This window comes from Pecten maximus, chromosome 4 (genome assembly GCF_902652985.1).
Source record: "Pecten maximus chromosome 4, xPecMax1.1, whole genome shotgun sequence".
Taxonomy (NCBI): domain Eukaryota; kingdom Metazoa; phylum Mollusca; class Bivalvia; order Pectinida; family Pectinidae; genus Pecten; species Pecten maximus.
The window spans coordinates 33,432,017-33,504,105 of NC_047018.1; the positions used below are offsets into that span (position 1 = coordinate 33,432,017).

Consider the following 72,089-nt stretch of genomic DNA (forward strand, 5'->3'; position numbering starts at 1 on the left):
GTCCAATACATTAGAGAAGCGCAATGTTCGTTAATAGCCAATTAATCGTTTTAACAGAAAATCAGTTTGCATAACATGTAGGTAAGCGGACTTACATCAAAACTATCTCACAGAGCACCAATCCTGAAACCAGTTTTATGAAATTACTGGTGCAACATAATGAAGTTAGAATTGCATAAACTTTTGAAATGCAAAACTTCCAACGAGAATTTTCCATTCAGGATAATTGAAGGTCATTCTAACCATTTACTTAAAACACAAAAAGTTCATGCAGGATGGTTTCTTTTTAGCTATTTTATTTCCAAATACGCTAAGGAATTCAAGGTTTCCTGGTGTTACCCTCCAATATTTCGTGTTAAAATCCACTTTAAAAGTTCAAAACAACATAATCACTCCGGTGTGTTAGTTCTGTGAACAATTGTACCGTTGTGTTTTTGGTATCGTTGTCGATTTAATAATACGATGGCCCTTAAGGACGCATGCTTTACCAAGCGAACTCTATGTAACGTGGAAACTTCCGTGCGGAGAGTCCATGGTATCACCACGTGTATCACCACATATATCACCACGTGTATCATCACGTGTATCACCACATATATCACCACGTGTATCACCACGTGTATCACCACATATAACACCACGTGTATCACCACATTTATCACCACATGTATCACCACATGTATCACCACGTGTATCACCACATATATCATTACGTGTATCACCACGTGTATTACCAGGTGTATCACCACGTGCATCACTATATATATCACCACATATATCCCGGCGTGTATCACCACGTGCATCACCACATATATCACCACATATATCACCACGTGTATCACCACATATATCACCACATATATCACCACATATATTACCACGTGTATCACCACGTGTATCACCACGTGTATCACCACATATATCACCACGTGCATCCCCAAGTGTATCACCACATATATCACCACATATATCACCACATATATCACCACGTGTATCACCACATATATCACCACGTGTATCACCACATATATCACCACGTGTTTAACCACATATATCACCACGTGTATCACCACATATATCACCACGTGTATAACCACATATATCACAACGTGTATAACCACATATATCACCACGTGTTTCACCACGTGTATCACCACGTGTATCACCATATATATCACCACGTGTATCACCACATATATATCCACGTGTATCACCACGTGTATCACCACATATATCACCAAGTGTATCACTACATATATAATCACGTGTATCACCACATATATTACCATGTGTATCACCACATATATCACCACATAAAGCACCACGTGTATCACCACGTGTATAACCACATATATCACCACGTGTATCACCACGTGTATTACCACATATATCACCACATATATCACCACATATATTACCACGTGTATCACCACATATATCATCACATATATCACCACATATATCACCACATATATCATCACATATATCATCACATATATTACCACATGTATCACCACATATATCACCACATATATCACCACATGTATCACCACATATATTACCACATGTATCACCACATATATCACCACATATATCATCACATATATTATCACGTGTATCACCACGTGTTTCACCACGTGTATCACCATGTGTATTACCATATATATCAAAGTCTGAAATGGACAGTAACATGATTCCCTCATAATTAAAAATTGTGCAGGACGTTTTGCATTCTTGATTAATCAAAATTTATAATTAGATCAGTTTTCATAATAAAGAGATATATGTAAACATGCCGTTTAAATATTAACATAGTATGAACCTCAAGGATATTTAATATAAATACAATATAGTTCAGTATCTAAGATAAATAGAAGATGGAGCAATACTTCATCGTGGCGATAAACGCGAGACTGGTAACGCGCGGGTGCTCTAGAAACTGGCATAGTCTTACCGACATCTCTGATATCTAATTTTTACGCCGATTTGATTTCCACATAATGAGCTAGAAATCAACTCAACATCCTACTGCCAGTATGTCCTGTATAGGACCAGAAAACGCTACTTCACGGATGCTTTTTGTTCCCAAATACACGCATCTGAGTATTAGTTGATAGCCATTCTGCGATTTATTATATAGAGAGAAAGGAAAAATGGGAAGATAGGTTTTCCATGTTAGCGCAATATCCCTATCCAGGTTACTGACGTCCAATACATTAGAGAAGCGCAATGTTCGTTAATAGCCAATTAATCGTTTTAACAGAAAATCAGTTTGCATAACATGTAGGTAAGCGGACTTACATCAAAACTATCTCACAGAGCACCAATCCTGAAACCAGTTTTATGAAATTACTGGTGCAACATAATGAAGTTAGAATTGCATAAACTTTTGAAATGCAAAACTTCCAACGAGAATTTTCCATTCAGGATAATTGAAGGTCATTCTAACCATTTACTTAAAACACAAAAAGTTCATGCAGGATGGTTTCTTTTTAGCTATTTTATTTCCAAATACGCTAAGGAATTCAAGGTTTCCTGGTGTTACCCTCCAATATTTCGTGTTAAAATCCACTTTAAAAGTTCAAAACAACATAATCACTCCGGTGTGTTAGTTCTGTGAACAATTGTACCGTTGTGTTTTTGGTATCGTTGTCGATTTAATAATACGATGGCCCTTAAGGACGCATGCTTTACCAAGCGAACTCTATGTAACGTGGAAACTTCCGTGCGGAGAGTCCATGGTATCACCACGTGTATCACCACATATATCACCACGTGTATCATCACGTGTATCACCACATATATCACCACGTGTATCACCACGTGTATCACCACATATAACACCACGTGTATCACCACATTTATCACCACATGTATCACCACGTGTATCACCACATATATCATTACGTGTATCACCACGTGTATTACCAGGTGTATCACCACGTGCATCACTATATATATCACCACATATATCCCGGCGTGTATCACCACGTGCATCACCACATATATCACCACATATATCACCACATATATCACCACGTGTATCACCACATATATCACCACATATATCACCACATGTATCACCACGTGTATCACCACGTGTATCACCACGTGTATCACCACATATATCACCACGTGCATCCCCAAGTGTATCACCACATATATCACCACATATATCACAACATATATTACCACGTGTATCACCACATATATCACCACGTGTATCACCACATATATCACCACGTGTATCACCACATATATCACCACGTGTTTAACCACATATATCACCACGTGTATCACCACATATATCACCACGTGTATAACCACATATATCACCACGTGTTTCACCACATATATCACCACATAAATCACCACGTGTATCACCACGTATATATCCACGTGTATCACCACGTGTATCACCACATATATCACCAAGTGTATCACTACATATATAATCACGTGTATCACCACATATATTACCATGTGTATCACCACATATATCACCACATAAAGCACCACGTGTATCACCACGTGTATAACCACATATATCACCACGTGTATCACCACTTGTATTACCACATATATCACCACATATATCACCACATATATTACCACGTGTATCACCACATATATCATCACATATATCACCACATATATCATCACATATATCATCACATATATTACCACATGTATCACCACATATATCACCACATATATCACCACATGTATCACCACATATATTACCACATGTATCACCACATATATCACCACATATATCATCACATATATTATCACGTGTATCACCACGTGTTTCACCACGTGTATCACCATGTGTATTACCATATATATCAAAGTATGAAATGGACAGTAACATGATTCCCTCATAATTAAAAATTGTGCAGGACGTTTTGCATTCTTGATTAATCAAAATTTATAATTAGATCAGTTTTCATAATAAAGAGATATATGTAAACATGCCGTTTAAATATTAACATAGTATGAACCTCAAGGATATTTAATATAAATACAATATAGTTCAGTATCTAAGATAAATAGAAGATGGAGCAATACTTCATCGTGGCGATAAACGCGAGACTGGTAACGCGCGGGTGCTCTAGAAACTGGCATAGTCTTACCGACATCTCTGATATCTAATTTTTACGCCGATTTGATTTCCACATAATGAGCTAGAAATCAACTCAACATCCTACTGCCAGTATGTCCTGTATAGGACCAGAAAACGCTACTTCACGGATGCTTTTTGTTCCCAAATACACGCATCTGAGTATTAGTTGATAGCCATACTGCGATTTATTATATAGAGAGAAAGGAAAAATGGGAAGATAGGTTTTCCATGTTAGCGCAACATCCCTATCCAGGTTACTGACGTCCAATACATTAGAGAAGCGCAATGTTCGTTAATAGCCAATTAATCGTTTTAACAGAAAATCAGTTTGCATAACATGTAGGTAAGCGGACTTACATCAAAACTATCTCACAGAGCACCAATCCTGAAACCAGTTTTATGAAATTACTGGTGCAACATAATGAAGTTAGAATTGCATAAACTTTTGAAATGCAAAACTTCCAACGAGAATTTTCCATTCAGGATAATTGAAGGTCATTCTAACCATTTACTTAAAACACAAAAAGTTCATGCAGGATGGTTTCTTTTCAGCTATTTTATTTCCAAATACGCTAAGGAATTCAAGGTTTCCTGGTGTTACCCTCCAATATTTCGTGTTAAAATCCACTTTAAAAGTTCAAAACAACATAATCACTCCGGTGTGTTAGTTCTGTGAACAATTGTACCGTTGTGTTTTTGGTATCGTTGTCGATTTAATAATACGATGGCCCTTAAGGACGCATGCTTTACCAAGCGAACTCTATGTAACGTGGAAACTTCCGTGCGGAGAGTCCATGGTGGGTGTAATAACACGGCGGAGTCACCAGCTAATCACACACATTTTCGAGACGCGCTCAATTTAGAGAACATTTTGTTCTCTTATCTTTTACATGGATGAAATTTAATGTTTATTGAAGATAAGAAGAAAATTGTAGAAAATGACATAGCGTAACCACTTACTACTGTGATGTCGAAATCGTGTAGAAAGACAAAAGCGTAGATGTACATATAAACTATCCTCTTTAATTTGTTTTCTAGACGGAAAGTGTATTTTTGTATAGACGTTTTTCGGTTTAAATCATCAATCCAAGATTACTGAAATACTTAAGGTAAAGAAAACTGTACATTAACCAGATTCGTCTTTGGTTTCAACAAATTTACGTATTTTTGCCAGAACACATATTTTCAAATAAAACACGTTGGTATCAAATGAAGGCTTACATACAATTTAAGTGTTTTATAAGTGGTCTCTGATGGATAAGAGACGAAAAACAGAGACGTAGTCGAATAGCAGATGGGGGTTATTTAAGAAAATAATAGTTTAAGCATTTCACGTATTTTTACTTTCAAGGTTACATCTATATCATCCTTCAAATGCATTATATGAGATCCACAACCTATCATAACGTATCTCTCTAGAATATGACTTCAGCTAGTGTGTCGCCACTGTTGATTGGTCGTTAGTTATGTCACGTGATTGCTCTAACCAATCCAAACATATATTCTTCTTGGATACATGAATGTATGTGTCCTAGTTTTGTTAAGTACGCAATCCATTCTAAGAATACATTGTATCCAAACATGTATACATTCATTATTCAACGTGATATATTATAAGTGTACTAAATGCATTTAATTAAGGATTAATTGTCAGTTTTGTTGCTTCCATGGACTGATGAAGGGAAGTGCAAAACCGTCCCTGCCTTTCATAAAAACAAAACAGTAATTACCATAAGAGGCGACTAATGTGGGAATTATTCCCTGTTCTCTTCTCTATATACATATTTAACAGATATAATTGAGTTGATGCAACATTTGGATTCTCCATGTCATCACTTTCATTTTGTTTATTTGTGATTATCGAACTAATGCTTAGTTTCTTTGTGTTTTTTTTGAAAAACTTTTTACGTTTTTGTTTCCTTGTAACTCTAAAACTATTTTTTGTTGCTTCATGTGGTTATCGAAGTAATGGTTTGTTGTTTGTTGCTCCCAAACTAACTTTTGTTTCCTTGTGGTCACGGACGAACGTTCGGACCGTTCGTTTTTGATCTTTTTGTTTCCTGGTGGGTTTCGAACCATTTTTTTGACCTCGAACTAACGTTTTGGTCCCTTGCGGAAAGATCAACCGAATTGAAAATTGACATAGATAGTCATTGCTTGGCATATGTCTCCTCTTGTCGTACCCTTAGGGGTATCAAATAGGCCTTAAATGGTGTATTAATTAGGAAAAAGGAGTGTTCGGAATTTGTGCTTTTTTGATTTGCTTTGTTATGGACGCCATATTTGTGTTTCTGTCACGTTCCTAGTGTTAGGGCGAACATTTAAGGAACGTGTTCTGTATTGTTCCCGAATTATCAAAACCGTGTTCCAACTTGTGGATTTCGAAGTAACTTTTGTATTCCTCGTGGTTCCAAACATTATTTTTGCTTTATTTTACCACTCTTGACAAAGGACAATCCACATTTAATATTTGCAGTCATGTAATAACAAAATGTCTATATACATGTTCATGTTGAAGCGATAATTATCTACAGCTTATTTCAAACACATTTGACCTTCGGAAAAAGGAGTCCATGACTTATAAATGGTATTTGCTAAGCCAATGACAAAGGCAAAATGCATTTACTGGTCAGCTGGGAAATCCAAGCTAAGATCTCGACTTCTATAAAGATTTATTCGACTGACAGGACGCCTCTCTACGGGAACTCGTTTGATTGATCTAATGGGCTATATACCTAATACTTATCGTGTGTGATGAGGTTTGTACAATTATATGCTGTTACGCTGGTATATTTTTCTTCGTTTTTTTCTTCACTGTTTACGTTAGAATAGCTGACTGCTACAAATCATCAGGTATACCTAAGTGAAATAAACCATTATGTGCTCCATTTAGAAATATGGCCGATCCCGCATGACCTCGGGGAAATGGCTTATAATCTGTATGATATGTCGTCTGGCTATATATTATGGCGTCCAAATTGAACATACTATCATAAAGAGACAGAATTGATGTGGAATGCGATACAAAAAATGCTTGATTTGCGTTTATCAGAATTATAGCTATATATTCATTTATGTCTTAATCAATGAAAAACAATGTTTATAGATATAATCTTGGAAATGATTTCAATGCACACTTCATTGAGTAATTAAAGATGCCACAACGCCGACAAAGATTAATTAAACCTAATTTAAAACAAGAATATACCGTTGTATATTTGTATACACCATCCAAAATTAAATACTTAATTACTTCTTATTGTTTCTATTAAATCTAAAGCTATTTAAAGTTTGATTAATTGCATCCCGAAGAAATGATATCTTGCTCCGACTTCACAAACCTGTCGCGTTGACTCTAGCGATCAGATTCGTGCGCATGTATATGTTTCGGAAAATACATAGTACCTGTAGACGCTGTGGAGGAACAGGCTGTGATACTACATACTAGCGATGTGTGAATACAGCAGGGAGCAGTGACGGGTCTAAAAAACGAACCTGTCGTTAACATGTGTGTGTACGTTTGTTTGCATACGTTGAATAACATTAATTAGTTAAGGCAATACAATATTTTTATATATTTTGAATGTTCTTGGTCATTGAAGTACCTCGTTGAACGTTTTCTGTGTCAAAACTCGCGTAATTTAATATGACAGCAAAGATTACGGCAATAGTAGAATGGTAAAATGAGAAACAAATAAAACAGAGAGAAGGATAAAGAAATGGACGGAAAAAGATACAACTAACCCCCACAAACGCCAAAAGGGCACACATAACAACTAACCAACAAATAAACTACTCACATGTATATTATAAAAGGACAAAGGTCTTCGGGATTTGAAGTCGTTGTACTATACCTGTACCCACCGACGAACCACTTAGTTCTCAGGACTGATTCTTCAACGTAAATCGACTCGTTTGTCATTCAAAGGTCAACACAACACAGGTCTGGTGATCTTATAACTTTAGGTCATATCAGGACACTCTTACCCTTCTTTCCATTTGTTGGTGTTAATAGATACCGCGAGAACAATTTTATGCATTTTTGTGACAGGCAATTTACAGGCTGTCGGCACTGTAGCATCCTGTACTAACTAACTTTAGTGGCCTGCGTCACCTTTGGTCTTTCATTGAATGTTTGTCATTGCGAGTAAGGTCATACCACAGTCCCTGTAAGGATGGTTATGGGTTCTGTCCGGTGATAGAGATATACCACAGTCCCTGTGAGGATGGTTATGGGTTCTGTCCGGTGATAGAGATATACCACAGTCCCTGTGAGGAAGGTTATGAGTTCTGTCCGGTGTTAGAGACATACCACAGTCCCTGTGAGGAAGGTTATGAGTTCTGTCCGGTGATAGAGATATACCACAGTCTCTGTGAGGAAGGTTATAGGTTCTGTCAGGTGGTAAACATACCACAGTCCCTGTGAGGATGGTTATGGGTTCTGTCCGGTGATAGAGATATACCACAGTCCCTGTGAGGAAGGTTATGAGTTCTGTCCGGTGTTAGAGACATACCACAGTCCCTGTGAGGAAGGTTATGAGTTCTGTCCGGTGATAGAGATATACCACAGTCTCTGTGAGGAAGGTTATAGGTTCTGTCAGGTGGTAAACATACCACAGTCCATGTGAGGAAGGTTATGAGTTCTGTCCGGTGATAGAGACATACCACAGTCCCTGTGAGGAAGGTTATGGGTTCTGTCCGGTGGTAGTGACATACCACAGTCCCTGTGAGGAAGGTTATGGGTTCTGTCCGGTGGTAGAGACATACCACAGTTCCTGTGAGGAAGGTTATGGGTTCTGTCCGGTGATAGAGACATACCACAGTCTCTGTGAGGAAGGTTATAGGTTCTGTCCGGTGGTAGAGACATACCACTGTCCATGTGAGGAAGGTTATGGGTTCTGTCCGGTGATAGAGACATATCACAGTCTCTGTGAGGAAGGTTATGGGTTCTGTCCGGTGATAGAGACATATCACAGTCTCTGTGAGGAAGGTTATGGGTTCTGTCCGGTGATAGAGATATACCACTGTCCATGTGAGGAAGATTATGGGTTCTGTCCGGTGGTACAGACATACCACAGTCTCTGTGAGGAAGATTATGAGTTCTGTCCGGTGTTAGAGACATATCACAGTCTCTGTGAGGAAGATTATGAGTTCTGTCCGGTGGTAGTGACATACCACAGTCCCTGTGAGGAAGATTATGAGTTCTGTCCGGTGTTAGAGACATACCACAGTCCCTGTGAGGAAGATTATGAGTTCTGTCCGGTGTTAGAGACATACCACAGTCCCTGTGAGGAAGATTATGAGTTCTGTCCGGTGTTAGAGACATACCACAGTCCATGTGAGGAAGATTATGAGTTCTGTCCGGTGTTAGAGACATACCACAGTCCATGTGAGGAAGGATTTGAGTCCTGTCCGGTGTTAGAGACATACCACAGTCCGTGTTAGGAAGGTTATGGGTTCTGTCCGGTGTTAGAGACATACCACAGTCCGTGTTAGGAAAGTTATGGGTTCTGTCCGGTGGAAGAGACATACCACAGTCCCTCTGAGGAAATTTATACTCACTTGACATTAGCTTTTCATGCACAGATTATCTGATAACAGAAGAAAAATGTGCGTTGATCAGTCCTTTCAAAATGGCGCCGTCAAGATGAAGCTGAGTAGTGCCACAAAGAGACGACGTCACTAATTATGACACTGATTCCCGCACTTTTGACATTTCGGACACTTCGGACACTTCGCACTCATGAAACTATCGATATCCTGTAATACTCGTGAAAAATATGTTATATTCCACGGAAACCATTCAATATCCTCTATATATTATAACTGTTTATATTTGTATATTGCTATTTACATTTCCATCGTCAAACTTCATGCAGGATGAAACATTTCCGGCTTTGATATCAACTTCCCTTGAAATAATACTTCGATAACGTTTTGAATGTGCAGTTGAAATAAATTTCATCATATAAATGATATTATCCCAGATATATAATCGTTTTCGAAAAAGAATGCTTTTATTGGAATGGAAGCTCAAAATATGGACTATAGGAACATATCTGCAATGTCGAAAGACAAGGCTCTAATAAGACAAAAGGATGTCAACCAATATTGCTATATAGAGAAAATTAATTTAACTCTTCGACTGATATCACTCAGGGTATATACAGAAGACGGAGCAATTTTTGTTTACTTCACTTCCGATGAACCGGATGTAAATAAAAGGAACGGAAGTAAATAACAAGCTTCGTCTCTGAGCTTAATTCTATAAAGGATTACTTGTGTAATAAAACAGAACCACACCAAATTAAATCGGTGATTATTTTTCATAATTAGAAAGAATGACGTGCAGTGTCTTATTGGCCTAATTGTTTATTTAGATACATAAATATGTACGTGCTTGTTCTGGACTATATTAAAAATGACTTATGAATGTTGTATGCTTAAGCTGATAGAACTTCACAACAATAGACCCGGAACTCATTTGGCACTAACTGTCCTAATTATTCCCTCTTTATACGCATCTAAATAAGGTCTGTTTCCTGTGACATTTGAAACCTCCATCATGCGATACCGTGGACTTGTGGCAGTACACATCGGTCAAAAATCTATTTATCGGTTCATGGCAAAACATTATATGATGATAGAAATATAAGCTATAAAACAGCAGCTGCAGTCAATACTTATGATGGATTGAAGATGTAATGAGAAAAGGTAGTAAACAAATTGAAGCAATTAATACAAAAATGCTGGGTATATCTCTATGATGCTCTTTGATATTGTACACCACGTTTTAAACGTTAGCCGGAGGGAACTAAGGCAATTATTTTACAAACAACCCCAACGGAACAGTACTCAATGAATGCATATTCATATAGAATCACGTTCTTTCCAAATTACCAAAGGCAAGCGATTTGGCTATCGATCCTGTCAACCGCTCTCCATTCTTCTTACACGTGTAATGGCGGCGAGAATAGCACGGAGGGTCTACATCAAAGAAACCTGCGTCAGTTTTTAGTTTTATGTTTTCAATTTAGATATAATTTTCAAGAGACTCACAACATTCCTGTGAATATGGTGCACATGTATTTTAAAAGCAAATAGGAGGTAAACTTGTCGACATTTCCATGAGTTATTTTGTTTTAATTGTAAAACGTGCGCTTTTCCCAATAAAATTAGATTGAAAAGTACGCATGGTATTTGATTTGTAATTTCCCTGAGATTTTGTCTGAAACATTACACACGCAACAAATGCGTATTGGATTTGTAAAACTAGACAAACACAGAAATAATGTAAAAACTTCAATGTTATATACCGTCAATAAGGTTACGAGGTCCTCACAAGTCGTTTTTGATAAATATGCCGTCAAAAGTACCAGTTCACGCAAACTATTATGGCTAGAAGACATAAAATAATCTTAAAAATTTTAATGAAGCCAATTTCCGCACTAGATTGCGAAAATTCTGCTCTTCGTTTGTAAACCGAATGTAGAACATTGGAGGAACTTGTAAGTTATTCAAATAGTGTGTTACTCATAATTAGCTCAATAACCACGACATTATCTAGAAACTTTAGTTAAAAAATAAATACTGATTTAGTGGATATTCCAGTTTGTCTTACTACTGTGATGATTAGCTACGAACCTGGATTGAACTCATAACGTTTCTCTTTATTTTTTTGTATTACAATAAATATCATAAAATTTTATCCAAACAACAAATTGTAGCATATTGCTTATTTATATTTTTCACATATTAACACCAACACACCTTTCATACTTGTTCGCAAGGAAAATATTTGTCAGATTTCTACATTCAGAATTCAAGGATCCCTATGATATATACAAAGGATCTTGACATGCCATTTCATTGGCACCAAACAGGATGAAAACCCTACTAATCGGTAGGCTGATGCATTTCTTATGTTACCATGCTGTTCACGTTTAATTCCATGATATATATCAGATACACGTGATTTTGTAGCGGTATCTCGTATCTTTTGTAAAGGGTACAGAGCCTTTAACTAATTTTCATACGAAATATTCAAATGATGCGAAGAAGACAGGCTGGTACACTTGGATTTCGGAATGGTCACCGACACGGATATAATGTTTATATATAAACCAGAAACAGTAGAAACATGATGATTTTCCGATCAGAAACTGTGTAAACTTCCGCCATGTTTATAAAAAAATCTAGGCAAATCATATTTTTATATTGACTGGAATTTCCGAATGAATTCTGTCTGGTTTGACGTCATTCAATCCCTTAAATTATTGTGTGATGCTTGAGAGCGTAACGATTTTAATGTTTAAATAAGCTGCAAGCTGGAATCAAAATAAGATAGAGTAAATTTTACGCTCTTGGGTTCTTTTTTTATGCCACCGCTCTCTTAAAATAGTATTTATAAAATCTTTTTTTTTTCATCAAACCGAGAAAGTTAAGCTTGATTAGAAATCGCCTAAAGAGTTTCAAATTAAAAAAAAAAAAAAGATACTGATAAAAATGAAAATAAAAATGTGATATTCGAGAACACCCACATAGGTAGTGTCGGTATTCAAAATATTAAGAGCAAAATGGTCATTCGATAATACCCATGGTATTTTTGTACATAGATATATGACGCTGTACGTAGACACTGAACAACCAGACAATATACACGAGGAAATCAACACGATATGATAAACGAGATAAATTGACGACCAATCTCTCTTTCCTAGGCAGGGTTCCTCGTAATTTAATGATGTATACTTACGGAATGCGTCGCTGCTAGACGACACTTGGGAGGTGCTAACGAGCACTGTGTGAATGCAGTTAAATTTGGTAACTCTAGGAAGTTTAGGTGGATACGGTGCCTTGGGAGTTCAACAGAGTTCAATAGTCATGCTCGAATATGAAACGTTCTGATTTCAATGAAAAAAGAGGAAAAATGATAAAATGCAGAAAACAAAAAGGACCCAAATAATATGATAAAAGCAAACAACACAAAGACAAACGGAAACATAGATAAAAGCTTACAACAATTAACCTTAAAATGCACATCAGATCGCCGAAAAATAATTAACGTATGTCTATTGAGCGAATTATGACGTAGACGGAAACATAAATCTGTGAAGACATTTCCAGAACGGACGTGTAAAGGTTTGGAGATTACCTGCTCGACCACCACCACCACCACTACCACCAAGCGCCTCTATCCGCCTATTTCACAATTGGTGTAATATAAATAAAAGTTTATGTAATATTGTAGGGAATGTGGTAACCAGGCACCTATGGTTAGGGCCAACATTCAGATATATATCCGACGTTGATTGAACCAATCCAATCTATGAACCAATCCAATCTATTCACTAGGCTATTTTATAGGTGTTTTTTGACGATACCCTAGTCTTGCCAAGATGTTACGTTACCATTTGTAATGTTGTCTCTCTATATGACGACATAGACAGGTCCTTCAGGGTATAGAGGTTGTTCTAAACAAGGTCGGAAAGGAAATAAAAAGAGCTGGTCACGAAATTATTAGACTATATTGGCATGGCTAACGAATTCGAACCCATGCTATTGATTTTCAATGAGATGCCACTTAAAAACGAGCTGCCTTTTCTGATAGAATCTGTAAAATAGCTGACTACTGGAGACCATATTCGTTGTCCCCTTGTCGTGATTTTGTCAGTAACATGAAAACGTAATGTCTAAAAAAAAAAAAAAGCATGTCAACCCATACACTGAACTATACCTTACCTGAAGTTGCTCGTATATCACAGCAAGACAGTATCGAAAGTATTGACATGATTATCCTGTGTTTATATTAAAACTGGACTTAAAATGTTCGACTAGATGCTATTATTAGGACAAAGAGTACGAACTTATTCATACGCTATTACATTTGTAATAGGAGTGGGAAAATGCACGGCCAGACCGGGGTTCGAACCCGGGACCTCCGAACACTAACCAGATACTCTACCGATTGAGCTACCTGGTTGCCAACGATCGACCCGGTCCAGTTTCGCTACACTCTTCCCTCCCTTTTTTAAGTCTTCGACCCCGAAGACCTACCTACTCACAACCCAGTTTCGGGTATCCCCTTGTCAAGTATTCACCTCACTTGAAACAAGGTTTGGTCACGGCACCAAATGTAAGAAGAGTGGAAAAATGCACGGCCAGGCCGGGGTTCGAACCCGGGACCTCCGAACACTAGCCGAGAGAGAGAGAGAGAGAGAGAGAGAGAGAGAGAGAGAGAGAGAGAGAGAGAGTCCTTATACTTTTTCCATGCAAACTTTAGTTTTGTCTTCATTTTATGGATGTTGAGTTTTCATTTCTAATTTTTATCAGTATCTTATATTGTTTCAAATAAATAGCATATTAGAGTTTTCCAGATATCAATTAGCTTTCACCTACCTATGTATTGATGGTCATTCAAAGCTACTTCTTGACCGCTTCCGCTTAACAAATAAAGAAACAAAAACAAATTCGTGTAAATAACCAAGAATGATTTCGCCTCTGTGATTGGCTCCGTCTACAAGAGCATGCAGACATGATTTAAGTTGTGGCGTGATGCCTGATATAATGGCAGTTTAGCACATATTTGTACAAATTAACCCGACTGGCATAATTACACACACACGGTTACTGTTAACTCGTCAAGGTTTTACCCTCGTGTGTTGTTGATGAGTAGGAAGAACTAGAAGTGGTACACAACTTAACATAGGTCTATTGTTTTAGCAATCGGCACGTCTTGGCGAGACGCGTTATGCCACAGGCGATGGAAAGCTAGCTATCAAGGACTTTAGCAAGATGTTTTCATGAAGTAGTAAGGCCAATTGTATTACCATAACATAAAAACGTATTATGATACATATATTTTGATTACTGCACACATTATCTAAACATTTGTTCTTTATAGAAATGAAGGATATATAGATATACAGCACAAAAAGGATGTAAGGAAAGAAGACATAAACATTCAGGTATCAAAAAGATCAATGAATTTTCCTGTATTATATATATATATATTTCATGTTTGTTGTTACGCAATGAATTGAAGCCGAACGTTAAATTGACATTTATTTGGGTTTCATGACAAGGCTTGATTACTCTTTGCACCTTGCTGTGTTTGAACAAATCAATTACATTTGCACATGCAATTTCATCAGTCGAATTCAAAATTGGCGTTTAACTGAAGTTGTAAGGAAATATCTCCTACAATGGATTATTTTACAGAAAGAAATTTTATTTGAGAAAGCGACAAGATAAATTCTGGATTTATTTCTGATTTAAACATCAATCATACAGCTCTGTTTAGATACAGTGCCATTTGTTCCAATTAAAATATATAGATATGAAGCGGCTTTATTGGCGAAAAGGACTGCTCATTTTTTTTCTCTATTTTGATTTCAGTTTCAAATTGATAACAAATACCTTTGAGTGCAATTGTGAGGATTATATATCCAAGACGTGTTTAAATATCCATTATCATATTATCATACATTCAAATTCAAGTGATGATTTCGTTAAGCTGTATTAATGTCAATCGACACAGGACCAGGGAAACATTTTTGTAATGTGTGCAGGTTAATATGTTAGGATATGTTTGAACGAGGCTGTGTAGATCATCCTACTTCTCATGTTAAGGATTTGACTTAACCCGGATTCGACCTAGATTTGTAGATTTGTAGATTTGTCTTCGATGAACTAGAAGATGGTTACACTTCCGGGACACCTTGTCTAATTCTATTAGTTAGTCTTTCCCAGTTTATTTTAGTATATTTTCAACTCGGACATAGATGGTTTTATTGTAGTGAATGACATCCCATACCCACACGGAATTTTCATGGTACTTCCGTTCGCGGTATAAAGCAATTCAGATAGTTTCGTGATAAAAAACTTTCGTTGGAATCCCATATAACAAAAAATTAACAATTTGCTGCCATAAGAATTAATTGATGAAAGGAAATGTAAAGCAAGTAATAACAACTTTGGCGACATTACAGCGTTATCAATTGCACAAATGTATTTTTATTTTTGAATGATATAATCTCTAAGACATTTCGCTGATAACGTCAATTGTCCTGTTGTCATCAAATGCGCACTTGTATCCCTTTTTTCCGCTGTGTCTCTATTTCCCTATAAATGAAAACATTATCTTTCCGATATCGCTTACGCGTCAAATACATGCATGCTGAAATTGACCAAATAAAGACGCATGTATATACCATCAACGTCCACTATTACGGCGGGAGTGGGCGTGGTCCGGAAGACCGGGCCATCAACGATGATTACCGATCGCCTGAACAACATCTACCTGCTACCGGCAAATCACCAGCTAACCTATTTGCATATATTCCTACACAAATATTACCCCTGTTGATCTCTTAGAATAAAAGAAGACCTCAAAGTGAATTGATAACGACATCAATAGCTAGGAAGCCTCAGTTCTGTATCCGTGACTTGAGAACGACTGCGCGCGCTGCCATTAGTTCCGGTAAGTTCCGGTGACAGAGAATCCGAGGCCTGCTGTGGAAAGCTTCTCCGATAGCGCTTTTATAGCGTCATGCTATACCAGTAATGGTTCTTTATGCTCTAAGGTAGCAAATTAAACGTTCGAAAATATATTATCATTTGACATAAATTCATATCATTGGCATCGTTTAACTGACAACACAGCGACACGCAAAGTCGGAGGCTAAACGGCACGCGTGCTGTTGTCCCACAAAAGTTGATATTGATAAAGAAGAAAGATTTAACGTGGTTTGTTCCAGGAAAGTAGCAATATCTGAAATACGACAGGTAAGAAACAATTATTTTTTTCCTATATACTTATTGTTATATTTCAATGATATTAATTAATTTAGTATCAAACTAAGATTATCTTCATTAAGAAAATGAAGTGGTTTTATTTCTACCATTCCCTAACTACCTGGATGGTTTTGTTACATAAAACATGGGTATATTTATAAAACAAATTGGAGCAAAGAATTAGAGCATGCAGTACGCAATATCCAGACAGAGACATACGTTTTGTGTCAGATCTGGGACAATGATTTATGATAAAAATGACTTTTATTTGGTCGATTACGTTTGAATTATGCATCTTGACACGTTTTTTTCATTTTCTATCTTCCAACAGGTGTTTTCACTATTATTAACAGGTGGTTTCCACCCTCCACCTCTTCTCCACCAATGTCGGCTAATCGTTTGCAACGCTCGGAATTATTATAGAATTCATTCTTTCCACAAAACAACACGGCATTTATGTAAGACAGACAGACAACTGTTTATGTACAAACATCCAGCTAGAATCAAAATAGGAACTTCTAGTTGATAAGCTCAAAAGGTAAGTTTTTCCAATATTTCACGCTTTTCATGTATACGATAAGGTTTGAGTTGATTGTATTGATTGTAGAAAACTCAGTTCCAATTTTCCATTTTTGTTTTGTTTTGTGACTATAAGATAAAACTAAAGAGAAATTTTGCAATAAACCGGGTAAGAGTGTGAGATCCCCAGTATACTAGAACTGCTATCGCCATTCCAGGAGATAACCGGCAGGGTGACTTCTATTGGAACATTACTGGCTATATTTTCAACTAAATTCGCCTTTATCTCGGGTATTGAAGCTTGTAAAAAGGATAAACATGTTACGACCGTCTCTTTCATATAAATGCCATAATATTAGTTGTTCCAACATATTTCATGTTAAACTTCAGTTCCAGGACTGTCACGCAAGGCCAATAGTTATAGTCGGCTTTAAATCTGACTTCCTCACCGTAAGGTTTCTTTCGCACGAAACGAGAATAATGTATTGTTAGTCGTATTTCTTGTAAGGTATCATTACATGCCTGTGTATTTAATTCTCTAATATATATCTCTTCACTGTGGATGTTTATAGTAAAAACTTCAGATCTTATTAATAAAATACCTACAATTGCGGTCAATCCGCTCCGCTGTGGATCACGCAGAAAAACCGGTTTTCTATACAATAGGATTTGAGACGTATATATGTAACGTTCTGGTTTCATGCTAATTGTATCGTGAGTTTATAACCTTTGAAATGAAATGTCAGTTAATACTGGCTTCTAGCGAGCCATGTCATATTAAATTTATAAAATATCAATAGACGTTTCGTTGTTAAAAAATTATATTTTTTAATGATTTATTTATATTCTGACCTAAAATCACCTCAGTATGACTCGGCAAATATATATACATTTGGTATATAAGTGTTACTTGTTATCAATATGGGAAACCAGCACAGCTCTCATTTGTCAGTGGATACGTTACCATCTTAAGGTACATGTACTTTTCTTGTAATTTTATCGATCTCGGTACATACAGTGTATATGTGATATTTTAAAAGTTATCTTAAGAAGGTATATATATAGTAAACAAAAGAAATTGGGGTGAATTTACTACCGTCATAGCATTCGTGGAAGCGCGTGCTATATGTATCGTTATCAGTGTTTGACGTCATGTTCAATAATTCGCACTTAAGGCCAAACTGTCCCTCTGGGACAAATGCTCTTCTTACATACTTTGTAAACATGCCGTGTTTCCCTCAAAACAAAAGACCAGGTCGTGTCAGGGACGGCACAGCTTGACTTAAAACAGATGACTAGGAATATACATTTCATTGAGGAAATAGCACAATACAAGTGTATGAATTTATAAATATACCGTGTACTGTTACTTAATCTAAGAGGTAACGGACCGTGGCAATCCCGTGAGCCGAGGAATTGTCAGGGCGCATACCGTTTGTTACACATACGAACGGATCCCTATGTAAAAACAATTAACCCTTGTTTAAAACAATATCAGGTCTACAGTATCAAACAGCTAGTACGTATACTTCACGTTAGTTCTTCACGGGCAGATTATTTATCAAAACATATGTAGTATAAAATGTGTCAGAAGAAAGGACAGAAATTGGGTAAGTGATGTTTATGATGTTTACATATATTTTTGTACATATTTTTCCTAAAAAGAAACGTATTTTTGTTCCATAGAAAAGGTTGTTCTTACTGGCTATTTTTCATTATCAAACTTAAATTCCGATAAAGATAAACGCTAACATTTCAAATCAATAATAATGTCTGGATTCATGACAGACAAAGCTTTCTCCAAAAGGACTATTCCTATGGTCATAAAATTTCAACGTTTTTGGTGATATTGACGAATTCTACATGTATTTTGACGAAAAATCTTACAATGCCAGTTTATATACGGTGTGTATTACTTGTTTCATGTGTAAATGTGTTAGTGTTAACCATATATGTGTCTTGTAAAATCTTTAATAGTGAACGGAATAGTGCCCAAATCCAGTCAGTTTGTTTATATATATATAATGTAATAAGCAATGTATTTGTATCATTATTATCATAATAAACAGTAAAAATAAATGAATAAATAAATAAATAAATACCTTAATTATTATAAGTTTTCTCACCTGCTTGTAGGGTGTTGTTACGGTGATCAATATGATCATTTTGCAGGTATCGGCTTTAATAATTAATATGTAGTTAATAACTAACAACAAACTTTTTATCAGTACATAACTGACAGCTGCTCAATCTACATGATGCAGATAGACCTATACTGTTACAATAAAACCGGATGGATGTGCTGGTAACTGACACACTCTGGGTAAATTACCGAGGGAGGGCGTTGTTAGTCCAGCAGATACGCGCTTCTGACAATCAATCGGGGAGTGGAATTTGTGGAGCGATGTCTGTCTGTCTAGACGAGAGGAAGAGCTCCTCAAATAATACGCTAGCATTGATAAATTGCACAACATGATGCTTAACACCAATTAGTTTTCGTTTCCCTCCTGTCTTCCATAGACAGGACTGACTATTCTGAAGTCAATGTAAACTACACAGGTGCTTTCTTGAAAAAAATACCCCCCCCCCCCCCCCCCCCCCCCCCACCAAAAAAAAAGTCTCGGTGGATTCGTTACCGGAAAATTAACTTCGTTTTTAGTTAATTTTGTAAAATCCTTTAAAAATCTTTTAGAAAGTTATTTGATACAAATGTTACTTCCTTTCCAGGTACTAAGTCGCCTATCAATAATACATCAGGTTATATTGCCGTTTAACCGCGATATGATAATTCCCCCTGTCTTAAACTTAAACAGTATTTTATTCAATCATGGACATTGCATAAAAAATATCAGTTCATAATTCAAAATGGAGTTTCCAATTCCAAATTTGTTTTAATCTTTACAAGACGCTTAAGAAGAAAAAAATGTGTTGTTAATGAGAACTGTCACAAGATTAATACTTAACAGCTATTCTCAATATATCGTGTTATTAAAACGAAATCTTTCTCTCACCTCAAACAAGTAGATAAACAATTGTATAGAGTGTTATTATAAAGAAATATTCTGTGTCGCCAAAATGAATACTAGTTAATACATAAAGACATCGAGTTTGGGTTTCAGGACACAAGTCTGGTAATTGTAAACATCATATTCCCAAATATCCACATCACCCTAACGATAACAGAGAGACACAGAGAGCTGTCTGTGTTGAGAACGCTTAGTTACTGATTAGGTTTAAATCGAGTTTTTGTGATCCGGTATGCTCAATAAGTCAGGTTAAATGGTTAGAATTCACCTTAAGATACACAAATGCGTCACCACTGAAATTATAAAAGGTTGATTAAATCTGGAGTTAATTTTCTGCTTCATCCATATTTGTTAGAACGGACAATATGCCCGTACAGCTTCATTTGCTTGCATCAAAGCGGAAGTGATGGTACATACATACCGTGTAAACATTTGCTAGTTGCTAAATTGGAATTCACAGAAATCATGTAACCCCCATGTTGGTCTCGTAGTTTTCAAGAATAGACCGTGCTTATGTAGTCGTCGGCGTTGCCTGGTTATATTGTTCACGTTTGTGAAAGTCTATATAGAATAATCTGTATAACTCCTACTACCATGCTAAGGATTCTTAGGAGTTGAAATATAAACTATTAAATCAAAATAGAAACACTTCATTTACATAAGTTGTTAACTAATTATGGATTACATTTCCTTGTATATGATTTGGATATGTCAACTCAACTGTTTCTTGATTTGATGCCAACTCCTCATTGGAGCTGACCCCTATATAGAGAAGCGCAGCCCTGGCGGAGAAAAGTAAATTTGTCACATTATCAAATTAAATGATAAACCTTACCGTTTAACGTTACAGCTTCAATACCCACCTACCAACTATCTTTGTATATGTAATACAACGTTTGACGAAGTGTAGTTCGTGTTCCCAGTGTTATTACCTACTGACTATGATAGAGAAGAGTGATATAACGGCATCAATGAACGCATCACTAGAAAATATCCAAAACTAAGTAACGGATAATAGGAATGACAGCCTAGGATAAAAACAACGAAACAGAGTGTTCATCGCAATCACAAAAATCGCTATTGACCATAATCGTGACAGCGCGCGCTTGCCCGTGCTATCTCAAAAGTCGTAAATAGACCTAGCTGACATTAGATAGACTTAGACATCAGACTCAGAGTGAAATATTGAAAGGCTTTAGATTAATTGTGTTTGGAAATTGTCGCTGACTTATCGCCTATGTACTTTTAATTTTTTATCAACGGAATCTATGACGTCATAACGACCATAATTACATTATGTATCTGATCATTCGGAGAAATGACGCTCAAATAAAAATGAGGAATTAAGTCGCTGTTAAGGGATTAGGCTAATGACAAAACAACAAAAAGATTATCAGTAGTTCATGTCATGTCCCTAGGCAGTACACCGGATAGGAGACAAGGAGTCTGGTACATAAAGACACTTCCTAGACTGTATAATGGAAACGAGACTAGACGACTTGTATCAAAAGACATTACAAAAACTGCACAAAAGAAATGATACTAGACGTCTAGTACATCAAGGCACTTACACAGACTGTACAATGGACACTATACCAGATATCTAGTATCTAAAGAGACTAGAAGTATAGTACTTAGCACATTACACTGACTGTATAATGTACAAGAGAATAGACGTCTAGTACATAAAGATAGTGTCCAGACTGTGCAATGGACACGGAACTAGAAGTCTAGTATCTAAAGACACTACAACTACACAGACTGTACAATGTACACGAGACTAGATGTCTAGTATCTAAAGACACTACAAAGACTGTACAATGGACACGAGACTAGAAGTCTAGTATCTAAAGACACTACACAGACAGGACAATGGACACGTGACTAGAAGTCTGGTATCTAAAGACAATACACAGGCTAAACAATGGACACGAGACTAGATGTCTAGTACATAAAGACACTACACAGACTGTACAATGGACACGAGACTAGAAGTCTAGTATCTAAAGACACTACACAGACTGTACAATGGACACGAGACTAGAAGTCTGTTATCTAAAGACACTACACAGACTGTACAATGGACGCGAGACTAGAAGTCTGGTATCTAAACACACTACACAGACTGTACAATGGACACGAGACTAGAAGTCTGGTATCTAAAGACAATACACAGGCTGTACAATGGACACGAGACTAGATGTCTAGTACATAAAGACACTACACAGACTGTACAATGGACACGAGAATAGAAGTATAGTATCTAAAGACACTACACAGACTGTACAATGGACACGAGACTTGATGTCTAGTATCTAAAGACAATACACAGACTGTACAATGGACACGAGCCTAGATGTCTGGTATCTTTAGACACTACACAGACTGTACAATGGACACGTGCCTTGATGTCTAGTATCTAAAGACAATAAAGACTGTACAATGGACACGAGACTAGATGTCTGGTATCTTTAGACACTACACAGACTGTACAATGGACACGTGACTTGATGTCTAGTATCTAAAGACACTACACAGACTGTACAATGGACACGAGACTGGATATCTGATATCTAAATACACTACACAGACTGTACAATGGACACGAGACTAGATGTCTGGTACATAAAGACACTACACAGACTGTACAATGGACACGAGACTAGATGTCTGGTATCTTTAGACACTACACAGACTGTACAATGGACACGTGACTAGATGTCTGGTATCTAAATACACTACACAGACTGTACAATGGGCACGAGACTAGATATCTAGTATCTAAATACACTACACAGACAGGACAATGGGCACGAGACTAGATGTCTAGTATCTAAAGACGCTACACAGATTGTACATTGGACACGAGACTAGATGTCTGGTATCTAAAGACACTACACAGACTGTACAATGGACACGAGACTAGAAGTCTAGTATCTAAAGACACTACACATACTGTACAATGGACACGAGACTAGATGTCTGATATCTAAATACACTACACAGACTGTACAATGGACACGAGACTAGAAGTCTAGTATCTAAATACACTACACAGACTGTACAATGGACACGAGACTAGAAGTCTGGTATCTAAAGACAATACACAGGCTGTACAATGGACACGAGACTAGATGTCTAGTATCTAAATACACTACACAGACAGGACAATGGGCACGAGACTAGATGTCTAGTATCTAAAGACGCTACACAGATTGTACATTGGACACGAGACTAGATGTCTGGTATCTAAAGACACTACACAGACTGTACAATGGACACGAGACTAGAAGTCTAGTATCTAAAGACACTACACATACTGTACAATGGACACGAGACTAGATGTCTGATATCTAAATACACTACACAGACTGTACAATGGACACGAGACTAGATGTCTAGTATCTAAATACACTACACAGACTGTACAATGGACACGTGACTAGATGTCTAGTATCTAAATACACTACACAGACTGTACAATGGACACGAGACTAGAAGTCTAGTATCTAAATACACTACACAGACTGTACAATGGACACGAGACTAGATGTCTAGTACATAAAGACACTACACAGACTGTACAATGGACACGAGACTAGAAGTCTAGTATCTAAAGACACTACACAGACTGTACAATGGACACGAGACTTGATGTCTAGTATCTAAAGACACTACACAGGCTGTACAATGGACACGAGACTAGAAGTCTGTTATCTAAAGACACTACACAGACTGTACAATGGACACGAGCCTAGATGTCTGGTATCTTTAGACACTACACAGACTGTACAATGGACACGTGACTGGATGTCTAGTATCTAAAGACAATACACAGACTGTACAATGGACACGAGACTAGATGTCTGGTATCTTTAGACACTACACAGACTGTACAATGGACACGTGACTTGATGTCTAGTATCTAAAGACACTACACAGACTGTACAATGGACACGAGACTAGAAGTCTGGTATCTAAAGACACTACACAGACTGTACAATGGACACGAGACTAGAAGTCTGGTATCTAAACACACTACACAGACTGTACAATGGACACGAGACTTGATGTCTAGTATCTAAAGACACTACACAGACTGTACAATGGACACGAGACTTGATGTCTAGTATCTAAAGACAATACACAGACTGTACAATGGACACGAGCCTAGATGTCTGGTATCTTTAGACACTACACAGACTGTACAATGGACACGTGCCTTGATGTCTAGTATCTAAAGACAATAAAGACTGTACAATGGACACGAGACTAGATGTCTGGTATCTTTAGACACTACACAGACTGTACAATGGACACGTGACTTGATGTCTAGTATCTAAAGACACTACACAGACTGTACAATGGACACGAGACTAGATATCTGGTATCTAAATACACTACACAGACTGTACAATGGACACGAGACTAGATGTCTGGTATCTAAATACACTACACAGACTGTACAATGGACACGAGACTAGATGTCTGGTACATAAGACACTACACAGGCCTGTACAATGGACACGAGGACTAGATGTCTGGTATCTTTAGACACTACAACAGACTGTACAATGGACACGTGACTAGATGTCTGGTATCTAAATACACTACACAGACTGTACAATGGGCACGAGGACTAGATATCTAGTATCTAAATACACTACACAGACAGGACAATGGGCACGAGACTAGCTGTTAGTATCTAAAGACGCTACACAGATTGTACATTGGACACGAGACTAGATGTCTGGTATCTAAAGACACTACACAGACTGTACAATGGACACGAGACTAGAAGTCTAGTATCTAAAGACACTACACAGACTGTACAATGGACACGAGACTAGATGTCTAGTATCTAAAGACACTACACATACTGTACAATGGACACGAGACTAGATGTCTGATATCTAAATACACTACACAGACTGTACAATGGACACGAGACTAGATGTCTGGTACATAAAGACACTACACAGACTGTACAATGGACACGAGACTAGATGTCTGGTACATAAAGACACTACACAGACTGTACAATGGACACGAGACTAGATGTCTAGTATCTAAAGACACTACACAGACTGTACAATGGACACGAGACTTGATGTCTAGTATCTAAAGACACTACACAGGCTGTACAATGGACACGAGACTAGAAGTCTGTTATCTAAAGACACTACACAGACTGTACAATGGACACGAGCCTAGATGTCTGGTATCTTTAGACACTACACAGACTGTACAATGGACACGTGACTGGATGTCTAGTATCTAAAGACAATACACAGACTGTACAATGGACACGAGACTAGATGTCTGGTATCTTTAGACACTACACAGACTGTACAATGGACACGTGACTTGATGTCTAGTATCTAAAGACACTACACAGACTGTACAATGGACACGAGACTAGATGTCTGGTATCTAAATACACTACACAGACTGTACAATGGACACGAGACTAGAAGTCTGGTATCTAAAGACACTACACAGACTGTACAATGGACACGTGACTTGATGTCTAGTATCTAAAGACACTACACAGACTGTACAATGGACACGAGACTAGATGTCTGGTACATAAAGACACTACACAGACTGTACAATGGACACGAGACTAGAAGTCTAGTATCTAAATACACTACACAGACAGGACAATGGGCACGAGACTAGATGTCTAGTATCTAAAGACACTACACAGACTGTACAATGGACACGAGACTAGATGTCTGGTACATAAAGACACTACACTGACTGTATAATGTACACGGGACTAGATGTCTAGTATCTAAAGACACTACACAGACTGTACAATGGACACGAGACTAGATGTCTAGTACATAAAGACACTACACAGACTGTACAATGGACACGAGACTAGATGTCTGGTACATACAGACACTACACAGACTGTACAATGGACACGAGACTAGAAGTCTAGTATCTAAATACACTACACAGACAGGACAATGGGCACGAGACTAGATGTCTAGTATCTAAAGACACTACAAAGACTGTACAATGGACACGAGACTAGATGTCTGGTACATAAAGACACTACACTGACTGTATAATGTACACGGGACTAGATGTCTAGTATCTAAAGACACTACACAGACTGTACAATGGACACGAGACTAGATGTCTAGTACATAAAGACACTACACAGACTGTACAATGGACACGAGACTAGATGTCTGGTACATTAAGACACTACACAGACTGTACAATGGACACGAGACTAGATGTCTAGTATCTAAAGACACTACACAGACTGTACAATGGACAAAAGACTAGATGTCTAGTATCTAAAGACACTACACACGCAGGACAATGGGCACGAGACTAGATGTCTAGTATCTAAATACACCATACAGACTGTGCAATGGACACGAGACTTGAAGTCTAGTATCTAAATACACCACACAGACTGTACAATGGACACGAGACTAGAAGTCTAGTATATAAAAATAAAGATTCTTCGCTGGTGCTCACAAGACAGTACACAGACTTACCTTGGACAGGATACATACAGTCTGGTACCAACAAGACAGTACACAGACTGTATTATGGACAGAAGACTTGCAGCCTGGTATCCATAAGACAGTACAAAGACTTTCTTTGGACAGGAGACCGCAGTTTTGTACCGTAAGACGGTACACAGACTTACATTGGACAGGAGACCCGCAGTCTTGTACCCACAAGACAGTACACAGACTGTATTTTGGACAGTAGACCCGCGGTCTTTTACCTATAAGACAGTGCATAGACTTACCTTGGACAGGAGACCCGCAGTCTGGTACCCACAAAACAGTACGCAGACTGTATTTTGGACAGGCGACCCGACAGTCTGGTACCTACAAGACAGTACACAGAATTACCTTGGACAGGAGACCCACAGTTTGGTACCTACAAGACAGTACACATAATTACCTTGGACAGGAGACCCACAGTTTGGTATCCACATAACTGTACACAGTCTGTACAACTGACAGGGAACTCTTAGTATGTTACCGACATACAAGAAGCAAACGTTATACCGTTTAATGATAGTCTTCGCAAAGGTCATTTCAATGGTTTAATGTAAAAATGCAAAATATTGTTGGTGATAATCTTTATTGTAGTTTTCCAGGTGTCAACACGATCATCAGGCCAATCTATGAACATCGAACATCGAACATAAAATATCCATTTTGGTCACTTTTGTAGAATGAGTAACAGGTAAATGTTGTTTACTGACAATCAGCACATATCTGATACGTTAAAGCATTCAGTATCCGGATTTCATCTTGTTCTCTTAAATTAAAATCCCCTTATAATGCTACATAATCCAGGCTAAAGTAAACAGCTTCAATAGCTTGTGGTGATTCATAAAAAAACAAACACAGACAGTATAATTTGAGTTAATTGAACGAGATCGACGAGACGAGTCTGGTATTTGCCACTGATTAAATAAGCTTTATCACATATATGTAAGCGCTGACGCTGGACGTGGCATTATATTTTATGTTATCAGGATAGACGCCTAATGCCAAAGCCTGTGGCCAAAATCCATTAATGTTTATGAGAAGTTTACGTCGTAAATTTCTTATCCAGGATACAGTTGCATGAGGTTTTATCATTATTTTTGAAATACTCTATGATTTGATCCTACATTAAATGGCAAATCATTCTTAAAATAAACATTTGATACTCATCATTACATTTGACCTTATTTCAAGTATTCTATATGATTGATGAGGTTGGAATATTATCCTCCTTCCCCGTATTGATATGCCATTATACGGGAGATCTAATTATGTTGTCATTCCTTTCCATAAATATCCTAAATCATTTGTGTGTGGACTTACGTAATTTTTAAATAAGCCGCGAGATATACAAATTAGCAAATGGCACCGAAGTCGTGGAAGCATTTTGAAAAACGTTTCTACAAGCTTGTGATTTACAAACGATCCTGTACATGGACCAAGGAGACTATTCTGAAACGGATTTGATTCTAAAACTAGACTTTAGTTGTTCATAAATGCATGGGAGTACATAGGCCTATGTTTGATAAAATGAAAGCATGGACGCTACAGGATTTGACAATAGACCTTTCTCTATCGTGACACTTACCAGCAGACTACCATTAAAAGGACATTTCGTTTCCGAGTTCGCCTGTTAGGGTTTCATCTTGTCACGAGAATACTCCCATAGTTTATTCAAACGCGGTATGCTCCGTCAGAGAAACGATGGCGGGGAAAGGCCTTATAGAAGACGATTTTAACATACTGAATGGGCTACGGCATTTTAGAATAATTGTCGCTTGTAGTCCGAGTGTCCTAGTAACAAGACTGGACATTGTCACTGACCATAATGCATTAATTGACATTGACCTTGACCTGAATCGGGTGGTTATTTTTAGCAAGTTCGATCAATCAATCAAAGGTGTCATAAAACACTATGTGGATATGACCCATAACTCCGACAAAATGTGTTTATCTTCATTAATATCTGTCTAGCATTACCCTGATTTTACGACTTTAAAACCATCCCGAGCGATGCGCTGATTTACTGTCAGGGAAATAACCTTCATTAGTGATCAAATTTACCATCGTAATCGACCTCTTCATCAGTAAGAGTAGTTTGTTATAGTAAAGTACACATATTGATGTGGTGTTGATATCATTAGTGAAAGAGGTCGCTCAAAGCCTGTGGCCATTACGCTACCATGACCTGTAATGTCTGTCCGAGACATTAAATTTCACATAAAGGCAGGCAATGTGTTACTAGATTATGTTCGAGTGTATATTACTCTATATACCAGTCGGGAATAGCACAATTTATGTCAACTGATGAGGGCACCATCGCATAATATGTTTTCAAACAACGCGAACCAAGTCTGGAGTATATTGCGGCTTTGCGATCGGTCAGGTCACGACGAATACGATACGACCACGTCCTGTAGTGCCGTGTAGTGATTTATGTCTAGGTATTCCTGATCAACAACGCGGTCCTACCATAATCAACATTATATTCAATTTATATTCGGTTTTGATTACTATTTTTCTGAAGTAGTTTCTACTTGGTTGTTTTGCTATAGTATGTATGACCTTGGTGTTCGTTGTCGTCAAGAGCTTTTTATCATTTACCTTCGTTTAATGTAATATTGGTGTCTTGACCTTGATTTCCAGTGAGTTGTTTCATTTTGTGCCGTGGATGAGTTGACCGCTGTTATATCTCTTATCGTTATACATTCAATCCACTGTAGAGGATCTATCCGTATACCTGTACTTCCTTGCTCATCTATAAACATTTTATTTTTTTATTTACGTCCAGTCTTCACCATTTCCTCAAAATTCAACCGTGTATATTACTAAGTAAATTTTCTCGTTATATTGTGCAATATTACACTATTTCCCGCTATACGTTGTTACAAAACTTCATTAGTTATCATGTTACTTATTAACGCAATAGGGATCGACCAACTATTTTCCCCCATAGCTTCAGTGCTAATGTTTGAAGCATATCATAAAATTTCTGAAATCAATTTTGCAATAATAATTTACAACAAAAAGTTTAGGGACTTATATAACACTTGATAAAAAATGTTGGGTCGTTCAACAATCCCACTAATATAATTTATATCAACATTACCTTTGAATAGTTACCTATCAGGCTGCATATCTGTTTTAGAACTGCATAATATTGTATTGCTGGCTCAACTTTGTATACACGGGGGAAGATTAAAATACATATTTTTCAATCGGTTGGTTGTTCCCTAATAGCAGTTGTGTTGGGAACATATACTACATATGTACTAATACTATAGCGGGCCTCGTCCATATAAAACAGAAGACGCTAACCCTTCCGGACCGCATAGTCTAACACTCTGCGCAGTTTTTAAATGGTTCACATGTGCCTATATACGCTGTTAATAATTTGCCCCGTTATATCGATTTTGATAAAGAACAACGGTTTCCTTAACAAATCGGTGATCACTGTTGTTTTAGTATTTATAAAAGCTTCACCTTTAAAAATTCGATCAAACAATTTGGTCAGAAAAGGCTGAGCGATATCAATTGCTTTGTCAAATATATATCATCATGTCAAGTTATTATTGAGAGTTCCAGCCTCTCCTGCATGCTGGTTAAGGAATGACCACCAATTCTTCATTTATATGGCTTCTTTCAGTTGATGATGAAGTGTTTTGTAAAGCAATCTCTTCGAATGTGTTGGCGTTGATGTTATGACCGGAAGTGTAACACTGTTCTCGGATGATTGATTATTCTCTGGCGATCAGTTCATTCATCCGTATGTCTGTGGACATTGATACATCAGTAAGACCGCTTTGACATTTGTTACAGTTTGTCTCTTAAAACATCACGCCTGTTTCAGTATAGCTGTTACTAATTAAAACACGCGTGTAATTGAAGAAAAAAAGTTAAACTTTATTTATTTTGAAAATATGCGGGATTTATCAACAAATCACTCATGTTACTCCGATGGAAGCGACGATGAGTCTGCGGAGGATACCGACGTGGCCTGACAGATGATCCAACAATCTTTGAAAACTATGTAAACAAAAAGTATACCGACATAACAAAACGTAATTCTAACTCAAAATCGAAAAAAGTATGAAGAAAAGTATATATTTGCATGACGACCACAGGACAAGTACAAGGAGAATTAGACCAGGTGTTCAACGAGATTAAGCATCTTCTGCCTTATGGACTTTCCTGGTGATTACATTTTTATACTCCCCCTCCTCTGCCCTTGATTCTAACGTTATTTCAAAATAGTCCTGAAGGTTTTGCTGTAATATAAGTACCAACCTGCATTGTATTTAACTGTACGTAAGAATGTTAAATGCAAAAATGATCCAGAAAAAGACTTGTAAGGAGAGTAAGACTATGCGTTTCGGAAGCGTTAGCGTCTTTTGATTTATCGACGACACCTGCTTTGTTTATTTAGGTTAAATCCAGATATAATTATTTCTTAAGGGGTGGTTACACATGATTATAGGAACTGTCAACGAACATCGCGTACGTCTTACTTCATAATGTAGACCATTATAAACTCTCAAATTATTCATGGAGTCTGATGAAATTGCTATCAATGGAGAGTTTTGCTCTTCTTTTGCAACATTCATGTACAGGCTTGTCTTAATGGCATTATATACCAGATATGCATAAACATAACTGTTTCGTATTCAGTAAATGCATATCCAATGACTAAACAACATACTGTAGCTCTTACAATGTGGCACTTCAAAGTAGAACATCTGTTGTACAATGTCCAAAACAGTTGTCTTGTTTAGTAATACAATCAATCTACCATCGTCGTCGAATAGCTGCAGCATAACCAATGAATATATCCCGAAGGTAATTCTCGCCTCCTCGGTTTGATACCAGTTGTTTTTGTTAAGTGGTCATTTGTCTGACAATTAACACGAACAACAATCAGCCAGCTGTTTACACCACTTGGTTTGTCTTTATTCACAATCCTATATACTATAAACGTTATTTGTTTGACGTAATCAAAATTTTGCACATTTCTGAATATTAATAGATTAGCGGAATGATGAAATGACGCGCCAAAATTATTAAAATACAGAATGTGCAATTAACGCAATCATAATTAAGCGTAATGCTTCGAGTGCGCAAATCACTAAAATATAATTACCACTTAAACATGTACGCTTACATTACGTCACTCTATTCATATTTTATCACACTTATCAAACACATGCATGTTTAGATTTGTACTTCCGGTGTTGATTTCATATTTTACATATGATACCCAGCAAGGAATATCATTCCGCTGACGTATATGAATTTGATTGAAATATTTAAGGTAAAAAATACTATAGCACTTTTCTGAGAAGTCAAAAACAATTACATCAACAGACAAATCAATATTACGACAACGTACTTACATGTACTGTTCCGTATAGTTGATATGGTTAATATTTACCAAATTGTTTAGCGCTTAATACGGAATGTTTTATAAAAATACTCAGAATCAAATGTGATTTTTTCCTTTAATGAATTCTGAAAAGAATCCTTTCGAGATTTCTTTTATAACAACTAAGAAAATTAAAATAAACAAACTGAGGGCGTTTTCTTCCACAAACTGACAGTCGACGAGGACAGTAAAGCCATATGCGAAGTAAATTACCAACGCTCTGCGCGAAGTTGAAGTAAGATGATGCTATTCCAATTAGAATGTTGTTAATTAAGACGCTACAGCGATCCGTTATCGATCCGCTCAGTTAATTTGTAAAGCACGTGTCGTGTCAGAGAACATATGTAGGTGAATTGGCATGATAAATTACCTAGCTGTACTGTAACACTACGATAGTGACAGAGAGACCTCACGGGCTATCACGCCACTCTTCATTCTGTACTCTTCTGCCCCGTACGTAAGCGATATATGACCTTGCTTCTGGTTCTCGGGAAAGTTTAGTTTATTACGATAACTTTATCTAAGTTTATATCAGAGAAGCTTGCGGAGTTTGGTATATGGATTTGTCCTGTTATTTTGTAAATCAAAATAGGAACCTCAGGAGATAGCTGTTCATTATATACAGCTCTGATTCAGGTGATATGTAAGAAAACATGTGGGGGTCCAAGGTCAACTCGTCCCAAGACACTCCACCGGGCAATAAAAACCTACTTACCAGCTTATCTTTAAACAAGATGCCCGTGTAGATTACGGAAAGGGCCAGGTGCTCCTCCCGAGAACAGCCAATGGAGCGTGTTCCCACCTGTGTCGACCTACCTAATTGGCCAATAATCGGAAGCGAATATTTGGCTTCATGACAGGCACACTCAATTGAAATTGTTTGGGATGCGGTACCTGTTTATATTGAGAACGACACACTCGTAATAAATATGTTTTAGATGTTATTGACATACCCCGCAACAAAAAATGCCCCGGAGATACCCACTAATTGCAAGTAAACATAGTTATTGCGCCCGTGACGTCGATGAATGACGACCAGGGCACAGCTCTTTGTATAGCCAGTTCCAGATTGATTCACTTCATTCACCACAGACACCGATTCGAGCGTGTATTATATCCGAGAGCGTCTTTTCCTCTCGTGTGCGGACCTCGCCAGTCATGCCCAATGTCTTTGGGTTATACAAATGTCCCGATGCCGTTACTGCTGTGGTTACGATATGACTGGTACACGATGACTTAGCGTTATGTGGTTCTAGACAGTGCAATAGCGAAATAACCCTTTGTTGTACAACCTGTAATATTACCGGGGCCGGGATCACTCACCTTTGTACATTCTGTTGTTCTGAAGAACCTCGCTCTTATATTGACATGTCATATAAATACTATTTGAACATCCTATGGACGCCAGTGTTTAAGATGGTAGTCATTTACCAAGCGGAAATGTAAAATTAATTGGAAATGTGAGGGAGCACCATAAACTGTAATGTTTTACATGTAAAGGATCGGACAGAACATGTAAGGGCCACGCAATACGACTTACAATGTAAGAGGTTTTCCTAGCAGCCCTGTATTAGCGGGCCGGCGGAGGTAAGTTTATACACACAATATATCTCTTTAACTAAATTGTACTTTATAACATAGAAGTAATTACTTTTATATTCAAATATAAGTTTTTGTAGCACGTTCCATTGCAGTCATTAAATTTAGATTATGTATTAAAATTAATTTATTGTATATAATATTTGTATATACATATTTTTGGTATATTTATCATAGAACTCTGTGGTTATAAAACAGTTTGACATCACTGATATGATGAAGTATGATTATGTTATCATTTAAAAGAAATTTGAAGTAAAGTCCATTCGGAGCTAAAGTAATTACGCTATAAGCTCAATAGATGATATCACGGACGTGTTATAATTGCATTGGTAAGGAGGGAACTTGCGTTGAGGGGATTAACGTGTTTTAAAATCAGTTTTTTTTCTAGCTTGTAAGAAATTGGCCACTGATATACAAGTCACGTGCGGTGTAGAATAACTTTTGTTTAATCGTCTTAATATGTTCCACACCTAACAATATCCGGTACGTTACAAGTATCGGACAGGTTAAAAAAGGAGTGTATCATGGTGGAGATATATACACCATGCTCAGGAGTAAGTGACCGATTTTTCATTTTAATCTTAAATTCTTCTTTTTATTTTAATGTTTTGTAACTTCTATTAAACGATAAATAGCCTTGAAAAACTAAAGATGTGGTGCTGGTGCCGGATCATTGAGTTAAAAGTTAAAAAGATTTACATATTAGAATTCTGACAACTTCTCTATTAAGGCAGCTTTTCGATTTTGCTGACAGATGTTGGTAAAACATGAGATTAGTACATTTTTTTTATCATCAGTCCGTTATCAATATGGTAAAATGTTCGTCCGTTATACATGTCTGGGATACACTGCCATGTCCGTCCGTCAGTTCGTCCGTTAACACGTTACGAATATCAATATATATCGGGGTCAGGCCAAAGTCTGGTAACAATTGTTTGTATAATTCGTAACTATACGTTTTATGGTAAATTGATTCAAGACTCTATTTGTCAATTATCATGTATTTTCTGGATAAAAAACGTTATATCTTTTATCAGAAAACGTTAAATTTCATGAAAATTCTATATCTGTCTTATGGTATATTTACTAGGCTAAATCAGATGATTCAGTTTCATTGATCACAACTTATTGTTTTTCTATCAATTTATTTTTCCTTATTTAAATTTTCGCGAGATTTCCAAACATTTGGAATAAGGAGGATTCAGTTTTGCGGAATTGTGAATTAATACGTCTGTTTTCCTATCTATTGTATTTTCAGTGTATGTATTTCTTCCCGATATTATTTTATCCTAGTAAAATGTAAATAATCACGCTTGCAGTATTTATATTTGGATCAATTGTAACACCAATCTATAAAATAAATGAAAAGCTATTCCAAATATTTGCTCATCTATCAAACAAATTCATTTTAGTGAAAATGCATACTATATATGTTTTAAGGAGCAAAAATGAAATTAAAGTGTAAAGGTAGGCCTAGGTTAAGTCGGTCCAATGATTGTTTATATATTGTTAACACAATTAGACCATTCCATGAACGAATTAGAAGGTTTCTTGCAAAACAAGAAGATCGTTGTCGAACCGTATTTAACTTATGATCAAAAATGATTTTTGAGCAAAATTCATTATCGTTATTATGTCAGATTTTTGGAATAATTTTGTAAAAATACATCATGCGAGAAGAGCGAGAGCTGGGCGGTCAAAAATACCAGAGGCACAAATTTGAGTGAGGTCTCCTGTGCATGAGGTGAACGTCAGCATATTTTGTTGTATGTAGTAGTATTTAAGTGGTGGTATTTTTAGAAAATTACAGTACATATGTCTAGTCAACACAGCTTGCTAAGTACTTCGAGTAAACTTTTAAAAAAATATAATACCATTTGCAGAGAACAAAAAATCCTTTTGCAATTACTTTACAAGAAATCGTACTCCTCGTAAATAGCAGCATGGCGTGTCATTTCCAATATGTATCCAAAAGGCAGGAATACGTGCCGAAATAACAATTAAAATCATCAACCATCTAAACGTATGTCTTGGCATGTTACATTGCGTTTTCATGCTTTATTTCCAGATGCAAATGCACAACACAATGGTATTTTTATTTCGAAAAGTTGTTTAATAGATACAAATATTATTCGATGATCATTTAGATCTGCAGACTAGAACGTGCTTATGCATAATCACAAGCTGTGTATCATAACAACGTTTCATGAATGTTACTAGACAGTTTCGAGATAAGATCAAAGATGTCAAAGCCTTTAAAATCCATCGTAAGCTTATCCCAAAGTATATCGTACCAGACATATTCATAACTGGATACCACTAATGGAATTGTCTTTCTAAATATCAAAATACCTTTATTTTGTGAAGGACGATTTGCATTCGTTATCCGGAATCGATAACGTTTCGTTAGACCTATTCCTCCACACTGGGTCAAACACTTAGTTTCTATAGTAGAGAGCAATGCAGCTTTAGCCCTGTATAGAGATTGGTACAGATGGTCGCGACTGTCGTGAGCTCACAACGTCCTCTATCTCCGCAAATACTGAAGACATGTATTCAAGATTACTTTCTGCACGTAAGAAAAACAATGTAGGCGCCAGTCTGATTGTGATCGTGACGTCACTATTGTGGCTGGTTCCAATTATGTATCGCACAAGGCATTGTTGTTGTCCCCAGGCAGACTTTTGATGCTTGTATTTAGCATTATGAAAGAAGGGTTACAGAAGGTCTGGAAATGTTTGTTCCATTTTACATTTGTTAATAAACATTTGTGGATGAAAGCTCTTTGACATTCGGTGAATAATATGTAGCGTTGGTAATAAAACTAAATATGTTCATATATTCATTTGCTTATTTATCATGGCTTTCATATTTTCATAACCAAATAATTCATTTCCATCAATTTGGACGCATGTTAAACAGTCAGTAATTCGATTTGCATGTCAAATGTTTGACACAAATTGAAACTAATTGATTGACAGAAAAAATTGTTTTTAAAGCGACATGCAAGGTGGTGACGTCGAATGAATAACAAATCACGGAAGTTGAAACAAGTTTAAAATAACTAAATGTCACCGTATTTTACAAATGATATGCAAACGCAATTACCACTGATCTCTGGAAGCTTTTCACACGTGTTTGATTTCATGTGTTCAAAGGACTAGGTAAGGTAATTAAGGATCCGGCAGATACCTAAGTTCCGTCAACCTAATTGCTTCTGTATGTAACGTTTTGCCATTTCGACATTTCCATATGTGACTGGATTTTCATTGACGTTAATGATACGTTAGAGTGCATACATCCATTGTTGGAATCTAGGTCCGGATGTTCTTTATTTTTTTTTTACTATCAAAGTGATTTTCGAAACAGAAAATATTAAGCGTATACTCTGTGTAATGTAATTACACCTTGTGGATAGTAAATGTCCCTATACTGCGGTAAGAGCAATTTTCTTAGGAAGATCATTAAACGTCGTATACATTGTTTTTATTTGCCTATCTATCTTGTATCGTGCAGCGTTTGCGATCCCAAAAGCATATTAAAACAAGAACGTCCACCAATGATTTCTAATTTCCTACTGATCGAAATTAAACTGGGTGCTATAAGAGGAATTTTAATTTGCAGAATACAGATTGGTTTAAATGATTAGGTTAAAGCAAATGTGCCATATGTAGACATTGGTTCTAATATGTTTTGTTGTTTGTCATTCCACCCTCCCCAAAGCATTTGTTCATATGACGGCATATCAAGGCAGATGTTTTAGAAGACATCACCGGAAACAAAGAAAAATGGACAACAGTGAACATTGCAGAAAATCCTTGCAGTGTGTGCACTAGACCAGTGCTGATGGCCATTATTGAAAAAGACTTTTAAGATATCGCACTGTAGGATCTACACTGTTAAACAAGGGTTATTCAACAGTGGTGTGTAATAGCAGTGATAGTTTATTACAGAGCTTGGCTATTTTATAATGTGTGTTAAACCGGAGGCAGGTTAATTCAGAGGTAAGTTATACCTGAGGGTGTTAATTACGTGATATTTTAAAGTAGAGGTAGGTTGTTGTTTTAGATATGTATGTTGCAACGGAATGGCCGTTTGTTTTCAGCTAGATTATAACAGAAATGGACAGTTTTATAAAGAAACCTACAACAGTGATAGGACTATTTGTAAGGTATGTTACAATAGAGGTGGGCTATTTTAGAATAAGGTTACCACAAAGATAGGTTATTGTTTCGGTACGTCACAGCAGAGCTGTGCTATTTGTAAGGTATTTACAACAGAGACTGGCAATTCTACATGTAGTTTACCTCAAATGTGGGTTATTTTTGTTGTACATGACGACCTATTAAATGGCGGATAATACGCCTGCTTTGTTTGTTATAATGGTGTGATATAACAGTAGTATTCTACAACAGTTGACGATAGATAAATACGGCTACAAAACGATATTTCAGAGGTTAGTAAGTCGCATGATGTTACAGTGATTGTTACAGAGCTAAAACAGAGGAAGGTTGCTATTGTACTTTGGACATTGTCTTAACATCCTTGATTTTATAATTATCATATGCGTTGAGAATACCAAGGAGTATGGACAATGCTTGAACAGAAGGAGTTACAGACATACAACATAGACTGACAGATGTTCGTGATGTAATTCAGAAATAGCGATAGGTTCATGTAGATGACATGATTCCGTGCATTGTTTCGTAAAGTTAATCATGTATTTGAACCTATGTATCAGGTTTTTAACGAGAACATCGTCAATGCGTATAATATGCGACGACACTTCTACGATTCATTAATATACAACATATTCTAATTCTTGAAATGTTATAAAAATTGATTTTGCTGTTTATTTCAAGGATGCACATGGCATTTTGTTTGAGGTGCCGTAAGTTATTATCCGGCGTTCCTTGTGAAGTTAAGTAATTTTGTCACGACGTTGGTCTACAAAGTATATGTACAATTTCCTGATGTACTGACGACACATTGGTTAAATGAATGTCGATTAGTTAACGTTTTGTAATAAAGTTCAGTGTAACGGAAGCATGTAGCCTAGGAATCATTTTTATTTTTTTGATTTAGCTGTTAGACACCGAAAATTTAAACCAAACACATATATGTGCTCGATCATAGCTCTAAAATTATCATGCTTGTCAGAAAACGCTTAGATTTTGTGTTTTCCAATCAAGTTCAGACTTGTTAAAAAACTAAACACCTCTATTCCCAGATTTCAGTTTTTTTCTCGAAAGATAAATAGTAACACATTCTCGTTTTTTGTAGATCTAATATCGATAAAATTTCTCAAATTGAACCCCCCCCCCCAAAAAAAAATCCTTATGCACATTTCATTACCGGCCTGGCTCTTTTAATCCAAGCTATTCACTGTGGATACCTCAAGTTTGCAGGCAAATTATCAATACTGTGTGATATAACGGGATGCTGGATTCGAAGAACTCCAAAGACCTTCCATTAACCTTGAACGTCCGTTCTACGGAAAATGTAATAATACTCTTGTTATCAGAGAATAATTATCAAAGAAAAATGAACTGCCATAAAATATAAAGCCAGGGCCTTTTGGAGCATGATATTCTGTGAAAAACACTACTTGGGTCAAGATTACATAATCAGAGATAATGAGCTGTGAATGATTTAATTATCTTTGCTGGGTTGTGGCCCCGCGGTGGCTGTCTATGATGCTATTATTGGCACTCTGAGTTATAGGCGGCCATATTGCCACTGGTGTCAATTTAAAGAATTTAGACGTCTAAGGAGGACATTGCTCATGTCAAATGTAGTCTCTTTCTACGTCATTGCTGGATTTACTTTCACATGTAAAATAGTAACGTTCTCTAGGTCTCCAGCAATAAAATAAAGTGAAGTGAGACGTAGAGTAATTTGTTAATAAAATATAAGTAACGGTTTGTGAAAGTTTTGTTAGGAAAGTTCCTGGATGTAATAAAACGGTAATTTGGTTAGTTACTGCCAATCTATGGGAATACAAAAGGTCACCGGCGTCTCCTCTCGCCACATACTGATAATTCTTAGTGGCTCTCTATATGTCTATAGACTGACTGATTACCGTGTGGGATTTGTGTAAATTTTGGATCGAGAAGTTCCTCTATGAAATAAAACAGTTATTTGCGTAGTTACCGTCAGTATATAGATAATGTGGAAATACTAAAGGCCGCATCCCCTTTAAATCATATTAACCCTCTATATTTCCAAATAGTGACAATAAAACTATCCGAAACAGCACTAGCCTCTCTCACAGCTGACATCAGCAGGTTCACGAACACATAAGTCATGTGTGGCTAAGGAATTAATAGAGGCGTGTAATGATATGTCGACATGTCGTGTTCCGTCTGTATCTTCTGGACGATTCCCATCCCTTAGCTGATAAAGTTGTCAATAATTACGCTAAGAGAGGCCTAGGTTCGTCAAGTAACCTTTGATACTGGTGTGATATTTTTCAATCCGTCTTTTAAGGTATGCATTTTTTTTTAAAGCTTTTCCGTGTAAAATAGTTTGGTTTAGTACTGTCAGCTAAGGACGCCCTCCCCTGTATTCGAATGCATGAGTTGCATGCGTGTGAATTTCGGGAGGCTACAGTATGTTTGTGTTTGTCTCCTTGTGATAGCGTGGAACTGATGCCGACGTTATAATGATACATCGTGAAGCATGCTGCCGAAGACACCCAGCAGGACATCCCATCCGGTCACATTATATTGACAACGGGCGAACCATTCGATTCACTCCCATAAGGCTCAGCGCTAAGCAGGAGTAACAACTACCATTTTTATAGACTCTGGTATGTCTCGACCAGAGGACAGAACCCAAAGCATTTATCACAGGGGCGAACGCTCAACTAAAGACTTAAAGTGAAGCATTGGCAAGGGAAACATGAGGAAGAAGAAAATTGTTTAAAAAAAAAAAAAAGTTGTATCCCAAATTTAGTCGCCTCTTACGATCATACATTGGGGGCAGCAGGTATGTTTATTACAGAAGAAATGTAATGACCTTGTTCTTCAATACAGGCAGTTAGTATGGCATTTTAAAAGTATGATAATTTTATCTAATCATCCTGCTTTTTTGTTATTTCATTTGAAGTAACGATAGAAACTGTTTTTGCCTTCACAATAAAGACACCATTACAAAGACACCATTACATGAAAAAATAGACGTAAAAGTGACAAGAACATAAACCAAGACGAAATTCTGTTATTTACTGTAAAGTTGGAAATATTGGCGGGGGATTTAATTTCGCTATATTCGCGGTCAAAATAAAAAGCGTGAAAATAAATACTCGGCAAATAGATGCAAATATGTAAAATTGTTTGCTGCAGACTGTAAACTAGGCTAATATGTCAATTATTCTTTTTTCAAAAATAAAAAATAACAACAACATTTAACAAGTCTTTTGTCTGTTAGTGATTTTGTAACTGCTATCGATATCATTGATCCAACATAATATGAGAAACTTGGTATGTTAAAATTGGTGGAAAGTGTTTTCGCTATGATAAACCTTACAAGTATATATATTGTCATGTTGTCTGACGTTAAGATGTATGGATATGTGGATACTTAGGATATGCAGAATTGTCAGATGTTGGAAGTTTATGAATATAAAAGGAAAACATGCCTCATGTGTAGCCTACATAGACTTTGACAGGCCATTATAGTAATTCCAACCTACCCCAGCAGATACTAGTTTACACATTATTTCGGTAAGTTGATTTTAGTCTATTTATAAATAAGTGGGCCAATAATTGCCGAGGGTAACGATCCTTTGACTCTGGTATGCATGGATTTTAATGCGATCAGCAGTATATGATAATGGAAGAAATTTCGTAAAATTGAAATATAAGTTGTCCTGTCGCGAATGATATCCGTGAAAGGTTCTTGATACTTCCGGTACATCGAAATGACGTCAGCGTTTTGATAAACGCACGCGATCTTTGGTATAGTCTCGCTTGGTTTCTAGGTTTAATTATTTCATGCAGATGAACAGGATTGGAATGACGTTGAATTTCGACACTCACAGTCGTTCATCTTAAGGATACCGCGAGACTTCGGTAAAATTGACACTTCCTGTTCATCACCGCAATAACAACGGACACCGACCTATTTTGAATTTCTATTTTCATACTTGACCGCAAATAACTAGGCGACATCTCTCTTACTGTGTAATGCGAGATCAATCTTGATGTTCTTGGCTTGCTGTTACTAATATGTTAGGTCCGCCGCACTCATTTCACGTGCGCGCGTGACTAACTATTCTAACATGTTAGTAGCCAACTCAGTTGTGTGTATGCGGAAAGAAATCGCCTTCTGATCTCGTCAACAGAACAAGACATTATCGCGGCTCTCTGATCTTATATTATGTAGCTGAAACGGTCATTAAATTTAAATTGACCGATCCCATGTTTATGCGAATTCTATCTCTGATCAATGGTCATCTGTTCCTCGTGAAGCCTATGTTTGTTACATTATGATGAGAGATAACAACAGTAGGGCGTATTATAAGTCAGGTATCAGTCCATCTTACGACGATCTGCTCACTCAGAAGAATTTCCGAGCAGATCATGTTCGGTAATATTAAGTGTTGTATTGATTAATGTAGATTTACGGCTTCCGTATCCACTTGTGTTGTAGATAAATACCAGTTTCCGGGGACGAGGAGCTGGTAGTCCGCTGTCCCAGGGCCTCTCTTCTTCACCTCATCCCACAAAACGATGCACCCCGCGATAAGGGTGTGTTTGGGCCTTGTCAAAAACAGAACATTGCACATCGACCGCAATGAAGGACCGGACTGTAAGGATCTATTTAGGAAGCATTTGTCCAACATCTTCAACGAGTCGAGGTATGGAAATGCGTCTACGAATGCGGCACTTCCAGATGGAGACGGTTTTGACGTGTGGCGCTACCTGGCGCACGAGTTGGAACCAAGAAGGGATGATCTACCAACGGTCATCAGCGTCACTCTTATATACTGCATTCTGTTTTGCACTGGAGTGTTTGGAAATGTGTGCACGTGCATTGTAATTGCGAAAAATAAGTTTATGCACACAGCCACGAATTATTACCTGTTTAACTTGGCTGTGGCAGATCTATTGTTATTACTTATAGGCCTTCCACCGGATCTATATACAATATGGTCACTGTATCCATGGATATTTGGCGAAGCATTCTGTGTGGCGCGCGTGCTTTTCGCCGAGATTTCGACGTTTACGTCAATTTTAACGATAACGGCATTCACGGTAGAAAGATATGTGGCTATATGTTTCCCAATGAAGGCACAGAGAATGTCCAGTTTGTATCGTGCTGTGCGCGTGATATTCTGCACGTGGTGTCTTTCCACGATATGTGCCATCCCACAAGCGATACAGTACGGGGTAGTGTATATCCCCGACCCTTGGAACACCACCGTAATACAATCAGCTATGTGTACTTTCAAAGCCCAGGAGGGCATCAAATGGACGTTCCAGGTGTCGGCTATTATTTTCTTTGCTGTACCGATGACTTTCATCACAGTGCTTTACACTCTCATCGCTATCACCATCCGGAGATCAACTCTTAGTCGAGGATCCATGGATTCGTCCAGTAAGGAACATCTACGTGGCGTGGAGCTCCACGCGCAGCAACAGGCGCGGGCGCGCCGCTCGGTTCTAAAGATGCTGGGTAAGTATCGTCTGTCTTAGTGTAGTCTCATCATTTAAATCCAGAACACGATGGAATGATATATTTACATGTAGGTGAAATTGTATTGCGGTTAATAAGCCAAGGGAGGTCAGCTCAGCGTAACTTTGTAGACCTTCAAGTGACGTCATGAACATACTGTTCCTTTCTTCCCTTCTAACTAACAAGGCGGAAGTCGGTCATATCGACCTTTCTGGGTATACAAAGCAACAAATGTTGTTACCTGACGAAGTCTAATTAGAAACATGGCCTTCATTACAGAAAACGTCTTTGATATCGTCATTATCATTCTTAGGGATTTTTCGCGCTTACCGGGACATTATAACATTCTAACGTTCATTTTGTCTAAGTAATGAAGAACCGACCTACATTCAAATTGATCACTGACAGGTACATAGGCTTTGGTTTGTTTTTGTTTAACGTCCCATTAACAGCCAGGGTCATTTAAGGACGTGCCAGGTTTTGGAGGTGGAGGAAGCCGGAGTACCCGGAGAAAAACCACCGGTCCTACAGTCAGTACCTGGCAACTGCCCCACGTAGGTTTCGAACTCGCAACCCAGAGGTGGAGGGCTAGTGTTAAAGTGTCGGGACACCTTAACCACTCGGCCACCGCGGCCCAGGTACATAGACTACAACATCTCTTCAATATTGTCTTTAAGTTCAAAAGTATGAACGCATATACAATATATTACCCTCTGGTCTACCACTACAAAACTACGAATAAAGCTTTCCGAAAAAGACGTCGTCGTATTATATGCATGGTGTTCTGTAATAAGTTTAACACGTGTCATTTTAGGATACATAAATAATAGATGTGATTAGAGGTGAATAATATTCAGCTTACAAAGTACATAATGATATGTGTTGATAGTGATAATTAAAATAAAAGAAAATGTGAGAGAAAGTTTTTAATGTGGTTAACTGGGAATCAGGTTCGGTTTATACCCACTTAAAACAGCATACAAGGTATTGCTTCTGACAAAACGGACCTGCTTGGTAACGTTCAAATAGCATGCTGATTTCATTACATATTAAAGAATTACGCTTGATCGTCAATCCCGATGCAGTACAGTTTGCAGAGATTCTGTCTGATAATTTATAATTCGTCAGTTAGAATCTACTTAACTTCAGTAACTGAAATTTTAGACTAGCCACCAGACCCTAAGTTTTGTTTTTATTGCTAATAATTGCCAAGCTAAATTCTAATACTAGATTATCTGCCCCTAGTTTGAAACTCAGAATCTAGAATCAGACATATCCTATGGACCAAAATCATATATCTCAATTCTATTCACAATTTTGATATTCTAGGGGCAAGTCTAGTGAACATTATCAATGATATGAAAAATAAAAAAGGACATAACATTACTTGAATCCACGAAAGGCCACTATGTAGAAAAATAATACGAGGCAGATGAGTAAATTCTTTTTCAAGATGAATTCATTTGAACTTGATAAAATTATGTTTTTACAAAAATATTTTCATCTAAAATAATTACTTTAGTAAACATACCATAACGTTTGGCCGAGTCGTGTATACGAGATGTAGATAACATCAGACCAATCGTAACATGCTTTTAACTTGTTACTACGACGTGTTAACACATTTTAATTAGGTTGGCCTAGTCACCCAGCGGTCTTTCACCAGCAGATCTGATTTAGCAGGTGTAAGGTTTATCTGAGGAATCACAGTATACGTTTGATGGTACAAGTACAGGCTGTTTGTATAACGGAATAGAAGCGTTCCACTTAACAACACACGCGCAATATCTTCTGAAGTTGTGGAAACGTAATCAAATAACTATGAACTGCATTCCTCTACGTTACAATCCTTGACGTCATATGGTAGATGTTGGTATAGGCTCTGCTATCAAGCTAATATATTGGTTTTATGTTTTATGAAGAGACATTCACATATTAGTGTACGCGTTCTAAAAGGTAGGGCTAAAATATCTGTCGATTTTATTACAAATACACAATTTCCCGACAAAAGAAGACCAAAAAAAAAAAAAAAAAAAAAAATATATATCTTACCCAACACAGTGTGTGCATTCAGTTATAGTTTAGCTGAAAATATGTGCAAATTTGATTACAATACAATTTTGTTAATTTTCACAATCCCCCTTTTTGACATTTTAGCATCTCGATGTACATACGCCTCGTTAGTTATTTGTGTCTTGAAGATAACAGAATTCAGTCACTGAAACGCCACACATAAAATCCGTAAACATTTACTTGTAATAAGGTTTGAAGCTTTCCCCCAGCGTGAATGTACAAAATACAGAGCTTTCTACAATTTTAAAGCTTGTATACCTGAAAAGGGAGAAACCAAAATTGCTCTATTTAATCGAAAATAAGCTCAAGTGAAAAGGAAATCCTCTGTTCACATAACAGATACCGTCCTATGCAGCAGTGGACAGAATTTTACCATTTTATCACAATCCTGAACTATACAGTGCGCAATTTATGATGTATGTGTCGACAAACATACACCATAACGAATGTTAGCAGTTTTACGGGTTTAGCAATAGTGGTAAAATTGCCCGAATCCAATTTTGAATGATAAATCGTACCATATTTCTCTTCTGATTCGGCGCCTTCCAATTTAATATGATTAAATGAAACATTAAATGTGATTTTAAGACCGTAAAATAACAAAAAATACCCAAAATAATGCCCATTGCTTTTAACTAAAGTGCCCGTGATCAAACAGCGCTGCCTATTTGTCTATTGTTGTCTTTTCAATAGTCGTTTGAATCCGCTGATATCGCCAAAGAGACGGCTGCGAGCGTGGTCATTCTAAAAGTACAACAGCAACGCGGCACAGAGGCATTTATTCATTTATGGCCAACTTGCCAACTACCGATAATGATGAATCTTTTAATTGATAAGGCATACTTAAGGTTCTGCTTGGAAAGTCAGCATGTTGGCATTTTCAGCAGGCCTATTTAAACAAAATGTGAAAATATTCACCAAATTAGGTTGTGTCGTTAAACGTTTGAACTGGTTTTCTTCCACGTAATGGACCCATGATACAATGAACCGGGGTATGCTCATTTCATCACAAACAAATCCCGACTGAACTAGAATTTATTCAAACTCGGCTTTGGTGGTGTTATTAATAGTCCGCTCCGGGGTTTTCTTTGGTATGGCTCAATAGCGTACAAATTAATTCAAGCAAATTTCATCCATATCGATATAACGCAAGGGTTGTAGCTTTCTCTTACGTACCCTTTCCCCATGAGAAATTATTTCTAAGCTTGTCTAGATAATCAAAAGTGACGTTTCAAGCAGCGGTGTCATTTTGATCTGATGGGGTGATAACAGAATTTGTTTATTCAATAGAAATGCTTATTGCTTGCGGGATTAAATTGATAAAAAACGTTTCATGTTTTCTGGAACTTGTGAGAGTAATAATTGCATTGAGAAAAAAATGATCAGATGCAACAGTCTGTTATTAAATGTAATGATATACACACAAAGTTGACTTTCTATTGAAATCCAATATAGAAAATAGAATATATTAGATTTTTGGGCTATTCCATATCCCTCTCCAGATTGTGATATTTCGTTCGACTTTTTTCACATCTCCGTCGAGATTATGAAATTTCGTTCGACCTATTTCACATCCCAGTCCAGATTGTGAAATTTCGTTCGATCTACAATGTATTTCACATCCCTGTTCAGATTATGAAATTTCGTTCGACCTATTTCACATCCCAGTCCTGGTTGTGAAATTTCGTTCGATCTACAATGTATTTCACATCCCTGTTCAGATTATGAAATTTCGTTCGACCTATTTCACATCCCAGTCCTGGTTGTGAAATTTCGTTCGATCTACAATGTATTTCACATCCCTGTCCAGATTATGAAATTTTGTTCGACCTTTTTCACATCCCTGTCCATATTATGAAATTTCGGTCGACCTATTTTACACCCATATCCAGATTATTTCGACTTATTTTGCGTCTCCTCAGTCACCTCCTAGATCACATAACACATACCTAGAAGGACAAAATAGCTGATTTGTACAGATTAATTCATGTTTGTATTTTTTGTATCTTACTCTCGATTTGTATTGGAAGATGCTAGCATCTTCTGTAAGTTTTGTACAATACTTTGACAATGAAATAATAAAAAAACTCAAATACTCTTCTATAATTTCTTTTCTTTTCTCAATTAACAAATAACCATATGGTTAGATATTCAGTTTAAAACCGATAACATTTTAAATTATGTTAAAAGCTATACAATTTCCATTAATATTGAAAATTAAAGTTAGCATAAGCGATTTTTGGTAAATAGACCTAAAGCAACCTTTGCCTAGTACTAACTGATATAATTATCGTTCTGAAAAGTGTAAATTATATGATTCACAATTTGCAATGCAGGAAATGAAAAGTCCAAGATGCAGACGAGTTCATATCGATATCAGGAAAATAACTGCATTGTGTAAATGAAACAGATTGAAATGATTACAAGGTTGTGTAAATGGCCATATTAGTCGTGAGCCTCATTATATTGTATCATGAAAAAATGACACTCCCTATGTTCAAGTGGGATCGCCTACCTTGAATCTTGACAGTGTATACAGCGTATACCTGATTTTTCAGTCGAGGATGTAGAAAGGGATACAAAAATGTCGAAACATTAACATCAATCTGTATCATAAAGCTGTTTCGTCATAGGTTCGAAATGGCGAATATCCAGAGGGAAATTTATGTGGTAAATAGCCTTAACGAGTTGTTACATAATGGAAAAATTAATATGTCTGGTATTTCATGGATACTTGGTAAGAATATGAAATACATGTGTTTATTATGATACCAGTATTCATGAGGATTAAAATGTTATCTGTAGGGTAACGGCAAACCCCTGGGACTCCACAGTGCCTATCACCATGTATTTACAATAGCCATCTTTGAAGAATATTCAATAATATAGGTTTTTAGAAAGTTAGCCAAATGGTTTTTTTCTAGAATAACATTTATATTTCAAGACGTGTTTTATTTTAGGTGGATGTTCTCCGGGTACTCCGGCTTTCCTTCATCTCCAAACCTGGCATGTCGTTAACTGACTCTGGCTGTTAATAGGTTTGTTTTAAACAAACTGAACCAAACCTAACTAAAACAAACAATTTTAGGTCTACACATCCCTTACAATGCATACCTATCCGGCGAAACATCTATTATATAGCCGAAAAGCAATTCATGTCGGACCGTAAGAGAAATAATGTGATAGTGATGTATTCAAATAATGTCGATGTCTCCTCATATTTGGAATGTCCTCTTAGTCATTTCTTACCCTGCAGTTGTCATGTCATGTCTCCCCGTGTTAAAAAATGTACATTAATATATAGTTAAATGTTAACGTTTTGAGGGAAATATACCCGGGTTACTGTATACCATTATTGGTTGGTGAAGCTTTTCTCAATGTTTCCTTCTATCAGATAGTTTCATGATACAAACCTTTCTATATACTCGTGATAAATCTTCTCAACTATGAAAATGGAGAATGATACACACGAAGAACCTTTCATTAATACTTTAAATGATCCCCCTACCTAAAAATCATATGGGCACCGGGCTCTTCCAAAATCATTCAAATATCGGCGTTCATCCGTGTTTGCAAAGTTTTGTTATTTTTTAACGTTTCAATTTTCGTTATTTGGTGAAGATTAATGATGAAAATTATGAAAAGTTTTCATAGAACATTTGAAGATTTTTTTTATATTCTTTTATGAAATTGTTGTTAATATAAAGATAAAGTTCATAGTCCGGGTACAGGAAACTAGTTAGGAACTGGATGCGGCGTACGCATTGTACCCCAACCTGTGTAAACTACGATAAGGGCTTAGGAAGCTTTGTCGACGGTTTTATGCTATCCCACTGGATGAACTCTCTCCCCACATATTTCTTTGAATGCTGTCTTTTCTATAATGATAATTGTTTTCTATTTTCCTTATGGCAGAATATGTTATTTTCTTTTTAACACCAGAGGGATTCGAGAGCTAAATATGGAAGCCTCATTAACAGTAATTAGTTAATTACAATTGTGTACACGTGTGTAACCATTGATTGTCGTCAAAAGCAAACTTTTACTGTGATGATCTGACTTACATATGCCCTAAAGTCAAGCTTCCTAGTAGTGTTATTCCCCAAAGTCATGCTTTTATGGCTCCCATTTCCTCACATCTGAGTGGTGTACTGAGAAACATCCTAGAGAATATCGCCTTTAAATATGAATTTCGTTATAGATTCAGTTTGAACGTGATAACACAGCTGTTTCGTCAGTTAGAACTCTGCCTTGATGCTAGGAGTTCAGAATGTTGAATTCGAGAAGGGAACCTAGGAAAACAATGGACGTAACAAAGATTATAATGTAGAAGGAGATACGCATAACCCCAATAAATTACAGCTGTTGGATGATGCCAAGATGGGTGAAAATGGCATAAACAACGTAATACATACACGTTATAGAGTGGTGTAACTACTAACATTAAATTAAAAATGAAAATTATCTCAGAGAATTCGAGAATGTTAGCCCATTTCTTTTAACATTGAAATCCAGTTTATAATTCAGGTAAAATATAACAATGATAGTGTATCCAGTCTCGTGTAGATGACAGTTTACTTGTAAACCTCAATTAGATGGTTTTATATTATCTTTATGTTAATATGCGTTACCCACTTATTTTCTTTTCAAAACAATTTCTTCCACAAATATCAAAATTCCTTAGAGATTTACCAGAAAACACAAAACTTAAGATTTACTTCTACTATAAACGCTGTGTGATTGTCTGAGCTAATAATACATTAAAAATGACCTGTTATGATTCCGACAACTAGATTGCCATAGCAATTAATATATATCACCAACTACGTTTTTCTCTCTGTTTTTCGTTACCATCGAAGAACCATTTTTTTGGGGAATACGATTTTAGTTGTTTTTGGTACATAGAATAAAAGGAGACTTTGTACAAGTTGGTTCTCCGATGCGCTCTATGTAAAAAAAAGTGATCCGAATTCGGCGAAACCCTTTTTTGAAAGTTGCAAATGGCCCAATGCTGCAAAAATATGGTCATATAATAATGAAATATCCAATTTTTTTTTTACAAATAAAAATGTTTATACGATATAAATTTTAAAGTTGGTATTAAAAAAAACTCACTTTTGTACATTTATTTTTATATTTAAAAAAATTCTTCCATGGATAGTTTTTTTTAGTTATTAAGTATTTATTTATAAAACCTTTTTACATCGGTAATATCACTACGCATTATATGAGTATACCAACAAACACACGAGTATTCAAAACAAATAGTTCAATCTGACTCATATTTTTTCTGGTAGAAACAAATGATATGATTATTACACTACAAATACAACAAGTACAAATAGTTCAACTGTCCATTTCAATATTGACACTACACGGGAACTTAATTAAATTCACTCAAAACCCGTACACGGTAGGTTTTAATCTCCAAAATTACAGTTATATTTCTCGCTGTTGTGTCCCCATTGCTTATAGCTAGTATTTTTATTAATTCACCCAAATTTAAAAATAAAAGTCAAACTCATTTTAGTTTCAAATGTAAGTCAGCTTGTACGATGCTTTAAAGGGGCGTTTGCCTATCAGACACATCAATTGACCTGCCTTGGTTACGGCTTTCCGTTGTTGCGTAATAATCTAGAGATATGTCATAGCTATACTAGGGTATTTAAGTTGACAGGTTATGGTGGCACGCAAGATATAATGTTTAGTGCATCCATCAGTGTCACTGTTTAGGAGAACACAGCTTTAGTACTATTGGAAATATTTGAGGCAGCACTACCCGTGTATTCACGTGTATGAGCTATATATAGAGCGGGCTGAAGTTAGCAGCGGATTCGTTATTCGTTATTGGGGATTCGAATAACGAATCCGCTGCCAGCAGCGGATTGGAGATTCAGTTTTTTTTAATGTTTAAATGATATTTCTTTTAATTGACATTTTGACGATTGGATTCAAATAACAAAACCGCTGCAGCAGTGAATTGGGGATTCAGTTACATCTAAGTATTTTGTCTTATAATATGTGATTGGGGATTTGAATCCCCAATCAGCTGCTGGCAGCGGATTCGTTATTCGAATCCCCAATAACGAATAACGAATCCGTTGCTAACTTCAGCCCGCTTATATATAGACGCTGTTTTTGATATGTCTCCTATCAACGTACCCAATACGTGCATTGTTGGTCGATACATATGGTTCGAAAAGAGAGCGGGTGGGTAGTGTTGAGTCATAACTATCCCGCAATGTTGGTTGCTTAGTTCGTGGGCGGTATTGTTACACGTCAATGTCCACTTATGTGACATACGTGCAGCTAATATACGAAATTGCGGCGTCAGAATATACGTCAACGTCCCTAAACATAAAACAAATATTTTTTTCTGTAAAGAATAACGTTTCCCCTAAAATATATTGTGCTGCGGTACATGCAAGAGCAGTTTGCTTTCCTCTGAGGACGGACACGGAGATGTAAGACTGCCTAATGGTTTATCGAGAATAGGCCTCTGGGGGCATGCCTCACAGAAATGGATGTCGGAGGCACTTATACACAATATAAATGACATTCCAGCCAATCACGGAATACCATGATATAATAGCTAGTTTTGTTTGTGTGTAAGTTTGTCGATTTTGGTTGAGTCTTCTGTGTACAGCCCAATTAAATTAACCACATGCCCTTTGACTGATACAGAAAACATATGTCTTACCGCGAGGTACGTGTAAAGTGTAAACAAAGCACTTCATTTTCCTTCGATAAGACAAAACATTTGTTATTGAAAACACAAAAGTGTTTGTGTACAGTAGCTGTGTATATTTTCGTTCGTGATATAGGTATTAATTTAATTGGAACAATAAATCATAAAATATATCTGACGTGTTATTGGCAATGTTTGCCACTTAAACCCTTGTCTGGACATATTTTAGACCAGTTAATACAAGTCTGACACAGAGCAGAAAACATCAATAGCGATAACCATCAGTTGTATTCGATTTTTGTGGAAATCATTATACGTCAGATCGTATTAGAAGAAATCTAATCAAACTAACACACAAAGGATTGTCTTTAGGCAGGATCTCAGTGTAGTGTTTTTAGAAGCGTTTATATTTTGCTTGAATTTAGTGATATAGAAATACATAGACAGATAGATAGACAAAAAAATAAATGAATTATAATAAACACCAATGGTGCACTTGGCTACCCCTCATTTTCATTATAGTCATAAGTATATTCTTCTCCTTATCCAATAACAAGTCTGGGTGTTTTCCTGTCTGGTGTTATTGCGGCCGTCCTGAAAGTCCTGTCAAATAGGTCGTCTACAAATATCCGTAATGCTATCGACAACATGTTGTATGCTGCCTGCAAAACACAAAATTGCAAACATATTGATAATGTTATTTTGCTCTTATAGTCCGTCTGATGTAATAGGCTAATTGTGTTTGTTTCTCCGCGGCGGTAACATCATAAAACTGTTATCCCTCACACCACGCATACAGCATAGGTTCCTCAGATCCTTTGGAAAACGGGCATACTTTACTACCGGAACCCCAATTCTACTCTCTAACCAAAGGTATTTACAACGGAATGGTAACGGCTTTACGCTACTTAGCGTTTTATATCTGGTTTGTATCAGACCCTGTGATTTATAGACACACAAGGGGTTCTACTATACTTGTAAGTGCTATCTCATAGCGCTTACGTATACTGCCGCACTGTTCCTTTGACGCTCATTTGTAATGTACCACAACCCTCAAGTTTTGAAGATAGTCAAGAAACAATCGTACAACTACAATTGTTATAATCCTGATTCCTTGTCTCGTCAAATGTTTCCCGATGATGCCAATTTAGATCTTTTGTTGTAAATGTGCATTCTCAGATTTACTTCACACGTGATTGTGTAAATAGAGATTCTACATACAAACAAAGGAATAACTAGTCTATGTATGTTAACAATGCTAATTAACGCCATTTTACACTCAGGTCAAAACGGAGATATGCGTCCGTGAAGATATTCACTTTAATGTTGAGATAAAAAAGGCATAATAGAACAAAGGGTTTCAACCTTAGTTCCGATTGGTTAAAGGTAATTTTCTGACCGATTTCACACTGAAGGTTTTCATTAGAAGCCTTGAGCATCGAGGTACCATAGTCACGAAGCCTGACGATACCACTAATACCGATGCTGTTATTACACACAATTTAAATTCTGACTTGAAGGCGAGACTACTTTCACTATTCATTATATCAGTTTGATAATGTTATTTGAGAAAGTGGAATTGAAACATGAACCAGATGTTACAAGTAACAATTGCATAACAGTTTTTTTTACTTCTCTTCTTTCTAGATGAGGCTATAACTTTGTGAACTGTTTAAATGTAGGTCACAGCACATAAACCATCGTACCTATAAGTACGTTATTGTAGTAAATATCACATGTGATTCACTGTAAACGCCAATGCTGATACTGATATCTAACCCCACCCCCTCCCACACACACACACACACACACACACACCCACCCACACACACACACACACACACACACACACACACACATTTTTGTTGTTGTTGTTCACTGCATTGTTTTTACTAGATATCTTAAATTACGAGCGTTATATAGTTTTAAAAAAATATGCTACTTGAAACTAGTAATCGTCATTCATTGGACGGGACAGCCCGACCAATGATCGAACAGCTGTTTCCAATCTGGCAGGATAGATTGTCAGTGAAAGGAATCGAACAGAATGTAATTCAACTATAACATCATCTTTTTATTCTTATTCTTATATCATCATTTTTTATGTCGTCACTGTGATGGTATAACTTGTTTTGGCCAATCAAAACGTTACGTTCTATTTACGCATCGCAATAAGAAGATTTTCCAATTGAAGCGAAGGTAGAATAATTTTTTTTTTTTTTTTTTTTTTACAATTTATACGGCTCTATACGTGCGGAATACAACATCGATATAACGCTAAATGAGTGTATTTGGACTGATAAACATCTCATTTTTTTCGTAAATGTAAAATGGTTGTGTTGTCTGATTTATTTTGTCAGCTCCGACATCTTAGCGACACTAAAAGGGTGTCGGATAATTCAATGTCCTCATATACTAGTGCACTCTGGCTCTTCACCGGACATCTATCTGTCAGAATGTCAGGGCCAGAGGAAACTCTGGATGAATACACTCTAATATTTACATTTTAGTGGCAAAGCCACGATATAAACTAAGTAAAAAGATTTGCAGTCTATATGACCATAATTGACACACAAAACGTGACATCAATCCATGCCGCGCGTGAATATATTCACCGACCGGAACTACTTGTAACTAACGTAAATCGTTTTTTTATGTTAATTAAAAAGTATCAAAAAGACATTTTATACAATATTGTTACACAAATAATAATAAAAATTGAACAGACTGTGTTTTTTTTCGTATTATTTCAATGCACTTTTTTGTTTGCCAATATGCACATGACAAATGAATTTTGAAAAAATAGGCTGTTCTCGCTGAATATTGGCATTTTTTATGCTAATTCATTTTTAATTTTCAAAAATAACAAAACGAATATGTCGAGAATGTAAATATAAGCACAATATGACGTTTGTTTGCAAAGCTCTGGCATCTATATCGACCATAGACACCAAAAAAAGACAGTTTAATCCTTAAGTAGACATTGCGAGTTATAGGCATCTGGAAAACAGTATAGCGAGCAGTCGCACGACCTGTTTGTTTCCGAAATTAGCACTAAAAAATTCCATTCTTCATTCATCACCTCTTGATGTTTAAAGATATGTCATTTGTATCATAGGTAACTTATTATAGACAAATGATACATGTTACTAACACTGCCAGGTTGGTAATGTTTTGTTGGATTATAGAATGCTTATTTTGTATAGGGAAATAATGAAACGGACTATATATTATTTATTTTCAAAATATTTATGGTTTGGCGAACAATGAAGCCAACTAAAAGTGACAACATTTCCTATTTCTATATCCATGTTATTTACGTTGTAAGTGCTACTGTCTATTACAGGTGATACATTTTGCCTAATGTAAGATGTAAAGACATTCAAACTATTTTTATAATTGTTTCTTTTATATCGTTTCAGTGGCAGTGGTGGTGGCGTTTTTTGTGTGCTGGGCACCTTTCCATGCCGAACGTCTCATGGCAATTTACATCTCGGAGTGGACAGGCTTTCTGCTCAAGATTCACAAGAAACTGTTTTACTTGTCTGGGGTATGCTACTTTATCAGCGGGACTATCAATCCAGTTCTATACAGCATAATGTCCCTGAAGTTCCGACAGGCATTCAAACAGACTTTACTGCGACAGTGTTGTCGCAAACCTACTCGACATCGACCGAACCATTTTTCCTACAAATTCGTGCACAGAAATGGCCACACGGAGACGAGCTACACTTCGGTCGGCCCCATCGGACATGGGGCGGCTCGCCGGCCGCTCAGTCGGCCGCTCCCTACGAGGGCAACTCAACGGCTCGGAGACAACAAACCTCTCGCTCACAGTTCGGGCTCCACATCAAGTCAAAAGAGAGAGAGTCTTACTCGCTCTATTAGTGGAAGCAGTCTGAAATCAACTGACGAAATGTGCGGAGAGGAAGACATGCAGGAAGTTCTCTTCCAGATCAAGTGTTATGACAACAATCGTAACACGGCAGAGCTAGTAATAGGTGTCTGTTAGGACGCTAGCCAAGGATGAGCTCTTGAGAACGTCTCATATATTTCGGCAGACGTTAGTGCTGTCTGGACTAAAGGACGAACTCTGTGTGCATCCTTGGTTTATGTCTTCAGACATCAGTACTGAGCAGATGGTCACGTGGTCTACGATATGCAACATATTCAGCAAGAGCAAACACATCGTACGGAAACCCTTCCTCTGTCTGAGAGAAGTCTCATCGAAGGATTTCTTCGATGTGAAAATGTCCAGGCCACATTGCTTTAATCAAAGAACTTCTTGTGTGTAACCGGCATCTATTATGTCTCGGATGCATTACATCGAAGGAAAGGCGGTAATGGATAACGCTCACATACTTGGAGTAATCAAGGGCCATGGACAGGTGCAGACAAATACTGTCGCTTGATCACGTGAGGTTATGGCAATTAGAACAGTCAGATTGGTTTGTTGTCTCTGACAACGACAAAATAACTAATGGAGGTTGTGGCACTTCCGCTAAGAACAGGAAGTATCGCCGTATGTCTATTACTGTGCACGGGTTCCGGGAACTCTGATTCATTCGTAACCCTTCGTAAGGATGTTGGGAATGGTGCTATGGAATGTGGTCCTTGCAGCCAGAAATATAAGTAATACAATGGAACATATTTATCACTGTATATCCATATATTGTAGTTATGATCGTTAAACATTAGCAACTATTTTCAGGCATTTCCGACAATTCATTCGATTTAAAAGGAAGTCAATTAATTACAATGAACGAGGCACAAGGCCGTTTCTTTATTCCTATTGTACATACACGTAGATCTACAGACGCGAATCCATCATGTGGAATTAAGGCTAAGTACCCAATCGATAAGTCTGACTAGGTATTATTTCAGATAGTGAGTTATATAATATCATTGAACAGAATGATCGTTAAGGGAACTCATATAACGGTACAGACAGAACATTCACAGACATAATTACATTTGATGTATATGTACGACTGGGATTGCAAATGTGCATGCTATTATAATTTATACAAAAGTATGTATAAACCCATCTCAAGGAAATTTTTATAACTTCATGTTAGCGAGTAAAAAAAGTAAGTGTGATAATGTTTAGCCGGTGTGACGGAGATCTACTTAATCTTTGATTGATAAATAAACATCACCATACAAACTTTGATTTCTATATAAAAAGTGTTGTAAATGCAGTGTTGTGGTTGACCTTTTTTCATGCATGCGAACGAGTCTGTTTACCGTGCTGTTTAAATGACTTCATATACATTTTCCATGAATGGCAGCGATAGGTTCTGAAGTGAAATAAACAAGAATATATCAGACCGAAATGACATTGTAAACAGACGTGACACCAAACTATGATGTTATGTCACCACATGCGTGCACACGGAAGAACCAATCGGCCACCAGGACGTCTTTCAATTGCCAAATCCAAGAACCTATTGTGATTACAATAATGTCTGGTACTGTTTTTGATTCCAGTAAAAGGAATTACCTCAGCATTACTTCGACTCCGTGCTAGGAACCTGTGGAGAGAAACCATATCAGGATCGCTACAACATCATGCTAGGATCCCAAGGAGAGGAATCACATCAACATCACTACGCCATCATGCTAAGATCCTGAGGAGTGAATTCACATCAGAATTACTACGACATCATGCTGGGATCTTGGGGAAATATAACTCACAACAGAACCGTTACAATGTCATGCTAGGATTTTGATGCAGAACTCATATCAGAATCACTAATACATCATTCTAGGATCCTGAGGAGAGAAATCACATCATGATTACTACGACACCATGCTAGGATCCTGAGGAGAAAATTCACATCAGATCCGCTACACTATCATGCTAGGATTCTGATATGAGAAATCACATCAGAATCACAAATTTAGCATGCTAGGATCCTGAGGAGAGAAATCACACCATGATCAATACTGCACCACGATATGTTAGGATCTAGTTACCATGCTGATGTCTAAAAGATGAATGCCATTGACGGACTCCGGCGGTAACAATTGCTTGTAAAACACATCTTCAGATTCAAACCAGTCGTTTTGATATATTATCCTTTAATATAAATTGAACCAAGTGTAAGTGTCCGTTGTTTAGGAAGTGAATAGTTAATAGAAAAAAAGTTTAATTTCCATTAGAGTATGCATGTACATTGTACCAATGAAAGTAGTCCGCCTAAGAAGAGCGCCGTGAGGGAATAAATAATTGTCTACTTAGTTAGATGAACATCACTTTTTGTTGAATAACAAATCATTGACAGACACTATATAGTCGCTCAATATTCCATTTGTGTCACTTTTGCATTCACTTCCCTATCTTAAACCTGACAATATAGGGACAGAGTTTACTATTCAATTTGATGGTCAAAGCCCAATTATTTGCCGTTAATCGACAATATGACATATACTTTTGCTTCACTACCGAACTAAGTAGTATTGACCTTCAATATGACAATAAACGGACACCTACAGGTAAAGGTCACCTGACAAACAGTGATAATGATCATCTCTCTATCAAACTATAACCATGATATAACAGTAAACTTCAATATGATATAATGACCCCCTCACATTCATCTTTTATGACATTAAACTTCAATATGATAAATGAACCCTCACATTCATCCTATATGACATTTACTTACAATATTATATAATGACCCCTTCACGTTCAACTTGTATGAAATTTACTTAAAATTGGACATACTGGCCCCATCCACGTTCATTTTTTATGCTATTTACTTACAATATGATATAATGACCACCTCAAGTTCATCTTTGATGAATTTTACCTACAATATGCTATAATGAACCCCACCCACGTTCATCCTTTATGACATTTACTCACAATATGATATAATGACCCCTTCACGTTAATTCTTTATGACATTTGCTTACAATATGATAAGTCTCGAGAATTATCAAAGCAATTAAATCATTTGATATTATCTTGATATAGGGCTCGTAATATATCAAATTTTTGAACTTTCTGAAAAAAATGACCATCTTCAATTGATACTCCATTGGTGTAGGTCCATTGAATTCACGTCTTTTCAAACAATTCGCCATCGCTAAAGAAAATTGGCTGATATTTAATAGAAAGAATACCTTACAAGTACTATCTCTTCCAATATATCAAAAACATATATTCGTATCATGTTTCGGCTTAACACTAAACGTTCAGCGCGTCTCTTCCACTATCTACGACTGCCCATTGCCCTTTTGTAGAAGGGATGAATCTGTCATCATGGTAAATACCGCGATAGCAGACTCCATTAAGTGTATGATTTCCTACCTCGCGTGTAATCAGCTAAAATATCACTACTCTTGGCAGGCGGAGAGTTGCTAAGGTCAGCGGGATCAATAAGGCAGGATCGTAAAACAACCGTCTGTGTAGAGTATAGTATCCAGCTATATACATCCAATGGTGACCATAACCAGGCTTCATGTTAATTAGGTCTTACCATTAAAGGTCAAAATCCATTGCCATATTCGTCAGTTCTGCAACATGTCTATACTCTCAAGAATGCATTACTTAAGAGGAAACCATTAGTCAAATAGATTTGATACATTTTCTGATGTTCCTATATAAGTGTTTGGCGAGAGATGAAGCAATCATCTAAACCATTGATATTGGGTTATTTGATTTATGGTAAATATACCTTACAGCGAACTGAAAAAGAGGCATAAAAAGGTTAACTTACATCATGACTTAAGCATTGAATTGGAACTCCGATATCGGAGAACTATCAATCATACTACACATGTGCATTGAGGTGTGCCTATCGTACGCCTTATAGTTTAATAAAATATTTTGCAGTGAAACACAACAGTACTTTCAGAAATGTTATTGTTTCATAAGTTAACATTTAATGATAATAAGTTTGAAGCAAAAAAAACTAAGTCTGGTCAACGTTTACTTCTCTGTTAGCTCAAGAAAAATCTTTAAAACAAGTTCATAATTCGTATTAAATAACAAATTCATCCTTTCCCGAGATGGTTTATCGTAACTTCTATTTCCTTCTGTTATCTTATTTCGTGCCGTTTCCATAAATCAAATAATCATTTCTCAAAATATAAGCGCAGATTCTGATGGAAGATTCCTTGCATGCCCACGCTCAGTAAACAATTTTGAATAAACCTTATTATAGCCACATCGTTTTGCAGTATGTATATCTACACCTTCCTATCCAAAACAATATGTTTCAATTCATTTTAATATTTATTTTCATTAAATTTAAACTTATTTAATGGCGTTTCGTTGTTTGGATTTGTTCTATCACTTCTTCTCACGAGAAGAGTAAAAACTATGGACGGAATGTTTTAAATTGTCTTCGGCAAAGGCAATACTCGTTCTCATAACCTGCAATCTTGTGTATATATGTAGCTGTAGAATACACGCAAGATTCTCGTTTCGCAGAAACGCATCAGTAGCGCATTGTGTCATTCTATTGTTAACCATCCGGTTTATTACAATAGTAAAATACAAGTAAAATAAATCATTTTCTGGAAACAACAAAGTCAATATCTCCTCAGTTAGATATACATATATTCATTATTGTTAGTTTTAATTGAACAATCAAAAGGAACTTCTCGACATACGTTTGAGTGTAAAACATATTCTCTTCCTTTTTATTTTTTTACTTAACCTGGTCAATGACTGACCTTGTATTTTTTTTTTATCAACATTCGAGATTATTACAAATACACGTATTCGTGATTTTATATCCTTTTCATTTGACCAATCAGGAATTTCACTAGATTCCTAAGATTTTGATTCTAAGAAATCGCATGGTCAGTCATCGTCCAGATATAGTAAACAGATCTTTATTTAGACAACGACTGACCTTGTGATTTCTTTAATAAAAATATTAATCTGAATCCATTTATCTTAGTTGTGCAGTGATTAATCAGCATCATGCAATCATATTTTTTGTGATCGTGTTATCGGTGTTTTAGCGTCATCAAGACCAATAAGAGTGATTAGTATAAGCTTATATAACTTCGCAATTGGTGTCAAACAAACAAAAGTAATAGTTCCGAATCGATAGAAACACCCCTTTTACTGAAGAAATGACTAAATGTCTCTTGAACATATCCTAGAAGAAAATAAATTGCTAAAACGAAGACATGTAAGAGATGTACAAACACAAGGATATACGTATAAACAATATGTAGGTAATTGTTTCCCCTGGTATAATCATACACTATTTATTCAATTTCTGATTTAAATATTGACACAAAACAGGATTTGAACATATGTCTTAAGAAAAGCCTGTGGATAGTATAAAGTGTTTCTTATTTTGTCCCATGTTAAACTTGATTTGTATCCAAAGAACATGGTATCATCAGTTTATGAAGAATTCAAAACATATCAATCAATGACAAGGTAGTATCAAAGTATTGATTAACACGGAGAACATTTAAGCAGAGCAAGTATAACACGACCATGTGTTTCAAAAGAGCAAACGTCTTCCGCTTTTATCGATGATACCCGTCATGCCAATATAGTAACTATTCATAGGTTGTTTTGTTAAAGTATTAAATCATAGAACATAGAATTGTTGGAAATTGGTTATTGAAATCCCTATTTTAAAATTTCATCAAAAAGGTGTGAGCTGTTTTCTAAGCATATGACAACACAATGTACATTGTATCAAATTGTTTGCTTTGTCTGAAAAGTGACATTTAATAGACAATTTTTCTGAGTGTGTACCAATATAATGAAACATTATTTATGAGGAAATACATACAACATATTACATAGCATGGAATATTCTTCGGTACTTATAAGCGAATAGAAATGCCCTTTTGATTTTTATCTTACGATATTGACGGTTTTAATTTCAAAATGCTCCCCCTTTTTCACCTGATTTCCATATTGAGTTAACAAATGCGGGAAATTAAACATTGATTGTGTAGCAGCATGATCAATGGGCAACGCCATCTACAAATTATTTATTTAAAAAAATACGTCTTCACAAAACATTAATCCGATATTTTTCATATTACGTCACTCTGTAGGTTCAGGGTTATTTTATAATAATTCAGGCCTTACGCGAACACGATATGCGTGCCGTCCGACAAAGCCGATGATAAATGTAAAATGAATCAGAAGGCATGAGCATTATTTGATGTATTGTAGAAGTAAAGGATAATTTGCAAATTTCTGACTCCGATTCAAATCAGTGTGCCAGGCACTGGCAAAGAAGTTAGATTACCATTGTATGGAAATATGAAACACGTAAAACGCCGCGGTCTGCATTAATTCGACTTATTTGCACAAACTCCAATCTCTCCGCGGAACCTGGAAACATATTAACTAAGAAGTTGCAATGTTTATCACGTAATCTAAAAGAATTAGTAAAACTGACCGAAATCGATGACGAAATATTTTTCATGTAGTTTTGTAAACGAATACATGGCAGAATCAAAATAAAAACTATACATGATAACCAATATTCCATTTGTTGATGAGTTTTCTTTTTCAACTACATATCTACCACTGAGGTATAACTGAGGCCATAGCTTATCTATTGAACTAACAACTTTGTGCATTTGATAATCGTAGAATAATACAAAAATAATCCTCGCATGGTCGTTGAATGTTACGTGAAAGCCTGTATGGACACTTAAACATATATCGTCAAAGAGAAGTATAGACGTAAAATTTAGTAGAAAAAATCAAACTAATACAAATATATATTTTCGATATAAATACATTATACTGTCCACACGAGTTCAGAAATCACGTACTACAGATGCAATACCTCTTTAAACCAACCAACACGCCAGACATAAAGAAGCTGTTCTTCCATGTAGTCACTGGACTGTCTTGCTACAGTAACAGCCATGCATATTACCGCGATAGGTCACTTGAGAACCAAAGCGTCAACAAATTAAATTCACCAGACTATCTACAGCAACAATAGGCCGTCTTAGCTGTCTAAAAAACAACGATCAATCACGATAAATGGCCATTTAGTAGCCATCCCTGCATCAATACACGTGCTTTACTGGTCGTTCCATATACATAAGTTGCAGCTTTAGTGGTAGAAAGCATTAGAGACGGAATACAGAAGAGTGTGTTTAACTGCCGGTTGTGAAGAGGACACTCACCAACTGCAGCAAACAGGCGAAACCTAGAGCCGGAATTACACAAATGATGTCACGGCATGTTTTATTATCTTGTTTTTCAGCGTTGTTTAATTTTATTGACTTTGTAATCAACGCGACTTCATGTGGCTGTTTTACTACGAACATCTCAGCATACATGTTAATGTTGATGTAGCAGAAACGTATGCTTTGCATATTGCTTCGTGATTAATCATTTTAAAAAAGCATTAAAAATGACTAGTTAAAACATATTACGTCACGAAGCTTCTTATCAATTACTCAACTACCATATCCTCATATCCGTCTAGAATTCATGTCGTTAGAAGTTTGAGAAATGAACAAAATGAATAAGACAAATTAGATTGTACCTTAACAGAAATATTGGTCGATTAAAAGCGTAATGAATTTAGCCTGATGGATGTAGCAGAGACAGACAGGTTCTAGCCAGCAATCGAAATACATCTAGGTAACCATTGTTTCTACAATGGATGAATCGCATACGAGATATGTGATCATTGAATTGTATCCGCCATTGTTAAATTTAATAGTCCTGTAATCCGTTCCTTCTGGTGATAATATTTGTAATAAATCAGATTCTACCACTGCTTCCTATGCACAACAAGTGTGGAGTGCACCAGGTAGACTCACACTGCAGATCTTGTTGTTTAGGCCTATCCCACAACAATATCTTCAGTATGGGTCTACTTGGTGCACCCCAAGCTTCAATGATATCGATGAGTGACATAACAGTTATTACGATTTATGTGCATGTATTAGCGGTTTAATCCGTTTAGGTTGATGAAGACCATAGCAAAAATTAATGTTTGATATATGATATCATTGGAAAAATTCTATTCGTATATGAAGTACGTTGATATCTCCTGTGGTCCTATTTTAACCAGCTTAGTTCTCATTTTGAGAATTGACTTATCACTGATTTAACCTAGAATTGCAAGACGGATGGTGTCGATGCGGAAAGACACTTTCCATCCTGGTGTTATTTTCATTGTAATTTTTCAGGGGTCGCTATGTATATGTTCGTATTTTACCCTCTTTTTGTCGATGGTGAGTTGGAATAATGATTTCATTTTATTGTTGTTTTGGAGTGCTTTGCTCACGTGTTTTTGGTTCGCCTTCTCGTCATTGAAGTACACTAGTAAATTGGAAATGAAACGGTTCCACTAACCCTAATTTTGAAGAATGTTATCTCACACACCTATAAATAGAACATTTAGAAATTCTTCCAATTTGAACTTTTTATATGGAGGTCACCGTCTTGTATTGGATTCAGCACCGAACATTCTCATTTTAAAACTTTATTCATAAACTCTCCCTGACAAAAACAGACTGGATTTTTTTATGTAAATTACATCTACATGTGTAACCAAGACCACGCATAAAACTATGGGAACTTCTCTTCCATGAATATCCAATCAGTAGGCCTCGATGCATTCACCTTCCTCTACTTAAGCGGGGAAAATCCATTATCTGTTTTTGATTTGGCTCTGTGGTTCCTAAAATATCACAATACCTCGCTGCAAAGTGAAATCAATTTTACAAAACTAATGCTTCATTTATTATCATTTTCTTGTCATAAACAAAGGCGGGAGGTTATTGTCCTACTGTATGTGCGGACAAATTAGACAAAGTTTGAGACACGAGAATGAGCCAAAAACGTTGATACGCCAAAGAATACGTGAGTAGTTCTTGTTATAATCACTACGAATATTATCAGGCGTAAAAATGATCTGACAGACGGAAGTGATAAATATTACATTAGTGAACAGATAGATGTATCTTGTAGATATATGTTCATATATATGCGTCTATATTTAAGACAAACATAGTATTCTCAAGGCGGATTGACCTCAATCTGTATTCATTACGCTTTCAAGTCTATTCAGACACTGACAGAAGTTCTAGCTGTATGATACGGACACCATTGATTCCCATCAACTAGGTTATAGCAATGCCCCAAACGACATAGATGAAGCGTTTTATTGACTTCTATTGGCCTATCCTTTTGAACCGGGCAAAGATTAAGCATTTTATTGACGCCGTCATATCATCAATTTAATATTTTACTGACATTGATGCGTTGTGTATAAACCATTTTGTTTGTATCAGTTCTCAAACTATCGAATGGTCCATTTTAGTGGTAGGTGTAAACGCTATCTTTGCCCTTGAATCCAAATAATCCAAAGACTGATTTTCGTACATTCTACTGGTGTTCTGGTGTTAAACTCAGATCTCGCAAGTAAATCTATAATTTATCAACGTTGCTGGTGAAGGATATTTGGAATTAATCGCTTAACCGAAAGTTGCAGTCGTTGGTGACAAAGATCGCCGGCTGGTGTAAAAATTAAAATCAAACGATAAATAATGTTTGTTGGTGGAGACTTAGAGATTCATTATTTGATTTGATGTATTGGAGCGGTTTATAGTGATGGTATTTAGACATTGATTTAACATACGAATAATCTCTACTACTGTGTAAGCTACAACAAACATTCATGTGGACCGTGGCCGTCATCTTACCACGAGGTTTGAATATAACACTTGAACACTGCGTCTTTGGGTATTTATTTTTGTATGTGAACATATGAGTTCCACAGAATATATAAAGGATTAAATTATATTTTGGCTAGTATTTTGGTTATGTGTTACGGTTATTTTCGTTTATTTTAAGCGTTACATACTTCTAGGGTTGACTCTTGAATTCCGATCAAGTTCCTCATAATGAGCTAACCAGAATTTTGGCCACAACACGTTTGCTGTCATAACAAAATGTTTACTAGTATAAGGATAGAAGATATGGTTTTGATCTTTAGCCGATGCCGCTAACCTTTACTAGATTTGTTCTTTCTTGATTATTATTACCTTTAGTTCCTGGGAAACATGTTCACATAGAGAGTTTGAACCTAACATCTTAAAATTGGGGACTATCATGTATTGGATATCGACCGAAGTGGAGGTATGCATCGTTATACTAATCTGGGTTCGTACTCGTTGTGAATACCGAGCCGCGAGGCGGCGAGGTATTTGCACTTGCACGAGCCCAGGTTAGTATAACGATGCATGCCGACACTGAGGTCGACATCCGACTTACCGTATGGTCACTAAAATAAAACATTCACGGGTGTAATTGTAATTGCATAGTAGCCGAATGGTAAATAAAACATTCACGGGTGTTATTGTAATTGCATAGTAGCCGAATGGAAAACAAGCAGGATCTTCGTCTGTGTGGGTTCGAATCCCAACAGCAAAAGATTTATGTTTTGATATTGTTGTTACAAAATTAAATGTATTCATTCTGAACTTCGGTTACACGCTGTACGAGCGGAAGATCTTTTCTTTTGTATCGCATTACATGTAAAGAAAAATGGACGGCGAATACGACTCCGATACCGTCATGAACTAATGTTTAGATATGTACGAGTAATTTCAGGAAACGGAAAATGATGACATTTTCATCATCCAAAATACTTTTGCCTATATTCCAGATAACGAATTAAAAAAAAAACAACAAAAAAACAAAACACAAAATTTGTTTTTATTAAGAATGTATATGACTAATGTTGCAATTAATTTTCAATATACATGTAATGACTAATCAAAAATTACTGTTACCGCATTTTACTGTTAATTCTATTATTTTTCACGATCGTTCAGAATTTCGTTTGGGTATGAACGTTACCATCCGGAATTCCTCGGGGAATTTCAGTGACAATACCCGATGAGTTCAGGATTGTCACGCACGAGCAGAGGTCGGTAAGCAAATACTAGCCTGTGCACATGCTCCAAAGAGGTATGTATTTGGATACTAACCTGTGCACGTGACCAACACACAACGGTAGTGGACTAACAACCAACTGAAGGGGACTAACAACCAATTAAAGGGGACCAACAGACAACGGTAATGGACTTACAACAACTGAAAGGGACTAACCGTCAAATATTGCGGACTAACCACCAGCTGAAGGGGAATTACAACCAGCGGTAGTGGGCTAATCACAAACTGAATGGGACTAGCCACCAACTGAGGGGGACTAACAACCAACTGAATGGGACTAACAACCAACTGAAGGGGACTAACAACCAACGGTAGTGGACTAACAACCAACGGTAGTGGGCTAACCACCAACTGTAGCGGACAAACCATGGATGGGGACTAACTGCAGTGGACTGCAGAGCACAATCCAAAGAGGACTAAAACTCAATCGTAGGGTACTAACACCCAACGTTGATTGACTTAATTCCGGCAGACATGATCGATAGAGAGCTTGATTATCTTGCAAAGTAAGATTAAAGTACAATAATGTTATTCATCCTTTTATGACTCTCTTCAAATATCCTTTATTATCCTTATCTTGACAAGATCCATCGTCTATCTTCAGTTAAGAACGTCCATTTTACTTTGCTTATAAAAATACCTAACTAAGTACACCGTAGATGCAGAGCCTACAATGGATATTTCACGGCTCCATAATAATAGTTAAAGTTCAATTCTGCTCCCAACATCTCGGCGCTCGTTTCTGTTTTGATCTACTCTTAACCTCTGGGCCACCGATTGTTAGATTAATTGTAAACCTTCCAGTTTGCGACATTTTTGATTTTGACAAAAACACTTTAAACTTAAACTCATTCACTTACGGAGGCAAACAGTTTATATTGTAAAGAAATGTTGACACCAATTCACTTACCCTGCGAAAAGATGAAAGTTCCACTATGTATTTTATATTCAGATGGCAGCGGTAACCTTGGGATGGTGAATTCTAACTGTGGTGCAATAATTGGCTCATACTTTCAGAGAAGTAAATAACAGTTTACGTCTTCGTTGATGTGTTTATGTTCATAGGATTGTTGACAGCAATACGACACATAAACGATCCCATACGATCCAGTCGTCGATTTTACGTACACAAATTGTTTTGGTTATATCTAGTAATTTGCAGTGAAATTCAGAGAGATTCTTTCAGGGGTATTTGTCATCGGTGCAGTTACCGACATACATAAATAAAACACACAAGACAGCAAACAGAGGGATTAAAGTTTAATTGGAAATTGACACCCTTTTAATCATCAAAAATCTTTTCCGTGGAATGAATAGTTAATGCAATGTCCGATGTACCTGTCGCCCTACTATTTGATAACATTCAGTCGGCTGTACATTACAGTCTTAATCATTAACATCACAAGCTTGGTGGCGCCATGTTGTGCCAATTTGTCTGATGGTGTTATCGTACCGAGAAACGGCACGAGTGACCACATTGTTAGCACGGACTTCTAGATCTCATTTCGGTCCGTGCTGTGAAGGAGAAGCCGTATACCTTGGTGGTGAGTTTGGTTTGGTTTGGTTTGTTTTGTTTAACGTCCTATTAACAGCTAGCGTCATTAAAGGACGTACCAGGTTTTCGAGGTGGAGGAAAGCCGGAGTACCCGGAGAAAAACCACCGGCCTACAGTCAGTACCTGGCAACTGCCCCACGTAGGTTTCGAACTCGCAACCCAGAGGTGGAGGGCTAGTGATAAACTGCCATAAAACTTCCTCTTGGTCCTCAACAACTTTAATAACATGCACCTTTCAGAAACACTGTATTGCTTGTTCGTTTACCGTGTGACTTACCAATGATTTCATTATGTCTAAAGAAAGAATTGGCCAACTAAGAAAAACAGAAATTGATAGTTATCCCCTTGATCTTTGACAATCACTTATATGATATGGTATGGGTATTCCATATTAACACCCCCCCCCCCCCCCCCCACACACACACACACTCTGTCTGTAATCCGTCACAAACACTACATGGCTGTTGCATTTATGTTGGCAAAGTATTGTACGAAACAATTTACGCCAAAACAATGTTTTTTTCCAGAACATAACTCGTAGTGACAACTAGTTTTTGATCATGCCATTGCCCGAAGTGTACCCTTATCATAACTAAAAAAATATTGGTTAATTGCCATCAAATAATAGAAAATATAATAACAAACGGTTTTCATCTTAAACGATTCTACGTTAAACCTATTCCAGCATGCCGTATGGCTATACATAAATACTTCAAACGTCGTACCAATTTCCAAATCATCGTCGACATGACGAATTTACTGATATCGATTCAGCAAAAAGATCCATTTACGCCTATATTGATATATCTAAAGAGGAATCTGTACAAATACACAGACTTTTCCAACACGAGGCTGTTCCAGGCAAAACATTTTTTTCATAAAAGGATCCATTTTTTTTAAATTCGACAATTGAACTACTTTCCAACCATGCTTCAACGATATCACGATATCAGTTCGCTATTATACATGTATAGTGAACGGCGCAGTATTCTATGTGACGTTTAGTTCTGTCGACCTTCTCTGGTTTCCCCCCATTGTCTCTTTATCCTTAATTTAAAAAAGTTACAACAGCTTACTCGTTTTCGTTTATCATTAATCTTAGTAATGTTTATAATGGTAGGAATATTATCTTTCTTTCATATATTGTATTGTTCTGTTTAATGGCCCATCGTTGATAAAGGTCCTCTTTAAACATAAAATTGGTTTTGTTAGTGTTTTCACCAGTACGGTTATAGAGTCCCTATATATTTCTCACTCTCAGGCTGTGTTACACTTACGTGGTTTATAAAATATGATGTGGTTCTCTCTAAAGGATTTCCAATATGCATATATTTACATTTTTAAGGATGATCCTCCGTACTGAACACTTAGTCTTGTAAGCTGGAATCCCGGTCTTCTTGAGAAATATCTCTCAAATATCATAAACTTGGTTTCCTTTGATTGCTTTTTCCCATTACCTTTTCTTCGTTACTAACATCACAGTTGACTTATTGTACACCCCATAATTTTTCTTACTTTAAAACTCGGTATTAATTAATAACACCTCAACTGTCGCACAATAGATGCTTTTAATCTAGAGGGTTTTGTCAAGCAATTAAATGTTGTTTGATGTCATAATCTCTTCATTTGTAAAAACTCAGTCAACCACATGAGGAGAACACTCTCCATGTTGTTAGTTTTGTTACATGATGAAAAAAACAATTTTGGATGATTCAATTTTTACATTTGACTTTTTACGCACTCCTTTGTGATAGTATTTGTCTCAGGTAATGTATGGGTAGTTAAAATCCTTCATAATGATAATTCGGAGTATGATAGGCCGGTTGCTACATTTCAGAATGTTGTGCAACTTGGATTTGTCTTCCGTGAACCAAGCCTATCTGTATCATATACCAATCCGTAATCTGTGAATTGTTGATATGTACTTCTATAAGTAAATACTCCTTTGAAGCATTGAATTTCCTAATGCACATTTATTACCTATGTAATACGTCAAGGTAGATTCAGAGATTGGTACTCACCTCGGGTAGCTCCCTTACGTTCACTACATATAGTTCTAGCGGGGAGGAGAGAACTAACGGATGGAGCCAGTCTATAGGTAGATTTAATAATAGGACTGGGTCCGCAATTAAATAATTCCGGAGTGATCTGCCCTTTAACTACGGTACACGGGTTGATTTCACTCAGCAAAATCTCTATCAAAATTGATACTCAATTTGGAATTCGAATCACACTGTTCGTTTCCCGGTTCGACAACAAGATTCTGATGAAATAGATGCAAGACTGCAAGTCCAAGGCTGAAAAGAAGAAATGGAAAACCAAGCGGCGTCAACGTCCACTGTGGAAAACGGCGGCAACCAGCAGGAACAAAGGTCAGTAAGATCCACATATGCTGATGTGGCCAGCCCCCCTCCAAGAACAGTGAAGCCCGTATTTATCAAAGAAATTGACTTGTTTGGAACTAAATCCCCACCGAAAGATCAATGGCTTAATCATGTTGAGCTATACAAAGATATTTCTAAAGTGATCTCCATTGAATGTTTGGTTGGGCTTCAAAGAGTCCGAGGGATGTGGAGACTATATGTTGACAATGAAAGATCCAGAGAAAGTCTCTTGGTTAAAGGACTTGTTATTAGGTGGAAATCTATCAAGATATACTCGACCAATCCAAGTCTCACATTCTACGATAACGACACTACGGTTGTGCGCGTGAAAAAGCATTCCTCTGTCGCAGAGGATGGTCAGATAAAAGAGCCATCTCGCTCCGAAACTGCGAAGTGGTAAATATGTATAGAGAGAGACTAAGAGTTGACAGTTATCTCACCAATCGTGAAACTGGTGATCGGATTCTGATCGTAAAAAGCCTTAAATCCCCACTCCCTTCACTAATGGAAATAGGGAAATATAGAGCTATTGTCAAACATGTCGGCCAACCAAATGAAAATGCAACATGCGGAAATTGTCTCGAGAAGGGCCATTATGCAAAAAAAAAGCTCGAAAGATAAATTTTGCAGAGAATGTAAACAGACGGGACATATTAAGGCAGAATGTCCCTCAACATGGGGTACACAGCCTTGTACTGAGCAATCCGATGAGGACGACTCTACAGAGAGCACAAATGATACGAGTACGGA

At 36.8% G+C, this 72,089-nt stretch overlaps 1 protein-coding gene across 1 annotated transcript; it reads left to right on the forward strand.

The window, feature by feature from the left end:
- The first annotated feature begins 33,464 nt into the window (after positions 1–33,464).
- On the forward strand, positions 33,465–57,666 carry LOC117325889 (pyrokinin-1 receptor-like). The gene is made up of 3 exons (XM_033882393.1): positions 33,465–34,008; positions 42,679–43,704; positions 55,888–57,666. Exons 2-3 carry the CDS (start codon positions 42,759–42,761, stop codon positions 56,475–56,477), a joined length of 1,536 nt encoding a protein of 511 aa, XP_033738284.1. The 5' UTR covers positions 33,465–34,008; positions 42,679–42,758; the 3' UTR covers positions 56,478–57,666.
- Positions 57,667–72,089: the final 14,423 nt, after the last annotated feature.

Excerpts from the sequence above, each read along its gene's own strand:
- LOC117325889 (XM_033882393.1), top strand. The coding sequence starts at position 42,759 with ATGCACCCCGCGATAAGGGTGTGTTTGGGCCTTGTCAAAAACAGAACA. Across the intron at positions 43,705-55,887 it reads CTCGGTTCTAAAGATGCTGG|TGGCAGTGGTGGTGGCGTTT; the intron begins GTAAGTATCGTC and ends ATATCGTTTCAG.